The 72,089-nt window shown below is 42.7% G+C and overlaps 3 protein-coding genes across 4 annotated transcripts; 2 read left to right on the top strand and 1 right to left on the bottom strand.

Moving 5' to 3' along the window:
* Nucleotides 1–22,176: 22,176 nt before the first annotated feature.
* LOC144603370 (uncharacterized) lies at nucleotides 22,177–31,272 on the top strand. The gene is made up of 2 exons (XM_078416525.1): nucleotides 22,177–26,988; nucleotides 30,842–31,272. The coding sequence occupies exon 1, from the start codon at nucleotides 22,260–22,262 to the stop codon at nucleotides 26,961–26,963; it is 4,704 nt and encodes a 1,567-aa protein (XP_078272651.1). The 5' UTR covers nucleotides 22,177–22,259; the 3' UTR covers nucleotides 26,964–26,988; nucleotides 30,842–31,272.
* A 6,519-nt stretch (nucleotides 31,273–37,791) lies between these two features.
* amn1 (antagonist of mitotic exit network 1 homolog (S. cerevisiae)) lies at nucleotides 37,792–53,271 on the top strand. Of its 2 annotated transcripts, none has more exons than XM_078416980.1 (7): nucleotides 37,792–37,885; nucleotides 39,932–40,064; nucleotides 41,113–41,254; nucleotides 43,174–43,391; nucleotides 49,670–49,726; nucleotides 52,129–52,240; nucleotides 52,973–53,271. In XM_078416980.1, exons 1-7 carry the CDS (start codon nucleotides 37,851–37,853, stop codon nucleotides 53,044–53,046), a joined length of 771 nt encoding a protein of 256 aa, XP_078273106.1. In that variant the 5' UTR covers nucleotides 37,792–37,850; the 3' UTR covers nucleotides 53,047–53,271. The 2 variants fall into 2 exon arrangements, with proteins under 2 accessions (XP_078273106.1, XP_078273107.1); XM_078416981.1 differs by lacking the exon at nucleotides 37,792–37,885 and adding an exon at nucleotides 37,904–38,017.
* Nucleotides 53,272–53,587: 316 nt separating this feature from the next.
* Nucleotides 53,588–63,617, bottom strand: etfbkmt (electron transfer flavoprotein subunit beta lysine methyltransferase). Its single transcript, XM_078417464.1, has 3 exons — nucleotides 63,199–63,617; nucleotides 57,853–57,983; nucleotides 53,588–54,594 (listed from the first exon to the last, which is right to left on the bottom strand). Exons 1-3 carry the CDS (start codon nucleotides 63,615–63,617, stop codon nucleotides 54,254–54,256), a joined length of 891 nt encoding a protein of 296 aa, XP_078273590.1. The 3' UTR covers nucleotides 53,588–54,253.
* Between the last annotated feature and the right edge of the window lie 8,472 nt (nucleotides 63,618–72,089).

Here is a 72,089-nt window from a genome sequence, read left to right as displayed (position 1 = left end):
CACTATCCTACACCCACTAGGGACAAATTTTTTTTTTTTTTACATTTGCCCAGCCAATTAACCTACAAACCTGTACGTCTTTGGAGTTAACCCCAGCTATTACGATATACATTAATGACTTAGACGAAGGGATTAAAAGTACCATTAGCAAATTTGCAGATGATACTAAGTTGGGGGGTAGTGTGAATTGTGAGGAAGATGCAATAAGGCTGCAGGGTGACTTGGACAGGTTGTGTGAGTGGGCGGATACATGGCAGATGCAGTTTAATGTAGATAAGTGTGAGGTTATTCACTTTGGAAGTAAGAATAGAAAGGCAGATTATTATCTGAATGGTGTCAAGTTAGGAGGAGGGGGAGTTCAACGAGATCTGGGTGTCCTAGTGCATCAGTCAATGAAAGGAAGCATGCAGGTTCAGCAGGCAGTGAAGAAAGCCAATGGAATGTTGGCCTTCGTAACAAGAGGGGTTGAGTATAGGAGCAAAGAGGTCCTTCTACAGTTGTACCGGGCCCTGGTGAGACCGCACCTGGAGTACTGTGTGCAGTTTTGGTCTCCAAATTTGAGGAAGGATGTTCTTGCTATGGAGGGCGTGCAGCGTAGGTTCACTAGGTTAATTCCCGGAATGGCGGGACTGTCGTATGTTGAAAGGCTGGAGCGATTGGGCTTGTATACACTGGAATTTAGAAGGATGAGGGGGGATCTTATTGAAACATATAAGATAATTAGGGGATTGGACACATTAGAGGCAGATAACATGTTCCCAATGTTGGGGGAGTCCAGAACAAGGGGCCACAGTTTGAGAATAAGGGGTAGGCCATTTAGAACGGAGATGAGGAAGAACTTTTTCAGTCAGAGAGTGGTGAAGGTGTGGAATTCTCTGCCTCAGAGGGCAGTGGAGGCCAGTTCGTTGGATGCTTTCAAGAGAGAGCTGGATAGAGCTCTTAAGGATAGCGGAGTGAGGGGGTATGGGGAGAAGGCAGGAACGGGGTACTGATTGAGAGTGATCAGCCATGATCGCATTGAATGGCGGTGCTGGCTCGAAGGGCTGAATGGCCTACTCCTGCACCTATTGTCTATTGTCTATTGTCTAAGACGACTTTGTGGGTATACGCTGCGGAATATTTATGCAGGAACAGGTAACAGTGGACGAAGGTGTTTCTGTCTGTGAGCTAGATGCCTGCGAAGGTCCTTGTGAAACTGCCAATGTGGTTTTATTTTTTTAGTTCAGTTTAGTTTAGAGATACAGCACGGAAACAGGCCCTTCGGCCCACCAAGTCTGCACCAACCAGCGATCCCCTGTACACTTGCACTATCCTACACACTAGGGACAATGTACAATCTTTACCAAAGCCAATTAACCAACAAACCTGCAAATCTTTGGAGTGTGGGAGGAAACGGGAGCACCCAGGGAAAACCCATGCAGTCACAGGGAGAAGGTACAGACTCCGTACAGACAGCACCCACAGTCAGGATTGAACCCGGGTCTCTGGTGCTGTAAGGCAGCAACTCTACCGCTGCGCCACCATCCTTTGGAATTAAACAGTATCATAGGTAATCCAAATACAGTTTGTGAATGTTGTGAAAACAGCATGAATTTCAAAGGTGAGGTTCGCAGCGCTTGGTCAGTTTCTACTTGATGTTCTCTGCTGTGAGGTACATTTAAATATTAGATATTAGAGATACAGTATGGAAACAGGCCCATTGGCCCACCATCGATCACCTAATCCCACACACTAAGAAAAAAATTACAGAAGCGAATTAACCTACACACCTGCACGTCTTTGGAATGTGGGGAGGAAACCGGAGCACCCGGAGAAAACCACGCGATCACAGCATGAAACGTGTAAACTCCACACACAAGGTCAGGATCGAACACGGGTTTCTAGTGGTGTGAGGCAGCAGCTTTACCGCTGCGCCACTCTGCTTCCCTTGTACGTTCCCACAGATTGAACAGTGTAACAAGGCAGCTGCAATCTTTCCAGGTAACTTTTACAATACACCCTTCTGAGGCAGTCACTCCCGATCAAGGATGGCTTGCTTGAGGATGGATTGACTCTAGATCTATGGTTAATATGGTGGCTGATGAGGACATTTTGGGAAGCACAGACTCCCAATGACGGGGCAGGTAGTTTGTGAGGTGGCGTGCTCATTCTGCAAATTAGTTCAGTTCAGTTTCATTCATTCAGTTTAGTTCATTGTCACGTGGTCCAAGATACAGTGAAGGTCTTTTGTTACATGCCAACCAGCCAGTGGAAAGACAATACATGGTTACAATCGAGCCATACACAGTGTACAGGTACATAAGGGAACAACATTTAGTGCAAGGTGAAGCCAATGGTATTTGACGACTGAAGCACTGGAACATTGAAGGTGATGGTGAATGTTATCATTGGTGCTTCCATCGCCAAGATGTGGGTCTCAAGATATGGAGAATACTTTGCATGCCAAGGTGTCGTCAAGAAGCTTTATTGGCAGAGGGCAGTGTGGTGCAGTATTGATCTTGCGGCTGTTCCCAAGAATGCATACAGGGACAAACATCAACTGTTGTTGGAACATCATCAAACTGGTTAAAGACACTGGTTAATTTTCTGATGTACCCCGCTACTTTCCTCCCTCTGGCTTCACAATCTACAACTCTTCAAACACTTCAAACCTGTCTCACACCTTCTGTTCTCAGCTCTATCCTTTGTTCCAACCATCTGGTTATCAAATCACCAACCCCATGTCTCTGTATTTATTGCCTGCCACGCTTTGTCCCACCTCTCCCCTTTGTCAGCTTTCCTCTCCCCCCTTCCCTACAATTAGTCTGAAGTAGTCGGGGGGGGGGGGGGGGGGGGTAGAAAGCTGGAAGGGAGATGGGGTCGGAATGAAGCCAAGCATTCAATGGTATATTTAAAGGAAAACATGCAAGGAAACTGCAGTCAGGGGTGGTCGCCCGCACAGATGGACACTAACCCCTTGATGAATTGATGATTGATGAATGGGTTGTGTTCAGAATGGGAGTTACAGAGTGGTGCATGTGAGGCAAGAATGAAAGCTGTGTGAGAACATTACGGTAAAAAGCTCACATGAGTTGATGATTTTGAAGTATTTCTTATTGTATAATCTTTGATGGTTTCTAAGTTACCCTCTCTTACATTATTAATAGTGCTTGCAATTACGTTATTTTAAGCATTCACTTGTACTTGTGTATATGTTTATATATTTTTTCAGAGTACTATGTTTACATATTCTGTTGTGCCACTGCAAGTGAGAATTTTATTACTCTATCTAGGACATCTGACCATAAAACACTCTTGATTCTTGACACTTCCTTTAAAGGAGTTCGGGGCTAGCCTGCTGACAGAATAGGTGTAAAAAAACAATCCCCTGCAGGATGGGTGATTGCTCAAGGGAACTGAGATGAAACCAGTCATTGTCCAAAGGAAGTGTGTTCTTTGTGCACAGCATCTTCAAAGCTCGTATTGGAGGTCATCAGGGATAGCAGACCTCCAAGAGGACGAAGGCAGCAATGTGTGTGTGCGCCCTCTAAACAGCAGTCTCGAGGGAACCCTGGAACTGTGCTATTCCCCTGAAACTATGCATTTTAGAGGACCAACTGTTTGCTTGGCAAATAAACAAACAGTTGATTTGCAAACCCATGAGGTCGAAAAACTCGCTGCATAAATGGAGGGTTTTTACACCCGATCAAAAGTGCTCTGGAGAATTAAAAGACTGCCCAAATAAAAGGATGGACGCCAGATTCAATTTTTTCCATATTAAACCAATTTTTTCAACAGCCCAGCACAATTTTTCTTGCAGTTGTTTTTGTTATTTTTGTTATTAACATAAAATATAAAAACAACAGGTCAGGCAGCATCTCAGGAGAGAGGGAATGCTGAGATGCTGCCTGACCTGCTGAGTTACTCCAGCATTTTGTGAAATAAATACCTTCGATTTGTACCAGCATTTGCAGTTATTTTCTTCGGCCCAACATGTCCACACCAACCATGATGTCATCAGGTCATAAGGAATAGGAATAGAATTAGGCCATTCGGCCCATCAAGTCTACTCCGCCATTCAATCATGGCTGATCTATCTCTCCTATCCCCATTCTCCTGTCTTCTCCTCATAACTGCTGACACCCGTACTAATCAAGAATCTATCTATCTCTGCCTTAAAAATATCCACTGACTTGGCCTCCACAACCTTCTGTGGCAAAGAATTCCACAGATTCACCACCCTCTGACATTTCTCCTCATCTTCCTGACAGAACGTCCTTTAATTCTGAGACTATGACCTCTAGTCCTAGACTCTCCCACTAATGGAAACACCCTCTCCACATCCACTCTATCCAAGCCTTTCACTATTCTAGTTGTGCTACTGCACGTAAGGCTTAATACAATGTAATGTCAAGTTAAATTAATGTCTGAACTAAAAGATTGCGGCTCCAACTAGTATGGAAGTCCAACTCCATGCACTGGTTCATTTTCTTTGTGCTCAAGGTTCTGCTTTAGAAGTTGGCCCAGAACTCTCTGATTGTTTTTTACTATTCTCTGATTAGAAATCTCTGATTACGAGTAGCAATAATTCAACCACACTTGATAGGTCAGTGTAACTAGATAACGGCTGTATATGTGCCTTGAAATTAATAAGAGTCAATTCAGACTGAAGAAGAGTCTCGACATGAAACGTCACCCTGAGATGCTGCCTGACCTGCTGAGTTACTCCAGCATTTTGTGAATAAATACCTTCGATTTGTACCAGCATCTGCAGTTATTTTCTTACATAACCTTCAAACATGCTTGTCTTTGGAAATTGGATATTGGATATTATAATATATAATGTGGCCAATCACATATAAATTGCACATTTTCCATTTTTTAAACAATAACTATAACCCAAAACAAGCACCCAGCTGCAGCAATTTCAAATATTGCAGCTTCATAACAAACATCTATACAATGGGTTTATCTGCTGAGATCTGAATGGTCAAATACCCAGACAGAGGTGTCAATGAACCCCTTGTGGCGGATCAGGCCACTCCTTGGGTCAGCCCCCTCGTTACGTGACGGACAGGCGTAAGGGGTTAAAAGCCAGACCAGGGGGAGGCGTGGCTCATCCCTAGGTGGACTACGCTGTGGGCAGGAGCTCACAGCCTAATAAAAGAATCTTACTAAAAACTGCCTGGCGTCTTGCCTTTTCTCTGGCCTCCGCCAGGCCACTACACCCTTTAATTTCTAATACTAACTGGTGTTTCATGAAGCAGCTCCACTCAACCTTGAAACAGACAGAAACAATCTATCTCCTTTTTTTCAACCTTTAAAGAGTTTTACACAACAATGTCTGTCAATGAGCTTCCCCCTCCCCTCCCTTTGTCTGGCAAGACCCTGCTTATCGCAGCAATTAAGATTTCTGATAACTAGAGTGGGCCAGCAAGGAATTTAATCTCTTTGTGTGCCTTTTTGACTTACAGCATTTCCTCTGCCCAAATAAATGCAACGCAAGGCGATCACTCGCTAATTAATAAGACTGGAAGTGTAGACAGGAACTGTAGATCCTGATTTAAACTGAAGATAGACACAAAAAGGTGGAGTAACTCAGTGGGTCAGGCTGCATCCCTGGAGAAAAGGTTTCGGGTTGAGACCCTCCTTCAGACTGAGAGTCAGGGGAAAGGGAAACAAGAGATATGGCCGGTGATATGGAGAGTTACAGAACAAATGAAAAAAATTAACGACATGCAAAAGAGGAAATGATGATCAAGGAAGCAGTCCATTCATTGTTGGCTGTGGGCTAGATGTTAACGAGTTACACAGACAATGAAACTCACTAGGAAGACAGTAAAAGTAATACAAAGACTCGGGTGGGGGAGGGACGGAGAGAGAGTGGACGCAAGGGTTACTTTGTTAGAGAAATCAGTATTCGTACCGTTGGGTTGTAAATCTAGTTAAGAGAAGCATGAATTGCTAGAAATTCACAGCAATGGGAAATCTCTGCACAGAAACTAAGAAAAAGATCAATGTAAGTGGGGATACAAGGAATGCCAAGGGTGCTTAGTTTAAAGATAGTTGCGAACACTATTAAATATGACACTATTGAATGTATAAACACAGAATGTCTCAGGAGTTTTTGTTCTTGTTTTTAGTTTTAGTTTTAGTTTAGGAAACCGAGTCCCGTGGCAACCAGCGAATCAAATACATTATGCACACCACGAACGAATCATAGAAGCCAATTAAACAACAACCCCTCCCCTCCCCCTTCCCAGATCTCCCTCTATCTTCCTGTCTCCACCTATATCCTTCCTTTGTCCCACCCCCGACATCAGTCTGAAGAAGGGTCTCGACCCGAAACGTCACCCATTCCTTCTCTCCCGAGATGCTGCCTGACCTGCTGAATTACTCCAGCATTTTGTGAATAAATCGATTTGTACCAGCATCTGCAGTTATTTTCTTAAACAACAACCCTGCGTGTCTTTCGAAGGTATTTATTCACAAAATGCTGGAGTAACTCAGCAGGTCAGGCAGCATCTCAGGAGAGAAGGAATGGGTGACGTTTCGGGTCGAGACCCTTCTCTCCTGAGATGCTGCCTGACCTGCTGAGTTACTCCAGCATTTTGTGAATAAATACCTTCGATTTGTACCAGCATCTGCAGTTATTTTCTTATACACACTACGTGTCTTTGGTATGTGGGAGGAAACCAGAGCACCCAGAGAAAACCCACGTGGTCATAGGGAGAACGTATAAGCTCTGTACAGACAGCACCCGTATTCAGATTGAACTACAGGTCTCTGGCGCTGTAAGGCAACAACTCTACCGCTGAGCCACTATGCAGCCCAATGTTTTGGATATTTTTTTTAATTCTGAAGAAGCTTATTTTGGGAAATAAGAAAGAGGGGGGGTACAAGGTGGTTAGCCCGGAACATCCTGGTGTAGCACAATACACCAATCTGAGAGCAAAGGCGGACTCAAGATAGGAGCAGATTTGCTATGCTGGATCAAGGCAGGTGGTTGGTTGGAAGTTTACTTCTTCATAGATTAATCAGCAGCAACCCATATCTCTAGAAACTATACAAAAAAAGTAAAACTAATACCTAAAACTAAAGGTTCGCGAGTTTTACAGGATATGGGGAAAATATGGATTTGTGCCCTTGTCAAGTTAACTGTCACTCGGTCCTTCGAAACATAGAAACATAGAAAATAGGTGCAGGAGTAGGCCATTCGGCCCTTCGAGCCTGCACCGCCATTCAATATGATCATGGCTGATCATCCAGCTCAGTAACCTGTACCTGCCTTCTCTCCATACCCCCTGATCCCTTTAGCCACAAGGGCCACATCTAACTCCCTCTTAAATGTAGCCAATGAACTGGCCTCAACTACCTTCTGTGGCAGAGAATTCCACAGACTCACCACTCTCTGTGTGAAGAAATGTTTTCTCATCTCGGTCCTAAAAGACTTCCCCCTTATCCTTAAGCTGTGACCCCTGGTTCTGGACTTCCCCAACATCGGAAACATTCTTCCCGCATCTAGCCTCTCCAACCCCTTAAGAATTTAATATGCTCCTTCTTTCATGTCTCCGTACAAACCATTACAGGTCCACCATCGATCTGGCGGAAACTGGTGATCCGGCCGATCTCACCCTCATCGGGACCTCCACGCCAATCGACGGTCAAATTTGCCGCCTGTGACCGTGGCTCTGGAACGCCGGCCTGGCCAGAGCCGGGCAGAACTGTTCCCATCGCCAAGTTCCACAGCCAACTTTGTGGAACAGTATCTTCGCTCCCCAAGACCGTGACCTCTTGATGGTCCGCCAAACAGATAATCCAGAAATGCTCTGGAACTAAGGGTGCTGGAAAATCGGTGGTGGGGACATGCACTAGCTATTCTTCACACTCTGACCCACTCTTAAGCTCCTTTATAATCCTACATTCGACACCCCTTTTCTCCCTCTATTGTACTTGATTGTACTTGAGTATGAACTGGTTGGATCTATGTATGGTTTATCTGATCTGTGTGGACAGCATGCAAAATAAAACTTTTCACTGTACTTCACAACATGTAACCATAATGAACCTAAACCTAAAGAAGACCTGTGGTCTTTTCACAAGATGATGGGGTGGTTGTCAAGGATGGTGATGAAGGCAGAGACAATAGTGGAAAGAGGACTCTTAGTTATGCTATTCAACAGGACTCTGATCCCAGTATGGTTCGGGTAGAGTTGGTCCCATCAGAACAGCTGACTTTCAAATGGCTGGCAAGGTCTCAAGATAATCTGGAATCAGCAAGGATCAAATCCTGAAATTGAAAAAAAAACCCAATCGAGGCGATGGGCTGAATGGTCTACATTACATTTTGTACAGCCTACTGTTCTCGTCAGACCAGGTTCGCTCCGCTTGCAGTTGAAATGCGCATCTTCTCTGGTCTTTTGATGTTTTCTGACAAAAGCAAATGAGTTTGAATGCAGAACGACCCCCCGTTCACTGGGAGCTTTCCAGCGGAATAAAGTTTAATTTGGGGGAGTTTCTGACTTTTTAGGAGAAAGCGTGAGCGCACTTATTCAGGGAATCTCGGAATGTGGCAGTGGAGAGGAGGAAAATCCCAGCAGTAGTTGGTAAACTTTGATCTTCATTCTTATATTGTTCTCACTACCCTATCAATTCCTTATCTATCTGACAAATGAGTTTTCAAAATTGTTGCGTAATTTGTCACTTGAAACTTTTATCGAAAGACTTTTACAGTTGGAATGAGTTGCAGGCTGGTGCTGCCCTCCAATGACATGGCTTGACGTTTGCAACTTGGGACAGAGATTTATTTTGAGTGCGTTTGGGGGGGGGGGGGCGGGGGGGTTGGAGGGCATGAGGTGGCTTTCTGTACAACAACGGGTGAAATGTAGCAGATCACTGCGAACACTTAAAGGGACAGAAACCAGGAGAGGTGGACTGGGCTGTTTACGCGTGTATCGCGCCTGAGAGATGAGTGTAGTAGTTCTTGTGTGATGACGAGGTAAGAGTTTTAACATTAATATTTCTGAATGGTGTACATGTCGTGACGAACTGGCCAAAGGCCCACGGGGTGTAAATGCACCGAGCACCTGAGATGAGCCCTGATCCAACGCGGACCTTGATCAGTGTGGATGGAGCTCCCGCGATTCAAGAGCCAGGGTGTCTTATCTAAAGGATCCTGCCCGAAGCTGGTTTCACGGGCTGCTTGTCCTTCTTTGTCCGTGGAGATTGTTACAGCGGCCAAAGCAATCTCGAGAAATAGTCTGCAGGTTCCCCTCCACTGTGAACATTGGGTGGTCAATCTTCTCCATCGGAGTAAAGGAACTGCAGATGCTGGTTTACAGCGAAGAAAGACGCAGAATGCTAGAGTAACTCAGCTTCTCTGGAGAAAAAAGAATAGGTGACGTTTCGAGTCGAGACCCTTCTTCAGACTGAGAGTTAGGGGGGGAGGCAAACTAGAGGTGTTTGTTTAACTTCTGTGCATGTATCATAACATCAACATGTAATAGAAAAAAAATTACCTGTCTGAAATCTGCAGAAGGGTCCGGACCAGAAACATCACCTATTCATTAACAATACAATACACAATATCTTTATTGTCATTGTACAAGTACAACGAGATTAAGAATGACACCTCCATATCGATGCTATAAAATAAATAAAACACGGCGTAAACAAAAACAACAAAAGGTGGGGGGGGGAGGGGAGGGAGGGGAAGGAAACAAGGTAGAGTGCAAAAAGGTTCATGCAGGGTTATTCACAAAATGCTGGAGTAACTCAGCAGGTCAGGCAGCATCTCAGGAGAGAAGGAATGGGTGACGTTTCGGGTCGAGACCCTTCTTCAGACTGATCAGACTGATCCATGCAGGGTTAGTTGTGCTAGATGACCATGGGGGCAGAAACAGATCATGGGGGGGGGTCTCTCAGCAGGTCCGATTCAGAGCAGCTATAGCTGTTTCTTAGTCTTCTCCAGAGAACCTGCCTGACCCGCTGAGCTACTCCAGCAGAGCAACAAAAGTGCTGGTTTATGCAGCGTGCTGGAACAGTTTCTGTTCTCTCGGGACAGGGACAAAAGTGGCGCCTCGCCAAAAAAATCAATGCAGGATGTCATGGGGTGACCGCTGTGAGGTTACCCGCAAACCAGAGTGGACACATCGACCCTGAGCCACAGCTTGTGTTTGGGGAAAGGGATGCAGCGACACATGGAGGGGGAAGGGACGGAGTGATTGGGAGTGCAGGCTGGCGTGGAGTATCAATGTGGGCTGGTGAACCAGTATGGGTAGGAAGGAACTGCATGCAGATGCCGGTTTAAACCGAAGGTCGACACACAAAAAAGCTGGAGTAACTCAGTGGGAGAGGCAGCATCTCTGGGGGAGAAAGAGAGAAGGGATGGGTGACGTGTTTCGGGTCGAGACCCTTCTTCAGACTAGTCAGAGAAAAGGGTAACGGGAGATATAGACGATGATTATAGAGAGTTAAAGACAGTGGTTGCAGTGCTGCCGGAGCCTGTGCAAAAACAAAAGCCAAAATAAACAGCGGGGAGTTTTTAACTAGCGGGGAATTTAACAGCGGCCGCTCCGGCACCTAAAAAACCACCACTGCAACACTGGATAAAGACCAATGAACGGAAAATATGCAAAACTAGTAACGATGATAAAGGAAGCAAGCTGTTTTTAACTGTTTGTTGGGTGAAAACGAGAAGCTAGTATGGGAGTATATATTTTGTATATTGCACGAACAAACAGGTACGTTTTAGGTACGTGAAGAGGAAAAAAATAGTCAAGGCAAATGTGGGTCCCTTGAAGACAGAAGCAGGGGAATTTATTATGGGGAACAAAGAAATGGCAGACGAGTTAAACCGTTACTTTGGATCTGTCTTCACTGAGGAAGATACACACAATCTCCCAAATGTTCTAGGGGCCGGAGAACCTAGGGTGATGGAGGAACTGAAGGAAATCCACATTAGGCAGGAAATGGTTTTGGGTAGACTGATGGGACTGAAGGCTGATAAATCCCCAGGGCCTGATGGTCTGCATCCCAGAGTACTTAAGGAGGTGGCTCTAGAAATAGTGGAAGCATTGGAGATCATTTTTCAATGTTCTATAGATTCAGGATCAGTTCCTGTGGATTGGAGGATAGCAAATGTTATCCCACTTTTTAAGAAAGGAGGGAGAGAGAAAACGGGTAATTATAGACCAGTTAGTCTGACATCAGTGGTGGGGAAGATGCTGGAGTCAATTATAAAAGACGAAATTGCTGAGCATTTGGATAGCAGTAACGGGATCATTCCGAGTCAGCATGGATTTACGAAGGGGAAATCATGCTTGACAAATCTACTGGAATTTTTTGAGGATGTAACTAGGAAAATTGACAAGGGAGAGTCAGTGGATGTGGTGTACCTCGACTTTCAGAAAGCCTTCGACAAGGTCCCACATAGGAGATTAGTGGGCAAAATTAGGGCACATGGTATTGGGGGTAGGGTACTGACATGGATAGAAAATTGGTTGACAGACAGAAAGCAAAGAGTGGGGATAAATGGGTCCCTTTCGGAATGGCAGGCAGTGACCAGTGGGGTACCGTAAGGTTCGGTGCTGGGACCCCAGCTATTTACGATATACATTAATGACTTAGACGAAGGGATTAAAAGTACCATTAGCAAATTTGCAGATGATACTAAGTTGGGGGGTAGTGTGAATTGTGAGGAAGATGCAATAAGGCTGCAGGGTGACTTGGACAGGTTGTGTGAGTGGGCGGATACATGGCAGATGCAGTTTAATGTAGGTAAGTGTGAGGTTATTCACTTTGGAAGTAAGAATAGAAAGGCAGATTATTATCTGAATGGTGTCAAGTTAGGAGGAGGGGGAGTTCAACGAGATCTGGGTGTCCTAGTGCATCAGTCAATGAAAGGAAGCATGCAGGTTCAGCAGGCAGTGAAGAAAGCCAATGGAATGTTGGCCTTCGTAACAAGAGGAGTTGAGTATAGGAGCAAAGAGGTCCTTCTACAGTTGTACCGGGCCCTGGTGAGACCGCACCTGGAGTACTGTGTGCAGTTTTGGTCTCCAAATTTGAGGAAGGATATTCTTGCTATGGAGGGCGTGCAGCGTAGGTTCACTAGGTTAATTCCCGGAATGGCGGGACTGTCGTATGTTGAAAGGCTGGAGCGATTGGGCTTGTATACACTGGAATTTAGAAGGATGAGGGGGGATCTTATTGAAACATATAAGATAATTAGGGGATTGGACACATTAGAGGCAGATAACATGTTCCCAATGTTGGGGGAGTCCAGAACAAGGGGCCACAGTTTGAGAATAAGGGGTAGGCCATTTAGAACGGAGATGAGGAAGAACTTTTTCAGTCAGAGGGTGGTGAAGGTGTGGAATTCTCTGCCTCAGAAGGCAGTGGAGGCCAGTTCGTTGGATGCTTTCAAGAGAGAGCTGGATAGAGCTCTTAAGGATAGCGGAGTGAGGGGGTATGGGGAGAAGGCAGGAACGGGGTACTGATTGAGAGTGATCAGCCATGATCGCATTGAATGGCGGTGCTGGCTCGAAGGGCTGAATGGCCTACTCCTGCACCTATTGTCTATTGTCTATTGTTGTAACTATTTAGACATTCAAGTGTAACTGTGTAGTATGCGTACTCTTAGGGATTCCTTAGTTAGCAGTCCCTAGATTATTTTCTTATAGTCCCTAGATTAGGCACCCCTTATTCAGTCTTTAGACTTTATGATAACTATTTAGGCATTCTGTGGACTGCCTGGCATTCCTTCCTTTGATGTGTTCTTTTAGGCATTCCTACTTTGATAACCTTTGACAGGCATTTCTTGTAACTGTTTGTCACTTTGTTACTGTTTACAACCTTACTTTGATGGGCACCAAACATTTTCTCTTTGCCTGGTACAACTATTTGTAGCCTTTGATGTACACCAAACACTATCTCTTTGTCTTGTCACATTTGGATGAGAGATAATGGTGGCAAGAGAAGAAAAGACATGTGTCTTGGGAGGATGGATGGACTAGAATAGAAAACAAGGGTGGCGGAATATGAAGAGATAAGGGTAAGTCAGTAAATGGGATTTAATGGTGGCGGACCAGACAGGAGGACTACAAAGAAATGAATTATTATAGAGTAAGAATGTGGGTATGAGATAAGGTAAAGAAGATAAGTTTGGAAGAATCGTATAAAAACAGGCTGCCCGGTGTACTAAGTGGGCAGTCAGGCGGTTGACTTCCTGGTTGTTCCAGCCATTGTTTGCAAATAAAGGCTTTCAACTTCTCGAAGAATTCTCCGTGTCGCCTGTCTTAATTTCGAAGCTGAAGAAAACCACGACTAGTGCGACTTGGGTGGGGGAGGGGAGGGATAGGGAGGGAATATGGTCTGTCTGCGTTGTAATTCAGTTCCCAGTCTTGTGAAAGCCAGAGAATGTGTTTTGGTGAACAGGGTAGAAAGCATTTCAAATGAGAGATGTCTCAAATAATGTCTGAAGAACCACTATTTATCAATTGATATCGTGCAGAAGGAACTAAATGTTATCAGACAACCTTGGTCCATGGTTAATAGAGGTGCAATGACAGAACATTCCTGTGTCTTCCAACAAAAAATAGAATGTATCTTCCATTTATGATAACCCAGAAGCAGGCTATTCAGCCCACTGGGTTCATGCCACTGTTACTATGAGCAATCCTATTAGTCTCAACCCCCCTCTTCTCATATCTCTGTTTTCCTGCACATGGCCATCAATTTATTTTTTGATTCCGTTGCCACTTTCCAATATTGTTGGGCAATCTGCACTCACCTACAGTATGTCTTTAGGATGTGGGAGGGAACCAAAGACTTAACAGAAAGACCAGACAAACCTTATACTGACAATGCCAGAGGTTAGCATCAAACCTGGGTTCCTGGAGCTGCGCCACATGTTGCCTGAGTTAACAATTTTTGCATAAATCAAGTTGAGTTTATTGTCAATATGCACAAATACATTAAGGCCACACTTTAAGAATAAGGGGTAGGCCATTTAGAACGGAGATGAGGAAAAACGTTTTCAGTCAGAGAGTTGTAAATCTGTAGAATTCACTGCCTCAGAAGGCAGTGGAGGCCAATTCTCTGAATGCATTCAAGAGAGAGCTAGATAGAGCTCTTAAGGATAGCGGAGTCAGGGGGTATGGGGAGAAGGCAGGAACGGGGTAATGATTTGAGAATGATCAGCCATGATCACATTGAATGTCGGTGCTGGCTCGATGGGCCGTATGGCTTACGCCTGCACCTATTGTCTATTGGTGCAGGGACAATGAAAAGCTTGTTTGCAGCAGTTTCGCAAGCACATTGACTCAGGCAGCACACAAAACTTCATACATAAATTATACAAAAAAAGACTGCAAAACAGAAAAGAAACGTCATGAATAGTGCAAGAGGTGATCTGTGGTATTATTAGTGTTACTTTGATAACCACAGGTTGTTGAAAGACCAAGGAGAGAAGACAAAAGCCATTGTGACTTTCTGCCAACACTCAAGAGCTTAAATATTTATTATCAGTGAACTAATTAATTATTAGTTTGACTATGTATGCAAATGCATAAGACTCCTTAAGTCTGAAGAAGGGTCCCATGTTTTGCAGAAATGCTGCCTGACCCACGGAGTTATTCCAGCATAGAAACATAGAAAATAGGTGCAGGAGGAGGCCATTTGGCCCTTCAGAAGGTTAAACGTGCCTTTTTTGTAAACAAAAGGCAGGGTAAAATGGCTCATGAGCCTTTATTTCAAGTGAGGAGTGAAGCAGCAAGGGAATTTTTGTTGCAGTTTTACAGCTTTATCATGGAACCACCAGACACTGTTCATAGTTCGGATTTCCTGCTTTATCCATAAACAGGTCATTAGATTGGTTTGTGGGATGAATAGGCTGTCCTATTAAAAAAGGGTGTTTTAGTCGTGATGGGATACTTGACCATTGTCTGCAAACCTGTTTGTATACTTATGTAGCTTCTATATTGTTGAGAGTGGAGAAATACTAATGGCTCATAAGGATGTGACTGATAATTGAAACTTGTAAAGCTTGGAAAAACCACAGAACATAACAATTACTGGAATAAGCTATCTGTAGGACAACAGGAGTTGCTTCTTGGGACTTGCTTCTTGGAAGAGCGACCAAGGCTATTATGTGACTTGAACAGTATATAATAAATTGTAAAATGCTGTATTGTTGAGTGGGGCCTCGAGGGACTGCCAGTATGTAAGCATACTAGTGATCACTCTCCCACTCCCGCTTGCATAATGAAGACTGGTGTTGTATCTGAGTTGACTAATGTGTTTTGTTGTCTCTTAGCGCAAACTGAACTTTAACAAGTCCGAGCCTGGGTTTAAAAACGTAGTATTTGTTGGCTGGAGACTTTAACCAAGGGTTATACATTGAGGATAAGCAGTTGCTTGTTTAAATTAAAGATGAAGGAAACTTCTGTCACTCTAATAAATCTTTGTGATTTTCTGCCATTGTGGGTGGTAAATTGATAATTTGAAGACTGAGATAATGGTACAGCAGTTAATGTACAGTTCCAATGACCTGGGTCCAATCCCTCACCTCAGCAGCTGTCTGTGGGGAGTTTGCATGATCTCCTTGTGATGTTTCACGATTCCTTCTAGATTCTCGTGTTAAAGTTCCATCCGCACTATTAGACAACAAACCACATTAGTCACATTAAGAATGAAACGATACCTTTTTATTCACGCATGCGTGAGTGGGAGAGCAACCCCGAATATGGCTACATACTCGCTGTCCCTCGTGGTCCCACTCACTTGAATTGTGCACAGACAGTACATTTATACCTGAGTATTCACGGGTAGTTCATTACACAATCAGCATATTCCTCAGCACATTCCTCTACCAATTCTTATCTTTTCTGGCACCAGTTCTTATCTTATCTGGATCAAGACTTGTCTTTCTGTGTGGTTTTACTTAGCAAGGATTACTTAGCAATCCTTTTAGTCACAACACCTTGGACGTGCTTCTTTTGTAATGCACAACATCGCAATGTCAGCTAATCACAGCATTTTATCTTGTTTCCATATATTTCTTGGCTGAATCATTCCTCTGCACGTACCCCTTAACTCTTTCAGTTCTAAAACCCTTTCATTCCCTCCTTTTATCATTACATGATAACAATTAAAGTCCCCGCGAAGCACCGAGTGGTCGGATACACTGTATTACAAATATTAATTAAAAACAGTCACAGTCTTCCTGAGATCAGAATATTTCACAAAACACAGAGGTCGAGGGGACAGTAACTTGATCTTCTCACGGCTCGTCCCACATAGACATGTTGAGAACTTTGTCCAAAAACACATCCCACTTTCTCAGCCAGAGCTTGATGCTCTCCCCCTTCATCTCGGCAGACATAGCACTGTACTTGATGGGGCTCGGAGCCAACTGCTTCAGTGTAGTCAGTTCTGCTTTCAAGTCTCCTATTCCCATAAAAGCCTCGTAGAAGTCGTACGATAAACCCCAAGCGCCAAAAGCCACCGTATCATCAGCGCTGATGACCACGGGGTGACCGTCTGCCATCGGGCTTGCCGCTCGGGCGGCCGCCCAAATGGGCATTGCACATAATAACGGCCAGCTGGGCCGGGAGGGCGAGGGCTTGGAGTAAGTTCGTCACATAAGTTGCATTCTTGACCGGTGTTCCAGAAGAGGTAACAAATCCTTGATGTTACCAGAGGGCGCAGAAATCGTGGACGACTCCAAAAGCACAGCGGGAGTCAGTGTATGTGTTCCAGCCAATGGATTTGGCATTGCTCTCATTGGCATTGTCTTTTTAGTATTTTTTTTTTTTTTTTTGATCTCGGCCTCGCGTTTCCTTTGCGCTTTTTGTTTCACTCTCTCACTGATGGATTCAATTACTACTCCTCCTTCCTCTTCTGCCTCAGCCCTTTCCCCTCTTTTTCGTCCTCCTTTTCAGTTTCCCAGTCGCTATCGGTATCATCTTCTTCTGGGGGTTGCCCTTTCCTGTGGGGGTCCAACAGGATCTTCGTGGGGGTGTTCCTGCTCCTAGGCGCTGGTGGCCAGGAGCATATGGGGGAGGTGGCCAACACCATTCCCGATTTTGTTCCTCACTAGTTTCCTCCTGCATCCCAACGATGCATTGGCAGATTAATTGGCTACAGTATATTAATACTAGAGTTGGTGGCGAGTGATAGAAGAATTGGGGACAGTTTGAAAGAGCTAATGGCTATTAACTTTGCATGATGGGATGCTTGACCATTGTCTGCAAACCTGCTTGTATGCTTTTGGGGCTTCTATATTGTTGAAAGTGGAGGAATGCTAATTGCTCATAAGGATGTGTCTGATAACTGAAACTTAAGGCCCTGTCCCAGTTTGGCGATTTTTTAGACGACTACAGGCGACTAGGCTGTCGCCGCACGGTCACAGGGGGTGTCGCGGGCATGGTCGTGAGTCGTCTCCAAAGAGTCATAGTGTTTTTCTGGTTGTCGCTGGATTTTGTGAAGGCTTGAAATTTTTCGGCGAGTGTTGGTTTGTCGCCAATGAGCGTAGCTTGATGTCTCCTGACGTGGGCGCGGTCATAGGTTGGTGCCAGGTTGTCACCAGGTGATTAAGGTTGTTGCTGGTGCTGACTTTGGCGAATTCCAAGTGTGGACTTCAAGTCAAGTCAAGTTTATTTGTCACATACACATACACGATGTGCAGTGAAATGAAAGTGGCAATGCCTGCGGATTGTGCACAAAAAAGAATTACAGTTACAGCATATAAACAAAGTTAATAAAGTTAATATAGAGAAGACAAAATTTAGTCCCTGGAGTTATAAAAGTTGACAGTCCTGATGGCCTGTGGGAAGAAACTCCGTCTCATCCTCTCTGTTTTCACAGCGTGACAGCGGAGGCGTTTGCCTGACCGTAGCATCTGGAACAGTCCGTTGCTGGGGTGGCAGGGGTCCCTCATAATCTTGCTTGTTCTGGATCTGCACCTCCTGATGTATAGGTCCTGCAGGGGGACGAGTGTATCTGATCATCCATCAGTGTAGTATGTCCATAAATGATATTAGGTTTTGTATGTTTTTGCATTCTGTTTAAAGTTTGAATTTGAAAGTTTAAACTTTGAAGTTTATTGAAGTTTATTACAATATTTTTGTATGCACTGTTGTATGTTCTTATCAACCTTTTCAAAAAATTTGTTTGTATATCAATAAAATAAATTGATGTATGAAGTTATTGTATTTCAGTAGTTTCTCATGGCATCACTTTCAAATAGTCATGATGCAGAATGATTGGAAACCCAACCGAACACCCCCTTTTATAGGGAAAGTGGGTGAAACTATGGGAGTATATATTTTGTATATTGCACGAACAAACAGATTGTAACTATTCAGACATTCAAGTGTAACTGTGTAACATGTGTACTCTTAGGCATTCCTCAGTTAGCCTGGCATTCCTCAGTTAACAGTCCTTAGATCCCTTATTCCATATTTGGTCCTTAGACTTAATCCTTAGGCATTCCTACTTTGATGACCTTTGACTTAGGCATTTCTTGTACACCATTATCTCTTTGCCTTGTCATATTTGGATGAAAGATAATGGTGGCAAGAGAAGAGAAGACATGTGTCTTGGGAGGATGGATGAACTAGAATAGAAAACAAAGGTGGCGGAATGTGAAGAGATAAGAGTATTAAGATAAGGGTAAGTCAGTAAATGGGATTTAATGGTGGCAGACCAGACAGGAGGACTGCAAAGAAATGAATTATTATAGAGTAAGAATGTGGGTATGAGATAAGGTAAAGAAGATAAGTTTGGAAGAATCCTATAAAAACAGGCTGCCCGGTGTACTAAGTGGGCAGTCAGGCGGTTGACTTCCTGATTGTTCCAGCCGTTGTTTGCAAATAAAGGCTTTCAACTTCTCGAAGAATTCTCCGTGTCGCCTGTCTTAATTTCGAAGCTGAAGAAAACCACGACAAAACGTGAATTGTCTTCAGTTGTCTTCAGTCTTCAGGGTCGTAGCTTGTCGTAGCTTGTCGCGGGTGAACGTAGGTTGACTTCGGTTGTCGTAGGTTGTCGCCTCTGTGGTGGTAGGTTGTCGTAGGTGCGGTCGTAGGTGGACGTTCTACTTGCGACGATTGGGTCGCCGGTTGTCGGTAGCTTGCCGTAGCTGGACGTCGACTAGGTGGTAGGTTGTTGTAGCTTGTCGTAGACATTGTCGTAGGGAGGGGGGTCCAGTCACCGTTTTTTTCGGCGACCTGCTACGACTATGATAGTCGCCTTAAAAAATGCCTAACTTGGACAGGCCTTTACAATCCTTGGAAACCACAGAAATAATAAAATGGTAGAATGAATAAACAGGATCAGCCTGAACTTTGGGTCCTGAATAGCTGATGTTTGCAATATTGCACCAGGCAGGATACAACTATGATTCCTAAAGCTTGGATGCCAGGCTCCGATATATATCCGGTTATGCCTGGAAAGAATGCCTGGGAAAGACGATAGACAATGCTCTCATTGAAATCAGGATATGGTTAACTGTTGACTACTTGTGGGAGTGTGTAAACAAGACCTTCTGTGGTATGATAAGGATCCTTACCTCTGACTAATGACTTATTGTGTGGACTATTTTATGACTGTAAGGTGACAAGTTTATTGTGTTCAAATTCAATGTTATTGATTTGAAGGAAATGTTGTGTTAAACATTCTTGCCGCAAATTCTGTATAAAAATGCTGCGAAAATGCTGTGTCTTTGAGTGGAAGCATGGGGAGTGCTGAGTATGGTTGTTCACCCTTTGCACTCCCTTTGCACCCCCACTCCCGTCTGACGATAATTAAAGCTTTGCTTGGTTTACCTTTAACTGCTTGTGTTGTTGCCCGTTTTAAGAAACGAACTTTAACAAGTTGATGGCCATGTGAGAGAGAATAGGTTACAAAAAACTTAAAAGAGGGAAATGGGATTTACAGGATAGCTGGCGTGGACCTGATGGGCTGAATGACCTCCATTATCATGAATGAAACTTGAAGATAATCATTTTTGAGATCCAGTACGGTCAAGGAAATGAGGGAGGGGCAGCATAGTGGCGCAAGGGTAGAGTTGCTGCCTTACAGCGTCAGTGACCCGAGTTCAATTTGGACTGTGGGTGCTGTCTGTATGTGTGATGGATATTCACTTTACAAGGCAAAGGCTTGTTCACTTCACAGGCCCAAATGCTTTTTGCTAAACTCAACTTTTTAGCACAGCAACTGTCCAAGGTTTAAGATGTTTGTTGTTCAGTAAGTTAGGAATCTAATCATGACATACCTTGCTCACCCTCTTGATTTAATCAAGGGAAACAATTGCCCAAGGTTCAAGATGTTTGTTGTTTACTAAGTTAAACTTCTAATCAGTACACAAAATGTGTAGAAAGGAATTGAGAAGGAATTGAGTTTGAAGAAGGGTCTCGACCCGAAACATCACCCATTCCTTCTCTCCTGAGATTCTGCGGCGATCGACTTGTTCGTCTGCAACTCAATGGTATATTATCCTAAATTGTAAGAATTGTATTTGTGTTTTGGAAATCCATTGTAAACTATAATCTCTGTTAAAATTACTCCTCAGAATTAAACGTGCTTCATTTAAAAATATAAATATGTTTATTCTGCTTCGCGAGCAGGAAGTAACTCCTCCTTGTTCGTGAGGGGGGAACCTACCGATCGAAATAGTGATTATTGACAGCTAAACCCCTTCAGCAGAGACTAGACTAGTGAAGTAAGTTAGTCTTTGAAATATAGGTTGATACAGTACAATCTCCCTATTGTGAGAGTACTTTGTAGATACATAATACATAAGACTTAAAGCCTTGTCTTAGGTTTAGGGCTCTCGGATGGGTAAACTCAATATCATCACAAGACATACAGGTTTGTAGGTTAATTGGCATCTGCAAATTGTGAATATTTCCCTAGTGTGTTGGACAGTCCTAATATGCGAGGTGATCGATGGTCGGCGGGGTCTCATTGAGCTGAAGGGCCTGTTTGCACGCTATTATCCCTCAAGTCTAAAGTCAATCTTTGCTTTAAAAACACCCAATGTTTCAATATTATTCTCTAGGTTTGGGTTAATTTTTTATTTTTTTTCTTATTCGCAGATTACAGGAATCAATTAATAAGAAAAAAGAGAGAACGTTGATCTTGGTATATCCCAGGGGTGAAAAATGCAACATGGTATTCCAGATAACTACGGTCACCAGGTTTTCTACAATTCAGTGTCCCCGAAAGCTTTTGGAAGATCGGGGTGCAATGTTAATGGAAAGCCTTCATCGAAATACCTGCCTTGGAACGCCTTCTCGGGATCTTCCTATTCTGCAAATGTACCAGCACCAACCTATCCATCGGAACTTCCTGATCAGCTTGTCTATCCTCCGAATGAATTATTATCATCTTGCAGTGACTCTACTTTTTATCCAGCCTCTTCTAGAGGGTTCCAATCTGAAATTAGTCCAAATCCTGCTTATTCAAGGTCTTGGACAACTGGAGGACAGCCGGTCTGTTTTCAAAGTAGTTCAATGCAGTCTGTTCCATCCTCCTATCAACCTTCTTTTGAGTTTGTGACTTCCCAAAACAGGCCACCAGTTTGGAATCGAGATGCCCGCCGAACTGCGAGGAATTTCTCACCGTATCGGAATCACACTGCCGCTGGCATGGAGCGTAACAGTCAGAGTTTTCCCATTACACGCCTCAGACCACCTCTGCAAAACCACAAGATGTCCCCTCCTTCAGAGCAACTTCCAAGTTGGGCCAACGGAGGAAAGCCTCTTACAGCTGCTCAAGTGGAACACTATTGGAACAAGCAAGCACCCAATTACCAGCAAAAGCCTATTCCTGGGTCTTTCAGCCATGGAGCTAATCAGCAGTCTTGCAATATACTCCGTCATCATTCAGTGCCGTTCCAAAATGCCAATATTGGAGTTTACAAAGAGTCCATTGGCCCCAACATGTTTGAAACAGATCTTCAGGGAGAGGTGCTACAGAGAGACTCTGTCACAGTTCCACAAGTAGCAACTCGAAACCAATTCATGCAACTTAGCCTTAAAGAAGCAAATGTGAATGCAACAGAAATAACAGCAATCGGTAATAAACCTTATACTCAGACACCCAGCCCAGACTGTTCAGGATCTGCTTCATTTCTGGCAGCAGACGCTCAGAGGGATAATGGCGCAGCCTTTCAATATCACTGCAGAGATTACGAGTCCACCTGTAGAGGGCAAAATATTTCCGATACGTGCCCTCAAACCAACCCTCCATCTTCAAGGAAGAGAAAAGGGGTTGATATAATGAAGTTTCTTTCGGAACTTTCAAGCAGTGAGTTGAAGGCCTTAATATTTGCATTTGAGTTCATGGAAGGGAAGAAAGGAGCATCAGGGCAGCAGAGTCAGCTGCCAGGTGCACTGCAGAACCCTGCAAAGCTGCCACCCTGCCAATATACAGCACAAAGCACACCTTGTAACGACGTCAATGTGATACCTCAAAGACCCATCGACTCAGTGAATGGATACGAAGAGAATAGTGAGTCACGGACTTTAACGGTACTTCGGAGGCTGCAGAAGGAAAAAGGAGCCAAATGGAAAGGAAGGAACTTACAAATTGCCTGCGATAACCGCGTGCCTCTGAACACGACCCCGTCACAATATTCAAACTTCGTGGATCCAAGCAATGGTCTGTCAATTGGAGAGTATTGTACGCAGAATAAAAATATGAACAACAGTGTTGTTTATCCAAATCAAGACTCACAGCAGGTTTTGGCTCCCCTCGTGGGGAATTCTAAATATTCCCAGCCAGTGAAAGAGGGAGCTGCCCCATCTCTCCAAGATCAGAAGGCAAATTCTGTTTGTCAAAATTATGCAGCAACCTCCCGTTCAAATAACCATTGTGGCGTTTTGGGTACTGATTGCCTCTTAAAGAGTTATCGGCAAGCTTCATCATCTGTCAACCATGATTACCTTGGATCTGGCCAACTAAATGGAAGAAGTTATTCCATGCAGCCAATGGATCCCAAATCTGCAGCGGACACTAATCAGACTGATCTCTACAATACAAATGCATCTCAGCATGACGAACATGGTGCCAAAGCAATAGAGTCACTGTATAATATGTTGCAGAGTTCATATGTAAATAAAGCAAATAGGCACTCAAAACGTCAGAAGATGGAAGCACCCTCAACCATCAATCGACCATCCTCAACTGAACTGGACCAGGCAAGCTCAAGATCTGTCAGTGCTGTACAGTCATCTTATGGCAACCACGTTGCAGAATACATGCACAGTGAGCATTCACCATCCATTAAGCGTAACGAATCGAGTTCTTCTGCACAATCTCTCTCAAGAGCCCCCAGCAGGCAGGATCTTGAAGTTGCACATCCACCGTCAGAAACATTAAACATAACACAAAAACATAAAGAGTCAACTCCCTTAAATCGGTCAGGAGACAAAAGGATTGAGTCGTTGTTAAGACTTCTTGTTGATAATTCGAAGGATCGAATCAAAAATACCGTTTTCCCAAATTTGGCTGCGCATAAGTCACCATGCCGTTCAGGTGAACAATCAGGGAGCCCACAGCTGTCTCGTACAATGGATGTTGCCTCAACTCCACAGAGCATCCCAAACGCACAGCAGGTTGGAGAATACCCTGTCAACAACTTCACTGCAGCTTCAGTGGACTCCCACAAATTCGTGGCATTGGTATCTGAAGAGTCAAGTAGAGGGCAAAAAGCTGCCATCAATAATGTTCGCTACTCAAATGCAGGATCAAAGGGTCAAAGGGGTAATGTTTCGTTTCCAGAGGATTTTCTGGAACATGGCATTATCTCCCCTGCTCCATCTCCCAAATTGTCTAATGGTCAGTCAGCCCCTTCTGTTTCTTACACACGCCGTGCAGAGCTCGCTTGTAAAACCAGCAGTGGGGCATCTGCAGAAAACATTGTGGAAAAAATGTCTTCAGCTTCCGACATTTATGCAACCAACGACAGCAAAATATGTAATTCATCCCCGGAAAGAGTTGTTGAGGAACTAACTTCAGATTCAAATTCCGAGGAGCCTTTAGCAAAGGATTCAGACACTTTAGAATTTATTTTACGTTCCCTGGGGATTATTCCTGAAGACAGTGAAGAGGAAAGTGAAGCAATTCTAACATCGTTGACCCCTCTGGCAGAAGAGAACACAGTTGTGTCCTTTCCAGACATTCTTACCCGTGCAGAATTGCAGCAGGACCCAGACACATATGTACCACCATTTAATATGGCCACACAGAGTAAAAAGCAAGAAGTGGAGGCTTCCCAAGATCCCTTATCAACCACGTGGATAGTAAGCACAGATCGTTCAAATGTTGCTTCATTTGGCACTAGAGAAAGACAATATAAGTGCAACGTACCAGCTGATCCTCTGTACAATGACAATGCAGCCTTCATGGTTGGTACGTCTGATGGAATAAACCAACTGAGCTCTCTTCAGCAGCCTAACATTCAAGAGACGAGTGACCAAAATGCAATGGTACTGACTAGTGCAGAACATGATTTTCCCTCAAAGGCAACTGGGGTGTCAGATATAGAGACCCAGTTGGCTGTTGCTTCGGTTCAATTTGACACAGAAGACTGCCAGAAAGCTGAAGAATATTTACCTGACAATTCATCCAGTGCACACATGGTTGCTACCGACATGGCCCAATTCGAAGATGTTGGGTTGCACAATGACAGTCCTCCATCAGCAGCAGGTTGTTTTCCACTGTCTTCACCCAGCAGCTCGTCCTCTGTAGAGTTGGCACAGCCAACTCAAATAAATACTGTTCCCTGCCAACCTGTGGATTTGGGCAGCAATTACAATGGGCATTGTTGGAGAAACTGCTCGGGTATTTTATCTTCTAGTAAAATGCCAGTTGTATCTGATTGTGCTGCGTCTACTGTAAACATGGTCAGATATAAGAAGCACGTGGTGGACTGGCATTTTGATTCATACAAAGGGTTAAGCAAGCAGATGAACCCAATCCCACAGAAAGAAATTGTGTGGACTTTTGAGACCACGGGATTGTCTAATTCACTGGCCTGGGAGAGCCATGAAAATATCCTGCCGGACAGTAAGAATAACGTTGGAAGTTCGTCAAACTCTACACAGACAGCATTTGCTAGCAACACAGCAGGAGCTGACATTCTACCAGCTGATGACACATCAAATAGTGCTGAGTGTATTACCATCAACCGTCCACTTGCAAAGAAGGACATGTTGCACACGAGAATAAGATCACAGTGCACAATTCATGCTTCGGCCGTTCATTCATTCCTTCCCAACAGCAACAGTGAATTGAAACCGGTTGGTGTGACTCTGGGGCAGCAACTACTTGAAGATTGCTGTCTGGGGCAAGAAAAAATATTGAGTGGATGCACAGGTTTGGCAGCCCGTAGAAATCCCAAACCAGATTCGCCATTAGAGATTAGGATCACATTAGTATATTCACTGTCAGAATACTGGGACCGCGGGACATTCATAAATGGCAAGGGCATAATTACGGGATCTTTGGCAAGCACTGGTCGAAAGCTTCAGAGATGCTTCAGAAAGGTGTGCCATTTCTCCAGTCGTCGAGTGAAACGAAAAGCAAAAATGGTAAATAGTAAAGCGATATTCCGTGCTTTAATGGGAACTGCGTCAAACTTAGGAGAAAGCCCACAGAGAGATGACATTACCGAGATGCCTCGCAGCCAGGATACTATACCTTACACAAGTAACTCTCATGTTCATTTAGGTGAACCCGTCAGCCCCGTGGCTAAACATTCAGAGAGCAGTTTCCATCCACAGGTAAACTTGGGTAGAGTACCTGAGGATGATAAGCGTGCGAGTGAAGCAGCTGCTTCTACAAACATCTCCAATATGCTGCCTGGGAATGGACATGATGATGAAAGCCCAAGTGAAGACTGCACAAAAGCGGTAGATAAGGAAACATCTGCTCTCTGCTGCTTGAGTTCCAGAGGGACGATGAATCAGAATTTTTTCAGCAAAAATAAAGTTCCTTCTACAGCTGAGTTGGAAATGTCAACCAAGTCCATTTTACATTTCTGGTCTCCTTCCAAAGATGGTACGGAAATGTACTATCCAAGTCAAGAGCCTGAGAAAGGATTCGATTTTGAGCATGGGATACAGAGGATATATGGTGGGCTTGGAATATATACTGCAGCTAGTGTAGCAGAATTAAATAAGAGCATGCACAAGTTGAGTGCCCTGCATCAGCTCCACTTTGGTTTCACCACAACTGTCAATGGAAGCCAGTTTCACCAAGAAAAATCTCGCCTAAACGGATTGTACAACCAATGCAATGAAGCAAAAGTCATTGAAGTTGAAAGATTGTCTGGAAAACTAGAACCGACCTTGATGGATACAGCTGCTACATCCGATTTCATGACCGACGAAGATAACATGGGTAGTTGGACTGAAACTGCTTTATTAAAAGTGCTTCTGGAGTCCAGCAGTCCAACAGCTTGTCTCCAAAGCAGCAGTGACCAAATGGGTAGTCAGCTGGGCAACTCTGTACATGGGAACAATGAGGCTGAAGCCAGCCAAACAAAGAGAGCTATTCCTGCCATGACGCCGAATGAAAGGCGGAACGGCATACGTGATATTTGTGAACTCATAAGCCAAGGCAGAGGTTTTACTGGGCTTTCAACACATCCTTTTAGAGATGAAGAAAGTCTGAATGAATGTGAGTCTAACGTGGATCACAGTGGTGAAATAAGAATTGAAGTACTGAAACATCAAGAATTCAACAATGTTCTTTCTGAGATGTCGAATAGCATTCTTAATCCACAGTCTGAAGGGGCCGAGGAAAGTTCAGAAGGACAAAGCCCAGAAACCTATTGGGAGGCTACCAAGAACAGTGGTGCTAGATATTTGGATACAACTCGATCTGAACAAATGGAAACTTCAGCCACAGAATGGTGTTCGGAGACATCAAATTCCGCAATGGTATCTCTCAGAGTTGTAAGCAGTATGCAGCATTGATGCAGTCTTTGGACACTTAAGTCAGGTATGCAGATCGATGCTGTAAGTGTTTCAGTGTCACTTTTAGCAGTAAAGCTTGAGTATTTTGTTGCTGCATCTCAAGTTCTTGTAATTGGCAGGTGTAAAGTTAGATTCTAGAGTGTGTTTTTGCATGAGCATTATATTTTCAGAGGGGTGATCGTTGACATTTTGTTCAAAATTCTTGCATGTCATATCAAGGGAACCAAGAGAAACAAATGAGAGGGAAGCTAAATCCGTTAGAATGTGTATAGTAAGGACTGACGGTCTAGATCTGAGTACGACCTCAATTGTGGGTTTTTTCTTACCTTCACTTTGCTCAGCAGTCTTGTTTGTTCCTGCAGCAAACTGCTTTGGTATATCAGGAAAGTGTCATTTATGAAGTAACACATCAATTTGCATTGATAGTGACAGTCCATTTTTCAAAACTTAGATGGTTGCCTCTGACAGACTGTCAGACTCTTCCTCTTGCAATGTTTTGTGAACTATAGCTTTTATTTGTATTGCGCTCTCTCTCTCTCTCTCTGTTTTTTCCTTACAGGATAAGTAATAATCACCTAAGTTATCTCCCACCTTGTCATTTTGAATCCTCAGTAGTTCAACTCTGTCTCTTCTCTCATATCCTACGCTAAAACATGCCCATGACTTTTCACAATCCTTACTTGCTCCAGTGCTAAGTGTTTTCATCTGTTTCAACCCTTCTGTTGTGTTCTTTGCGCCCTTAATCGGATTCTGACCCTGAGTCACTTTATTTTGACAACTGCAGCTCATTAGTCCATACCTTGCAGGTGTAATTAATGTCCTATCCCTTGTTATCTCTCTGTTTCAAACGCAACACTCTTTCATCTTATTTTGAACTTTCTCTTCACTGCTCGCAAGCTTCAAATACTTCAACTCATTCTTTCTTGTTAGCAATACTGACTTAATTGCTATCATGCTCTGTCTCTCAACCTTAGGGCGTATTAGCAATGTTGATGTATATTGCATTGCTTTAACAAATTTTGGAAAAAATTATCGTTATATAACAATAATTAAAAGACTAAAATTCAACACATTACAAGTCCACAAATCTGAAGAAGGGTCTCGACCCGAAACATCACCCATTCCTCTCTTCAGAGATGCTGCCTGTTCCACTGAGTTACTCCAGCTTTTTGTGTCTACCTTCAGTTTAAACCAGCATCTGCAGTTCCTCCTTGCACATTACATGTTCACTTGGGTGGCACAGTGGCATAGCGGCAGAGCTGCTCCCTTATAACGCCAGAGACTAAGGGTACTGAAAGAGTTAATGGTTATTAACTTTGCATGATGGGATGCTTGGCCATTATGCTTTTGGGGCTTCTATATTGTTGTAAGTGGAGGAATGTTAATTGCTCATAAGGATGTGTCTGGTAGCTGAAACTTACAATCCCTGGAAACCACAGAAATAATAAAATGGTAGAATGAATGAACAGGATGAGCCTGAACTTTGGGTCCTGAATAGCTGATGTTTGTAAAATTGCATCAGGCAGGATGTAACAATGTGATTCCTAAAGCCTCTAGAGCGGTATATCCTGTTATCCCTGGGAATGATGTCTGGGCAAGACGATGGACAATGCTCTCGCTAAGATTAGGATGTGGTTAACTGTTGACTATTTGTGGGAGTGTGTAAACAAGACCTTCTGTGGTATGATAAAGATCCTTACCTTCGACTAATGACTTATTGTGTGGAATATTTTATGACTGTAGGGTGTCAAATACATTGTGTTCGATACAGTTTGTGATTGATTTGAAGGAAATGTTGTGTTAAACATCCTGGCTGCGATTCTGTATAAAAATGCTGCGAAAATGCTGTATCTTTGTGTGGAAGCAAGGGGAGTGCTGAGTATGGTCATACACCCTTAGCACTGGTCCCCCCCACTCCCGTCTGACGATAATTAAAGCTTTGCTTGGTTTACCTTTAACTGTTTATGTTGTTGTCTGTTTTAAGAAACGAACTTTAACAGTACTGTCTGTTCAGAGTTTGCACATTCTCCCTGTGACCACGTGGGTTTTCTCCGAGTGCTCTGGTTTCCTCCCACTGTTGTAGTTCGTGACCTATTAACAGAATAGTCAGACAACCAAAATTGTTTAACCTCTTTATTCTACTCACCCAGGTGGGAGAGCCTAGATACCGGAGCGTTCCGAAACGCTCAGGAAGCTAGTGTGGTCTCTCTCTCCGAAAGCTTACATTTACACACCTTTTATACCCTAAATACATGTGCCAGTATTTTTCCATCGCTGCCTTATATGACAAGTTTACAATGTCCTATAAATCTTTATGTCTTTCGGGACCTCCGTGTCCGTCGTGTCCATCGTGACCTCTTCTTTCTTGGGAACAAACGGCAGTCCATATGGCAAGATGTTCTTCTTAACACTTCAAAGCTTTGTGGCCAGTTGCTGATATCAGAGGATACGATCAGCCATAAACCATGCTTCCATGCTGACAATGTCGTGGTTACCGGTGTTCAAAATGAAGCAGATGACACGGAGAATTCTTCAAGAAGTTAAAAGCCTTTATTTGCAAACAACGGCTGGAACAATCAGGATGTCAACCATCTGACTGACCACTTAGTACACCGGGCAGCCCGTTTTTATAGGATTCTTCCAGCCTTATCTTCTTTACCTTATCTCCCACTCATACTCCTTTTGTATGAGTCACCCTGTCTACCTTGCCACCATTAAACCCCACTTATTGATGAATGTCTGTATTTCTTCATATTTCACTTTTCACCCTGCCACCATTAAACGTCCAAGTACCACCCCGTACCACCGCACTCATTGATGAATGTCTGTATCTCTTCACATTTCACCTTTCACCCTGCCACCATTAAACTTCCAAGTACCACCCCGTACCACCCCACTCATTGATGAATGTCTGTATCTTCACATTCTGCCACCATTATCTTCTATTCTGGTTCATCCATCATTCCAACTCATATGTTTCGTCTCCTCGCTCCACCATTAATTATCTTTTGACAGGGGTAGGTAAAGGCTAAAGCAAAGGAATCTTGTTGAGTGCCGCCTGAGCAGTTACAGACACGTGTCAAGGGTAAGGAATGTCTAGAGCGCCTTAATTAGTTACAGAGAGGTGCCTAATGCCTAAGTAGTTGCAAACCTTATCTAGAGCGCCTTAATTAGTTACCGAGAGGTGCCTAATGCCCAAGTAGTAACAATGTATAAAATAATACCGTAACAATGTCTAATGTATAAAGTAATATCGTATTATCTCCCATAACAACAGGATGCCCCAGGAATAATCCAAGCTGGAACTTTTACACTCCTACAATTAAACCCACATAACTGCATTCGTAATGTTAGCCCTTACACCACACTGCAAAGACATATAGGTTTGTAGGTTAATTGCCTTCTGTAAAATTGTAAATTATCCCTAGTGTGTAGAATAGTGTTAGTGTACGGGGATCTCTAGTCAGTGTGGACTCGGTGGGCCGAAGGACCTGTTGTATCTCTAAAGTCTAAAGATATTTATTCTTCAACTTGTATAAATAAAATATTATGCTGACCCAAGGGCCTGCAGATGCTGGTTTACAGAAAAAGACACAAAGTGTTGGAGTAACTCAGCGGATCAGGAAGCATCTTTGGAGGACATGGATAGACGGCGTTTCAGATTGTCTATCCAATCCTAAGCCGCTGAGTTGCTCCAGCACTTTGCGTCTTTTGAAATATTATGTTGTTCGCTTTCGCTCCAACGTAAATCTGCATATTGCAGTAAGTACCAGAAATCATAGAAAAGGAGAGGGGAGAATATCTAGCACACGGCATGCAGAGTTACAGAAAGCGTTTTGCATGTTGTATTTACGCTTATTTTTTCTTAATAATTTCAGGGCCCTGAGGATTTGACTGGGACATCCTTCCCATGAAGACTGCAGTCCAACTGACGTACCTTAGCATGTGTCTGGATAATCTCCAGAAGAAGCCAAAAATGAGCATGGCTTCCCCAGAGGTTCTGCATCTGTTTACTTTCGTTTTGTACCACACTGCACAACGCACTTAAATGCACTGCTTGATGTAAAAGAAGTATTTTTACTGAGAACATGCATCTTGAAAAGAAATAAACATCTTATAGTCTGTAATTGTATCCCAATATAGCCATTTGGGATCAAAAATGTTCATCCCACGTTTTACTTGATGTGCTGTGATGAGCTTTACGTGTGAGGCTTTGGCGTTACAGAACTTCCACAGTAAGTTTTGAATAAATGATGGTGACCCTACATTATTACTTTTTGTATGGAAGAAAAAGGGCATTCTGTAAATATTTAAGGGTAATGAATAAATGTGTTCATACTATACTTCTGTTTATTTCATTCTAAACAAAAATGTTGCAGTATTAGACTTGTGCAAATGCAAATTATTGAGTAAAGGCTGTTCAGGGCTGTTTCAAATTGAAACTCACTTAATTGCATAATTAATAGTGACCAATGGACATTAACAGTCAAGTGGTTCATTGATATCTGACTTGGTCTGGTTGATTTTTGGCTTTAATCTTATATTATGTGACTGATTTTTAAGGCACAGTTGTGAAGAGATCTCCAGAAGGTCATTGATAATAAAATCAGATGCAAAGATATATCAGATTCAACAGCAAATTAATCACATAATAAAACAGTTAAGAAATCAGACATTGTATCAGGAAAAACCTAGTTTTAATCTTAATCCAGTTGACTCTGGAAAGTATTCATCTTCTCACTTCTTCAGTTGGGAGAGCAGAAACAAAGGTTAATAGAAGCAATAGTCCTAGAAGTACATTAGATAATGTTCTTGGTTCTATTTCACCTGTAATCAGACCAACTGGAGTGGAGCTACAAACACTGGGAGCCATAGAGTCGTGCAGCATGGAAACGGGCACTTTGGCCCACACCTGATCTACACAATTCCCACCTGCCTGTGTTTGACCCATACATCTCTAAACCTATCCTATCCATGTATCTGTCTAAATGTGTCTTAAACATAATGATAGTTCCTGCCTCAACTACCTCCTCCGGCAGCTGGTTTCTGTTCACCCACCACTCTTTGTATAAAAAGTTACCTCTCAGGTTCCTATTATTCCCCCCTTACCTTAAACCCATGTCCTCTGGTTCTCGATTCCCCTACTTAGGGCAAGAGACTCTGCATTTACTGATCTATTTCTCTCTTGATTTTGTGCACCTCCATAATATCACCCCTCATCCTCCTGTGCCCCAGGGAATAGAGTCCTAGCCTGCTCAACGTCTGAATAATTCAGGCCCTCAAGTCCTGGCAACATCCTCGTAAAATCTTTTCTGCACCCTTTCCAAGAATACAGGTTAAGAAACCCTTTCTGATCATTATCCACCAAACACTCTGCTTACTTTCCAACTGCTCAACTCATCAGCTCTCCTTCACGATAAGAGAGAACCTCAGTGGAAATTCGTACTCAGTGATATGCACGATATAAGTAATAGCATGTGGCGCCATCTGGTGGTCAAGCCACTTATTGATCGATACCACTATGCCATACATGTATACATGAACATAAGTAATAGAAACAATCACGTCACTTAGCCCTTGCCTACCACAAGATAATCGCAGTACCATCACCATTCTTTTTTTTTTGCTTAAAATTGAAAAATCTATTAGCCTTTCTCTTAGGTATGCTCAATGACTGAGCTCCACATGTTTCCTCAGTAAAGAATCCCTAAGATTTATTAGTCTCTGTATAAAGACATTTCTTGTCACCTCAGTCCCTTATGGTAGACTGCTTACTTTGAGACTTGTGATCCCCTGGTCAGCAGAAACAGCAGGCCCCAACTACCCCATCAAACTCTGCTGAGATCAACTTCAAAATTCTACAGAGTTAAGGTCCACCTTGCAAAATCTCTCCTCAAATGGCACACCTGTCAACCTCAGAATCAAACTGGTACACTCTAGAATACAGCCATTATTGGGTTAAAATATCAAACCTGTATCCTGATAACTGGTAGATAGAAGCTGGTACGCAACAAATAAAAGTTTGGGAATTTCTGTGTGAATTAATGAATCTTTTAGTATATTGTTTCGTTTCTTTTATCAATATTATCAAGGTCACTGTTTTCCTATATTATCTACTTGTTCCTCTGTCTGCAAATACGTCATCCTCAACATACTCCTCCGCTGTTCTCACTATATTGAAATCAAAACATTATATTGCTATCTAATCTTCTCCTTTCTCAGCACCCTGTATTAAAATTCTCATACTTGCCCATCCCGATCTCTATAATCGCCTCCAGCTCTAAATTCCTTTGCGATGTCTGCAGTCCACCAATTTTGGCCTTCACTATTTGAGGATATTATAAGTACAAACATGGGTGTATTCATTTTAATTTCCCAGTTGCTGACAGAACCAGCTAACAAGCCAAGGGCAAAGTGTAGGAACACACTGAAGCAGGATAACTCGACGAAACTAATCGGAAAGTCTTGACCTGACGCCATAGGTTTCAGTTACAGGCTTGAAATAAGAGGTTCCATAATTTAGATTAGGACTGTCAAGGCCAAATTCAGCAGCTCATAGTTTATTAGGGATGTCGTCATTGCCTAACTATTTCATCTTGCTGGATGTGAAAATTAATTGGGGTTTTGGACTCTCTTAGCTTTGCATTGTAAAAAGTGGAGATCGAGGTGATTGAAGCTGTTTTTGTGAATAATTTAAGAACAGAGAGATCTGGGGGTAAAAAGGAATTACAGATGCTGGTACATACCGAAGACCGACACAAAGTGCTGGCGTAACTCAACGGGTCAGGCAGCATCTCTGGCCCGAAACATCACCTTTTCATTTTCTCCAGAGGTGCTACCTGACCCACTGAGTTACTCCAGCACTTTGTGTCTATCTTCTGGGGGCAGCTGTAGAGTTGCTGCCTAACAGCACCAGAGACCCGGGTTCGATCCTGACTATGGGTGCAGTCTGTATGGAGTTTGTACGTTCTCTCCAAAGCCACATGGGTTTTCTCCGGGTGTTCCGGATTCCCCCCACACTCCAAAGACGTATAGGTTTGTCGGCTTTGGTAAAAAAATTGTAAGTTGTCCCTAGTGTGTTGGAGTATGCTAGTGTGATGCCGGGGGGTGATCACTGGTCGGCGCGGACTCGGCGGGCTGAAGGGCCTGTTTCCGCGCTGTATTTCAAAGTAAACTAAAAAAACTCAGCAGTTAAAAACAGCCTGTGGGCTCCTGGGCTTTATTTTTAAGGTACAGAGAACAAGAGCAAGTAAGTTATTGGGGAGACACAAGAGATTGCAGATGGTGGAATCTTGAGCAAAAAACAAACTTCTGGAGGAACTCGGCATTTGTGGAGGGAAATGGACAGATGACTTTTTGAGTCCGTACTCTCCATCATACAGAAGAAGGGTCCTAACCCAAAACGTCAGCTATTCCCTCCATAGAAGTTACGATGAGCCTTTATAAACTAGTTCAGCTGGATGGAGTATCATGTCCAGTTCTGGATTCCACATTTTAGGAAAGATGTGGAGATCCTAGCGAGACAGCAGCAGAATTAAAATAAGAACATAGAAAGTGGAATATTACGGTTGTATACAGGAGCCATAATGTAACGTCTTTATTCAATTAATCTGAGCAGAATATACACACCTTGAAGAGATCAGGTGGCACAATCTCCCCGAAGTAAGATTTAGCTTTTAGGGCTAAGGGAATCAAGGGATATGGGGAAAAAGCCGGAGCCGGGTACTGATTTTGGATGATCAGCCATGATCATATTGAATGGCGGTGCTGGCTCGAAGGGCCAAATGGCCTACTCCTGCACCTATTTTCCATGTTACTATAACCAAAACACACTGCGCTTTATGCTTTTTAGGAACAATTATATTACATAACTGTTTACTGACAGTCCATCAGATGTGACCACGGCTATTTTTGGTGAGCTTAGTTGGCCAGATAGTTCTTTGCAATCACTTCTGATCCTATGCAAAACTTTGAGACAAAGGACTCCTTTCAGTATTTATGTCCCGAAGGTTTCAAATACCTTTACTCAAAAATCTGATGTTAATCACTCTTTGATTCACAGCTTGCCTGCTTCTTATTTACAGTACATTCATCCATTGTCCTCCTTATCCTGATCTTATCAATCTCCTTTGAGGGTGTTACTTTGAATCCCATCAATACAACCTTTGTCTCATTTGTCAAAGTGGGCTATTATGGTCCTTTAACATTTAAACGGCCTGACCTTTATCCAGACCCTTCAACATACAATAGGCATCAGATTTGAGGGGAAAAAATTGTAGGACAAGAAATAGGAAGGATATGGATAGTTTCCTGATCACGTCTGGAGTCAGGCAGGGTTGTCCTCTCCCCCCCCCCCCCCCCCCGTCTTGTCTGTGTTGTGTAAAACTCTTTGTTGAATCCATCAGGAAGGAACATAAGAGGGATGACGATGCCAGGCAGTGTACATGTGTACATGGACGACGTTACCATCTTCTGCTCAGATCCACCATCACTCTGTAGATTTATCATCATCAACAATCAGTTTGAGATGACATCTGGAGCCAGAGTAACCACAAGAAGAGTGAAGCTGTACTCTTTGAGAACTGGCCAGCCCACTCATCCATGAGTGAATGAATGAATGAATGAATGAATGAATACTTTATTGTCGCAGTGAAATTCTTTGCTTGCATTCCCAAGGTATAAGTTACAAAGTATCTGCACCAGATCCCCCTATGTTCATCCCCCCCCTCCCCTCTCCCTCACATCGGTCCTTCTAAACTGTTTCCTCAGTTCAGGGGCAATCAGTGAAGGACAACAAGACTGTTGGTGACATTCACATCCTGTGAATGAACAAGAAAAAGTGAGATGTAAACTTCTGCTTGCCCTGTCACTTTAATTCACCGCATATCAACCCTGTTTCTACTCTGGCTTCTATCTCCTCAGAGTCTTATGCTGCTGCAAGTAAACACAATGGTAGTTCAAAGAACCGCACCTTATCACATGAATAGATACATAACAGCCTTTCAGACTCAATATGCAATTTGTTTGCATTTCAGATTCCAGATACTCTTCTGGAGTATTTTTGCCTTTAATTCTGAGACTCCCTTTATGATTAAATGAATGTCCCTTCTTTGCAGCTTTGCCAATTTGGCACACCACCACTTCATCTAGCAGCAGACTGCAGAGGTAATCAAGTTGCATTGCAAACATGGGGCAGTTTGTCATGGTAAGTTGTTGTCCCTGGAATGGAAGGCAGAAAGTTGAGTACAATTGCAGGCAGCAAAATGCACAATTGAAGCTTAAATAGCTCCACAAGGCACAAATTATGTTTTGTTTATTATAGTTCACAGGAATGAGTCAGTCGATTATTTGTCAAGGACATCCTGCAGAGAACAGACAAATCATCAGTTCACTCTGTGATATTGAGAAGACCTTGAGCATATAGAAAATGTTCAATAATTAAACATTTTGGGAACGTTCTATGATAATCCTCCTACATGCTTGGCCACATTTTCATAAAAGTGCTGCGACAATATAAAATCCATCTAAAGGGAAAGGTTTACACAACTTAAACTAATGCCAAGCAAGTGGAAAATAAATTTGCCTGCAGCTCGAGACATTTTCCTCGCATTATCAGCAAAGTTATTCTTGATGTAGTGAACCTCATAAACGTGAAAGTAAACCAAAGTGTAATATAATAATTCCATGAAAGTGTTCAGCTTTCACGACTTGGAACAACACTGTCATCTCTTCTAACCAATTTCTTTCCCAGCCAATGTTAGAAAAGTGATCACAGCAGGCGTGGAGGCAATTCAAACTATTAAAACCCTTCTTGCTCTCTGCAAGAGCAATCTCGCTAGTTCCACTCAATATGGCCTCCACCCAAACTCCTGCAAATTATTTCACTTCAGGTCCATTCTAAACGATATAATTAAATCTGCCTCCACCATTCCAGAGCCAAACATTGATTGCGTGAAATGTTTCATTTATTTTGTTGGTTTGTCTGTTAGTCACCTTATTCCGTGTCCCTTAGTTCTAGAGCCCTCTGCCAATGGGAACAGTTTATCTCTACCTGTTCTGTGTGCATACCACTTCAAGATTTCAAATACCTTCATCATATCTTCCCATAACATGAGGTGTTGTTCTTCCAATTTGCATTTGACCTCATCCTGACAATGGAGGAGGCCTAGGACTGAAAGGTCAGTGTGGGAATACCTACGCCTTTATTCCATTTATGGACTCCCATTTCCAATGATGCCGACGAACTCCATCTCCCGTGTTGCCATGGCAATATACGCCCGTTATCACGACATGGCGAACTCCATTTCTCATGGCGCCAACGAACTCCACTTTCCATGATGCCTGAGAACTCCATTACCCACAATGCCACGGTTGCGCATCATTTCCCATGATGACATTACAATATTCGCCCGTTCCCACGACGCCGATTTACTCCATTTCCTATGATGCCTGAGAACTCAATTTCCCACAATGCCACTGTTGCGCATCATTTCCCATGATGCCATTGCAATACTCGCCAGTTCCCACGACGCCGATTTACTCCATTTCCCATGATGCTAGTGAACACCATTTCCCATGATGCCATTGCAATACTCGCCAGTTCCCACGACGCCGATTTACTCCATTTCCCACAAAATTTTGTGAATAAGTACTTTCCATTTGTACCAGCATCTGCAGTTATTTTCTTACTCCATTTCCCATGATGCCAGTGAACTCCATTTCCCATGATGCCATTGCAATACTCGCCAGTTCCCACGACGCCGATTTACTCAATTACGCATGATGCCATTGAACACCATTTCCCATGATGCCATTGGACTCCATTTCCCAGGCTGCCGCGGGCGGTTTCCTTGGCGGCGGGTTGACGGTTTGCTTTAGGCATCAAGGATGGACGAGGGGTTCGGCTCCTCGCTGCTCGACCTGTAAGTGCCGGGACCGCACACACACACACACACACATCAGGAAGGAACATAAGAGGGATGACGATGTGTACATGGACGACGTTACCATCTTCTGCTCAGACCCACCATCACTCTGCAATCATCAACAATCAGGTTGAGACGACATCTGGAGCCAGAGATTAACCACAAGAGACGACAGCTGGAGCCCAGCAGAGAGAGTAACCCCTGGAGCCGCCCTCCCCTCACAGCTACCCGGTCCTGGTGGCGATGTTCACTCGTCCCCCTTGTTGACGTCGTCCCCTTGTCAGCTCTTTCACCCCAACACTGCCCCTTGTCCTTCATGACACCGGCACCCCGACACCCTCCTCATCTCCTTATGTGCCTCCCCCCCCCCCCCGTCATTCAACACCCCTCAATGCCCCCCACCCACCCCCTCCTCAATGCCCCCACCCCCTCAATACCCCACACTCCCCCTCGATGCCCCCCACCCACCCTCTCAATGCCCGAAACCTCTTCCTCAATGCCCCCAGCCACCCCCAATGCCCACCGAACCCATGGCCGCCCACCCTTCCTCAATGCCCCCACCCCTCAATACCCCCAACCCCTCCTCAATGCCCCCAATCCCTCCTCAATGCCCCACCCCCTCATCAATGCCCCCAACCCCTCCTCAATGCACCCAACCCCTCCACAATGCTCCCACACCCTCATCAATACCCCCAACCCCTCCTCAATGCCCCCAACCCCTCCACAATGCACCCACACCCTCCTCAATGTCCCCAACCCTTATTTGCTGCCCCCAACCCCACCTCAATGCCCCCAACCTCTCCACAATGCACCCACACCCTCCTCAATGTCCCCAACCTTTCTTTGCTGCCCCCAACCCCTCCTCAATGTCCCCAACCCTTCCTCAATGTCCCTAACCCCTCCTCAACGCTCCCATACCCTCCTCAATGTCCCCAACCGCTCAATGCCCCCCAACCCCTCCTCAATGTCCCCAACCCCTCAATGTCCCCAACCCCTCAATGCCCCCAACCCCTCCTCAATGCCCCCAACCCCTCCTCAATGCCCCCCCCAACCCCTCTTCAATGTCCCCACCCCCTCCTCAATGCTCCCATCACCCCTAAAAGCTCCCCCCTTTTTCACCCAGAGAGTTGTGAATCTGAGGAATTCTTTGAAGGCAGTGGAGGCCAATTCACTTGATGCTTTCAAGAGATAATTAGATTTAGCTCTTGGGGCTGAAGGAATCAAGGGATATGGGGAAAAAGCAAGAACGGGTACTGATTTTGGAATGATCAGCCATGATCATATTGAATGACCTGCGCCTGCCTGTATTTTTTGTAATGCCCCCCCCCTTAATGTCCCCCCTTCCACAATTCCCCCATCCACCTTTGTGATTCTGACCTTTTGGCTTTTGTGATATAATTTTAAGTTGCATGGTTACAGAAAGCAGAGAAGCTGTAAAAATAGCCAAGTGGTCCTTAAATTTTACTTGTCACAAGCTGGAGATTCAGCTCACTCAGTAAAGTTTAATCCTCAATGATAAATGACAAGCCAGTATTCGTCTCTGCCTTATAGACCATATAGATGATCATAACATGATCAATCTTGTTATTAAAAACGCTTGACCATCAGTGTCACAAACCAAGTTTTAAAATTCAACAAAGACTACTGTCAAAATTATGATTTGACCCGATTTAACTTTTCACAGGTAACTGTGCATATTATAAGTATTTGGCTGTATTAGAGGTATTTAGTACTATTGAAGACCCATTTGTATTCCTGAAAGGCTAAAGCCACAATATGCAACAAATGAGATGACATGAACCTGAAGCACTTTATTAGAAAGATAAGAAAAAAACACAAGTTATGTTGTTGGGAAGAGATTAACAAAACAACAAAAAGTTACAAAGAAAACTAAAAGAATGTCAAGATGAAGACTTGAAAAAGTCCATATATTGAGGGGCCTGTCAATCCCCTCTGCTTCAATGTTTCATTCCTTTTACCCTTTATGCAAAATGTTTTTGTCACCGTATAATCTGACCCTGTCATTTTTCTGTTTATTTTTAGATGCATCTGCTCTCTGGTAAAATCACTTTCTAGGTATGCTACTGATGTGCAAACTCTGCCACCAAATCTGAAAGACAAATTAATTAAAATAATGAGCTTGCAGGGAATTATTACAGATGAGAACATGAGTCAGGTGAGCAATCAGTGACTTGTTTTACACAGTGTAGGTAACATTAAGTAAAATTATTTGGTTCATTCTTAGATAGCGATTGATCATTCCTCCAGTAATATAAGAAAATAACTGCAGATGCTGGTACAAATCGAAGGTATTTATTCACAAAATGCTGGAGTAACTCAGCAGGTCAGGCAGCATCTCAGGAGAGAAGGAATGGGTGACGTTTCGGGTCGAGACCCTTCTTCAGACTGATGTCAGGGGGGAGGGACAAAGGAAGGATATAGGTGGAGACAGGAAGATAGAGGGAGATCTGGGAAGGAGGAGGGGAAGAGAGGGACAGAGGAACTATCTAAAGTTGGAGAAGTCGATGTTCATACCACTGGGCTGCAAGCTGCCCAAGCGAAATATGAGGTGCTGTTCCTCCAATTTCCGGTGGGCCTCACTTTGGCACTGGAGGAGGCCCATGACAGAAAGGTCAGACTGGGAATGCAGTAATCATCTTTTGCCCGATGGTATTGCTGTTTGTATGTCCACTTTGTCAACAGAGTGATAGGTTCTGCATGATAGAACCATCCAGTATGAATGACTTGGTGCCAGTGCCACTGCTGTTTGAAACATGAAACCCTTCGGGAATGTCGAGTGCTATTGCACTACAGGATAGTGCATGACAATAAAGCCTGTTTGCCTTTGTCCCACGGTTGAGCACTTCCTGATTTACTGGTCCCAATAGTAATTGGGAGAAGAGTCTTTTTCTTCTCTCCATCATCCTCCGCTCTAATCCCATCACTTGTCTAAGATGAAATCGGCACATCTGGCATCAACAAGTATTTAAAAACTGATCTTCTGACTAGCATGCTATGCTTCAGCTATGGATATTTTTATGGTGGATTAAATTCTTTGTGAATGAATTCGTCTCAAGAATTACTGTGCTTTAGCTATGCACTGTTGTTAGTTTCATTTAAACAGTGCAGAGCATCCTGTTGTTAATTGGTTACAGTTGCGACTTAATTTCTTTCCTTTCCAAGATTGCTAACCAATGTACTCACGGTCGATGATTTGCATGCAGGTCTTGCACCCAGGCCTCCAGAAACTGGACCTCCGTGACTGTGCGATTACAGACAACGGGCTGGTCATGCTTCAGATCTGCACTCAGCTAAGAGAAATCAGTTTGAGCTCCAGTGACTGCAAGCTCTCTGTGACTTCTGAAGGTATTATTAATAGCTCATTTTGAACACAGTGGGAAAGGGGGTAAGCAATTAAGGGCAGTTACTCACATTTCAACAATCAGTATAACGTAATGTGTAAAGACAAAATTTTGTAGAAGTTAATATATGTTGACTTAAACAAAGCATCATTAACACCACATACTTCCAATTCTCGGGGGTGATGGAGGTAGTAATCAAATTATCATATACTGTATCCATATGTCTCAATAGTTACAAGTGTTTGCAATTGTTTGGGAACAGATTGCCTCATGATTTGACTATTACACAATTTATAAAGTTCCCAGCAAATGGGGTAGGTTCAACTATTACTAATCGGAGTAAAGGAAAAAAATGCAGCTCTTGAGTGTATATACAGTGCCCTCCATAATGTTTGGGACAAAGACCCATCATTTATTTATTTGCCACTGTCCTCCACAATTTGAAATTTGCAATAGAAAAAAATCACATAGGGTTAAAGTGCACATTGTCAGATTTTATTAAAGGGTATATTTTTATACATTTTGGTTTCACTATGTAGAAATTACAGCTGTGTTTATACATAGTCCCCCATTTCAGGGCACCATAATGTTTGGGACACGTGGCTTCACAGGCATTTGTAATTGCTCAGGTGTGTTTAATTGCCTCCTGAATGCAGGTATAAGAGAGCTCTCAGCACCTAGTCTTTCCTCCAGTCTTTCTATCACCTTTGGAAACTTTTATTGCTGTTTATCAACATGAGGACCAAAGTTGTGCCAATGAAAGTCAAAGAAGACATTATGAGACTGAGAAACAAGAATAAAACTGTTAGAGACATCAGCCAAACTTTAGGCTTACCAAAATCAACTGTTTGGAACATTGTTAAGAAGAAAGAGAGCACTGGTGAGCTTACTTATCGCAAAGGAACTGGCAGGCCATGGAAGACCTCCACAGCTGATGACAGAATAATTCTCTCGATAATAAAGAAAACCCCCCAAACACCTGTCCGACAGATCAGAAACACTTTCAGGAGTCTTGTGTATATTTGTCAATGACCACTGTCCACATAAGACTTCATGAACAGAAATACAGAGGCTACACTGCAAGATGCAAACCACTGGTTAGCCGCAAAAAAATAGGATGGCCTGGTTACAGTTTGCCAAGAAGTACTTAAAAGAGCAACCACAGTTCTGGAAAAAGGTTTTGTGGACAGATGAGACGAAGATTAACTTATATCAGAGTGATGGCAAGAGCAAAGTATGGATGAGAGAAGGAACTGCCCAAGATTCAAAGCATACCACCTCATCTGTGAAACACGGTGGTGGGGGTGTTATGGCTTGGGCATGTATGGCTGCTGAAGGTACTGGCTCACTCATCTTCATTGATGATACAACTGCTGATGTTAGTAGCATAATGAATTCTGAAGTGTATGGACACATCCTATCTGCTCAAGTTCAAACAAATGCCACAAAACCCATTGGCTATTGGGTTAATTCTACAGCAAGACAATGATCCTAAACATACTGCTAAAGCAACAAAAGAGTTTTTCGAAACTAAAAAATGGTAAATTCTTGAGTGGCCAAGTCAATCACCCAATCTGAACCCAATTGGGCATGCCATTTATTGGCATTGTACATCAGAAAATAAATAATGATGGTGTCTTCAACATCTGGATTTCAGTCAAGCAACTGGTTTGATCCACAGTGTTTTGGTCCCTCTGGGCACCTTCCCATCACTTCGTGCTTTCATCCATCACCTTGTTATTATTGCTTCCACAGATTAGAAAGCAGTGACCACACAAAAATGTGAATAGTAATTCAGACTGTGCATGCATTTATTCAATATTTTCTTGACATATAATGAAGTACTAGAGCTTAGATTTTGACGTCTATCTGTTTTAGGAATTATTAATATTATTCTTCCTTGGATTATGTGGTTCCCTGCAGGTTTAAAAGTCATTGCTTCATCCTGTCCCCACTTGGCAGAGGTGTGTCTCCGAAGATGCCGAAATATTTCAGATGAAGGGATTATAGCCCTCGCACAGCAATGCAGACTGCTACAAATAATCAACATTAGTGGCTGCTTGGGTGTCGCTGATGCCAGCCTGCAAGCACTGGGGAAGAACTGCAAGTTTCTGCATAGTGTTGATTTTTCAGCCACAAAGGTACACTGATAAATATGATACAAAATGTTCTTGGTTTTCTGTGTCTTCCATCAGGTTTCTTTGTCCCTTTAGACCCTCTAGACCCTCTGTCCAGTAGGTTGGATGCTTTGGTTTAGTTCCACTTAACCCTTGGGTATCTGGCCCAAATTACCACTCTGGACAACGTATGCCATCAAGCAGTCCAGGCCAAAATGACTGCCTTATGCCATTGTAACAGGAAGTTGTGAAAATATGTCAGCAGCAATGTGTGTGGAAAAATCATTTGGTTGAAGAGTCAAATAGAAATTTGCAATGTCTGGCAAGTGAAAATGCACTTACCAAAGAAAAGTAATTGGAATATTTGTGTAAGAATAAATAACATCGAAATTTGCAAATGTCAGAAATGTCTGTCAAATTTTCTTGTATTTTCACTTGCCAGGCATTGCAAATAATATATAAGTATCTCATAGCCTTTTCGGAAAGTTGACCGTAATCTTTATCTATCAAGCCAGAAGAAAATATATCTCTATATACAATGCCAGAAGCACCTATCATTCAGACATGATGGCATGATGTTCTTTCGATTTCAAGTCCAGGCAAGGGTTGTGTGTTAGTTGAAAATGGCTCTCAACATAACTGGACATCGGTTGTGTTCAATCATTATGTCCAAGATGCACTAATTGATGCAGTTGAACTGTAAAAGATAATTGAAATGCTACCTCAATTCCAGGTATTGGTTATGCAGTTTGTATACTTGAGTAATCCAATGATGAAACATAAAATGTCAATTCTTTCTTGTCTATGTGTTCCTCAAAATCATTTTTCGCATGTTAGCGTAATTTACAATGTTTAGCTAACTGTTAATCCATCGGGAAGATGGATGAATGCCAAGATGCTATCACACAATGTTCACTATTAATGTATTCCAATCAACATTCAGGTGAATAATCGTCAATAGAAGATCCTCTCCCTAACTTAGCAAAGAGGAGATCATTGTAACAGCTCGACGCAGACTTTTTTCTTGTAGTTTGAATCCATACTGCTGAACACTGATTAAGCTTGTCACTCTTTGTAACAATTTATTGTGACAAACATAAACTTAGGTATCTAAATTCTTATAAATCCATATTGCACTACACTAATTAATAACACAAAGAGTGATTAACATTCAAGAAGAATTACTCATTTAAAGACAAAGTTCTAAAATGTCCATTACTACTATCTCAGTATGAAACTTGTTCACCGCCAGTAATAGCATATTTATTTTTTCAGCATAGTACAATATTGCAGGAATAAAATAGACTGCATTCATTATACTTCAGACTGAACCACAGTTATGGATAAATAATCCTAGGGTCAATTTTTCTTTGCCATTTATGTTCTGACCAAAATATTGTGGCCTGCATGTGCACTTCTGCCCGTAAATTGCACCAGATGCCATATTTATTTAAGTGTTAACAGATGTGGCATGCAATGCTGACTTTATGCATGTTCTGCTGATTTGGAGTTAAGTGGTTCAACCAATATCCTCCATCAATTCATCATGGCTGAATAACTATTAAGTAGCATTTAAAGAAATCATTATTAAATTGCTATGATTTTGCAAATGCCTGTTCTTTCCCATTGTTATTCCAAGTTGTAGTCTATGGTGGTGTTGTAGAAAATGCTCAAGGATCTAATTTTGACTTCAAGATTTCTCCACAAAGCAAATAGCGGTTCTGTCAATTTGGATGCTTTGATAGCAATCATCCAAAAACTTCTGGAATAACTGAGAGAATAAACAGGACAGGCTCCTAAAAGAGTGTGAAGGTAAGAACTTGGAATGCTCTCAGCAGTGTGGTGAGAGGAATTCAATTTGGTATTACTCCCAACATCTCGGGGAGTAATATTTCTACGAGAATATAAGTAAGGGATAATATGTGAGACATCTGCACTTTGCTCTGGTTATTCTCATCAATATCACATGCTGTTGCCACAACTGAAATATAAGAGCAGTCAAGGGATGCACTGCTAATGCCTGCCAATGTGACTGATGGACACTTATGCACAGAGTTTTTTAAGTGTTGCTAGAAATATTTGCAATGTATTTCATTTCTCTATCTGATGGTTTGAAAATGAAGCTAGATTTTATTCTTCTCTGCCAAAAACCAGTAGATGGATAAAGTCTTCCTAGGAGGTTTCATGATGACACAGAATGCCAGTGACTGCACACATTATGCTTTATGGCACCTCACAAACAGCATAAAAAGAGAATCTACTCCCTGAAGTTCAGTAGATGTGTAATCAGAGGCAATGAATCCAATGACATGCAAGTTTGTAGGTTAATTAGCTTCGGTAAAAATTGAAAATTGTCCCTAGGATAGTGTTAGTGTATGAGGTGATTGCTGGTCAGTGCAGACTCAGTGGGCAGAAGGACCTGTTTTTGTGATGTATCTCTAAAGTCTAAGGAATCAAACACATCAATGCCTGGTATTCTTGAAGCAGCCATTTGTTCGTTTTGTTGTCCTTTATACATTTTAGGCAGCACAATAAAACAACGGTCACTAACGGGCAATAAGTGCTATTTGATCACGTCATGTAACCCTTGCATGCAAATGCTGCATGCACAGAATGGAAGCCATAATGCCAATGGGAAGACACTAATAATGTAATGAGTTTTGCACTGTTTTTGTTTTCTATATATTATTTATTATAAATGAAGCTTATTTTTGAAATTTAAAAAGATACTGCCATATGAGGTCTGATAGAGCAGATAGTTGGCTTATTGATTTAGTGGTTCCCCTGCCTGACCAGTGCGTTATTCACCACAGCAGACATCAAGATTGTCTGTGTGACAGGCAGCATCTCTGGATAGAAAGTATGGGTGACGTTTTGTCGAGACCCTTGACATGAAACGTCACCCATTCCTTCAATCCAGAGATGCTGCCTGGCCCACTGAGTTACTCCAGCATTTTGTGTCTATCTTCGATTTAAACCAGCATCTGCAGTTCCTTCCTACAAGATTGTCTATGTGCTGGATTTGGCATAACTTGCCAACATTGAGTGGCATCCTTGCCATCACATACATGACAGATAGCTAAGGGGCAAAACAAAGAGGGGGAGAATTCAATACTCCATTTGCCAATAGTCCCTCTCGCCTTCATCCATTACTTCCTCACTTCCTCCGACACAAGCTTCTCTCTGTTGCTTACCCTTTGAGGTGCATCTTAAGCAGCAAGTATTGTAAGGGCGAACATTTGGCAAGTGGCCATATGGGTTTTATTGCAGCGGTGTAAAAAAGGTGTAAAAGCTCCAGCTCGATTATGTTGCCAGGACATCCTGTTGTCAGCATGGAAGCGCGGTTTATGGCTAAGTGTGTCCTTTGATATGGGCAACTGGCTTTAAGGCTTTGATGGTTAGCTGTCCTTTGAAGTGTTAAGAACCTTGCCATATGGACTGCCCTTTGTCCCCAAGAAAGAAGAGGTCACGATGGACACAACGGACACGGAGGTCCCGAAAGACACATAAAGATTTATAGGACATTGTAAAACTTGCCATATAAGGTAGCAACGGAAATGTACTGGCACATGTATTAAGGGTATAAAATGTGTATAATTGTGAGCATTCGGAGAGAGAGACTACACTAGCTTCCTAAGTGTTTCTAAACGCTTCGGTTTCTAGACTCTCTCCCACCCGGGTGAGTAGAATAAAGAGGTTAAACGAATTTGGTTGTCTGCCTGTTTTTTCTAATAGGCCACAGACTACAACAGTATAGCCACAACAATATAGTGATAAAGATAATCTATGATCACTTGCTGCCACTTCAGAAGCCACATCCTTTCTAATCTCTATTTCAATACATCTCACTGCAAAAGCATATTGAAACATTTTATTTAGTTAAAAGTGCTGTATACAAGTAGCTTTATTTTGTAGCAGTCAGATACCCAATTCTAGTTCATCAAAACGTGAAAACAAACTCACCAGGTTAGTCAGCAGCTGTGTAAGCAGAGGGATGATTGATGTTTCAAGTTGAGACCCAGCATCAAACCACTGCCTCCATAGGTAATGCCTAACCTGCTGAGTTCCTCCAGTAGTTTCTTTCTTGCTCCAAATTAAAGTGTCTGCAGTCTCTTGTGTCTTCATCAAAACATAGCTCTTTCATTTTGTGGGTGCACCCTCACTTTGAGCTTTAATTATGAGTTGTAAAAGAAGCAACTTATGTTTAAAACTCCAGTTTTGAATTGTGACGTTTTGTTTGGATCTGTGAGTGCACACGACATAACCATATAAATGATTTTTGAGTGATTGAAGATAAAAATCTATTTTGGAAAATAAGCAAAACAGAAAATATCTTGTCAAAGAATCATTATGAATGACTAGCAAAACAAGCTAGAATCTCCTCAAAACAAAAATAAGCAGGATCTCTAAAGACTGTATTTCTAAAACACTGCACTCTAGGAATCTAGAGCAAAGAATCAAAATGTTGCAAATTACGTGTCCCAGAATGTCATTTAATTCCCTGTCCTTGACAGTTCAATCTTGCTCATTGAATTAAAAACATGTATTGCCTGTTGTTGTACTGCTGCTTTGGCCACAGTTAACATATGATCTTAATTTGTTTCAATTAGTTATCTTTGGTTTGGTTTATTATTGGCACGTGTACTGAGATACAGTAAAGAGCTTTGTTCTTAAATAGATGTCATGTTATTAACAGTGCATCTTATTTTGGTAATTGTCCACATGGAAATGATTTAAGAGTAAACAATGCTTAAATGTTCAGAATCATTTATCCTGGTGCTTGAAGATGTATTTTAAAGGATAAATATTTGATTAAAATTTCTTATTTCTGCACCACTTAAATTTAAGAGCGATCCAGATTTAATGAACAAAGAATGAGGCAACTCTTGTAACTCTTGTGTTATCCATTTGAGGTAAGCTGTGAATTGCAACATTACCCATTTATCTTGAATACATCATTAATATCTGTAGCTGGTGACTTTGAAAAACTTTGCCAATAATCTTTGAAATCGATGTACAGATATCAAGGTTTATGGGGGAATGTGGTTAGGAGAGAGAGATAAATCAGCCATGATTGATTGTCAGAATAGACTTGATGGGCCGAATGGCCTAATTCTGCTCCTCGCACTTATGAAAACTAAAATGTTGATGAAAATTGTTCATTGTTTTGAAATAATTTCCGCGAATGATAATTAATTATATACTTAGTTGTACAGTTGGATAGTTAGAGGAGGAATGATCTTCAACTTAAGGAGCTTGGGGCACTTGCAGTTACTTTTGTATCAGAACATTTAAAACCTATGGATCCAATACTTCCAAGTATGCTACAAAAGAAATATTGAGATTCATTCATTCTGTGAACAATGTTATCTTATGACGTGAAAAGCTTTAAAACTATATTCTGCAATTCATCGGAAGTTGTACTTGGCTGGCCATGTTGAGGGCTTTCAATAGTAAAGCACCTGTGCAGAAAGAAGAAACTGATGAGAAATGATTATAAAAATTATCAATATTTCAAATTTTCTATAATCTCACCTATCCCCTTTTCTGAATCCTCTTCCAGATTTGCAGCTTGTCCCTGCACTCCAGTTCTGGTGTTTTGAAATCTCCACATTGAATAACTCTATCTACTTTTTATTGTGTGTTTTTTAAGCTTTGGAATCCACTCACTAACTACCTCTGTACCTATTGGCATTCATTTGAAAGCTCTGCCTTTGACCATGATTTTGGTCACTTAATATTTCAATGTGGCTTTATATCATTTTTTATTTGATAGCACTTATGAAATAGCTTATGTTTATTACAATGAGCTGTATGAATAGATTAAGCTGGGAGTCCAATGGTTGATTTTAAATATACTGTGTCACTAAAATAGTTCACTTTCTTAATCAGTATATACACTGATCAGCCAAAACATTATGACCACTGACAGGCAAAGTGAATAACATTGATTATCTTGTTACAATGGCACCTGTCAAGGGGTGTCAAGCTGTCAAACAAGCTTCCAATGTTTGAGGCCAGGATGTCACTTGTGGTCACAATTGAAAGGCCTCGATTGCAATAGATCCCACAGGTACAACAAGTGACAACAGATGCAAGCAACCCATGCAGCAAATGCAGACTATCGGTCTGGTTGAGCACAGTCCACCAATTCCAGCAAAGAAGTGTAGAACCTGTCCTGCAATCTGTAAAGCACATGCAGGCATGTATATCAAAATGGTAATTTCCAAGAAGTTTCAGACCATTGCAGTTGTTTCCAACCATGCCTTCTCTAATTATCATTGCTTTCTTTAACTTCTCAGGTTTCCGATGCTGGCGTTATTGGGCTGGTGAATGGAGTGTGTTCCCATAATTTAAAAGTAGGTTTTGTGGTACAATTTCTGTGTTCATGATTTTTTATGAATCTTGTCCATATCCTGATTTTTCTCTCTCATATATTTTACAATTTAGGGTTGCAAAAATGTGTGGAATATTTAGTTTTGCAACAATCTTAATGTTGCAATTAAACATAACTGGAAAAGCTATTCAAAAGGGTCACATCTGCTTAAGTTCACTTTTTATATGACTTGGAGAAGGGGTATCTAGCAAGACTGGAAGATGTGGGCAGTGGGATACTCTAGGACAGGGTGAGGGAGGAGGAAGGTGGTATGGTTCGTTGCAAGCTTTTAAGAAGTAAACAGGGAGGAGGAGGAAGATGATGAAAATATGAGATGGTGAGGAAATTAGTGGGGAGGATATTTGATTTTAACTCTCCAGTTTGTTATCTTAACATTTCCACCTCAAACTAAATTAGTAGTTTTAATCTTGGTTTCAGTCATGAGATTGATTCAAATCTGATTTAAAAAACATTTGATTTTTCTGCAATTTAGATAAGCCATGAGTAGTAATATAGTTCAACAGTTCCGGTGGAAAATTTGTTGCAGTCACTATCAAAAATTGACACCACCAATTGAAAATTGGGGCTTCGTAAAGATGGGTTGTATAGCAGACACCATTCTTTAACATGAAAAATGTAAACCATTTATAGCTTGTTAAAAAGGAAAGTTACTGCAAACATTTCACAACGGTAGAATGCTTGAGGTGGTGAAACTTAATAGGTCAGTCAGTATTTCTGGGGAGGGAAAGAGAGTAAATGTTTTGGGTCTATGACTTTCATCATATAAGTGTTGCCAGCATGTAGAGGAAAATTAAAGTCTCCGGTTACTTAATGCTGGTGAGAATTAAATAAGGCAACGAAAGGGTGTGTTTATGTGTCAGTTGGCATCTTTTGGTAGCCAGCTGCAGAGACATTGCAAATCAAGTTTTCTCGTCGGTCGAAGTCTTTTTTGACATAGATAATACTCTTGGTAGATAAGATGGAGTAAGATGTCCTTGTCACGATGTCCTTGTATCATGCTCAATTTGTATTAACCATCTGTTGCTGACAAAGATTAACATAAAGAAATAAATATATTATGACTAACCGAATAATTAATGACCATGTAGTAGATAACAATAACAGGAAAACATATTGTCAAGGACAAAGTATATTTTTGTATAATCGCGAACAGTTGTTTACTGAACTGTATAAATTTCAGCTAATTCTGCTGCAAAGACAGAGAACAGGTAAGCAGTTAGACTGCCGCAGTCTCTCCATATCATTGCAATACATATATAGCCTCCATGGAGCCTATATATCTATATATATAGATATATAGGCTCCATAGCCTCTTGGTGAAGCATAAAGTCTGTTTTTCCTTTAAGTCAATTGCCACGACTCAGCATTTTATGTATATATTTCTGATTTCTAGCGAATGTTCCGTTTTGCTTTCCAAAGTGCTTGAGCTTCCTTGACTAATTCTAGGAATGTACACCGATCAGCCAAAACATTATGACCACTGACAGGCGTAGTGAATAACATTGATTATCTTGTTACAATGGCATCTGTCAAGGGGTGGGATATATTAGGCAGCAAGTCAACAGTTAATTCTTGAAGTTGATGTGTTGGATGCAGGAGAAATGGACAGGAGTAAAGACCTGAGTGACTTTGACAAGGGGCCAAATTGTTATGGCCAGATGACTGGATCAGAGCATCTCTGAAATAGCAAGGCTTGTGGGGTGCTCCTGGTCAGCAGTGATGAGTACCTACCGACAGTGGTCCGAGGAGGGACAAACCACAAACCTGCGCCCAAGGCTCATCGATGCACGGGGGCAACAAAGGTATCCTGTCTGGTCTGAACCGACAGAAGGTCTACTGTGGCACAAGTCACAGAAAATGTTAATGGTGGTCACGGGAGGAATGTCACAATACACAGTGCATTGCACCCTACTGAATATGGGGCTGCACACGGAGACCAACAGCATATTAGGCAGGTGGTCATAATGTTTTAGCTCATCATATCATAATGTTTTGGCTGATTAGTGTATGCAGCGATATGAACACATTGCAGTAGTTCTATTGCCGAGTCATAATATCAGGCTTGTCGCTTTGGCAGAGGTCCCCTATTTCTGAAGGAAAGTTAGAGAGACTGTTATACAAATGGATTTTTGTGATATTTAAAAACTCAGACATTTACATCAACCCATACTCGGCTTGCTGTTTATTAGCGCTTGGTCTGTGCAAAAATGGTTGCTGCATTTGTGCATTTAATAATAGCCACAGCAACTTAAAAGTTCTCCCAGCCTTTGAAACAATGCTGGAAAATTGGTTGATGCAAGTCTGTCTGCCCATTGTAGGATTTTGCCTTTTCCAAACAATTTTAATGTCAGGATATCTTTGCAGGAGATTCACATGGACCGTTGTGTGAACCTGACAGACAAGGCAGTGGAAAGTGTGCTCATTTTCTGTCCCCATATTCTCATTCTTCTTTTTCATGATTGTCCACGTATCACGGGTAAGTTATCATATAGAATTAACCCTATGGCCAAGCATTTAATTTTACTGCTAGTGTAAACTTGATTTGGAATATGAAGTAAATGAATTCAAGGGCTCACTGAGGATATATCCCACTCTACTTGGTATTGAGTCATGCACGAGACGGCCTCTGGACTTGCTGCATTTGCTGATCTCTTCTGTGTCTACAGCATGTTGTGATCTAGGGCAAGAGAATAATATCTACCATGATGCATCCTTGGCTCTGATAGCTGAACATGCAGCCTGCACAAGTAATAATCAACCATAAGCATATACTAGCCTGTACTCAGCTAATGCTCATACATAGATGAGCCTTTGTCCCTATCACGACATTGTGGAAAACCAGGCTTGCTTTTCTGTACCCGATACAAAAATAGTTGGGTACAGCGGGACCCCTCCCAAGATCTGTGAGCCTGCCCAGGCTCCAGTACTGAATGTGCTAGCAGTTGTTGAATTAACACCTGGGATCTTCAAGAGACACAGACACTCAAGACCCTGAGCTTCGGTCAAAATGGCTCCTGTGTGAGGGACGAGGTGAAGGCAGTCGTTGAATTAGCACTTAGGATCCCTAGAAAATTGGGAAATATGCAAATGTTCTCCTCAACTGCTCAGTTTCAGTTTAGTTCGTTGCCACGTGTACCAAGGGAGAGTGAAAAGCTATTGTTGCGTGCTAACCAGTCAGCAGTAATTATCCTATGGTTTCTGATTCCAGATCGGTCAAGAGAAGCTCTGCAACAATTAGTCCGCCCCAACCAAATGAAGCAAGTGACATGGACCGTTTACTAAATTTTCTTTTTTCCCCCCATTGCGTAATGTCCGGTAATGAACCTATTCTGTAATTTTCATAAACTAGCAACAGCAACTCTGAGCATATTTTGATGAATTTGTGACCAATAATTCTAAATTAAATGTTTATTTTTAATGGGTTTGCTGACACCAGTCTAGAATGTTTGTCTGTGAAATGTAATACTTGGTTGTATGCAATATATTGATACTATCGTCATTGCCTTGGTATGATGTACAAATAAATATTCGTACATGAAATTTGAGTCCGTGTGAAATCTTTGGGTGGAACAATTTTTTATATAACAATTAGAACAATTTTTATTTTTAAATGTTAGGAAACAAAGAGTGACAAACAAGGTTATAGTGACTTAAAATCAAGACCTATGGGAATAACTGATTTGTGGGTTGGATTCAGAAGAAATTATGTATGTCCTATAATTAAATCAAGGTAGAGTTGTGTTGGAATGTTGCACATTCAGAGGTCTTTGTTTGGCCAAATGCCACCAAAAATTCTATTGACATAAGGAAATACAGATGTTGGTTTACAAAAAAAGTCACAAAAGTGCAGGAATAACTTGGGGGGAAAATCCCTGGAGAACATGGATAGGCGACATTCCAGGTCAGGATTCTTCTTCCGAAGAAGGGTCCCAATTTGAAAAATTGCCAATCCGTATTCTCTATAAATCCTGTTATGGTTTTCATGTGGCTGGTTTGTGGTATAAACAGACCAGGACTGTACATTCATGAATTTAGAAGGACGTGAGATAATCTCACTGATATGCACAAAATGCTTCTGTGTCTTAACAGGGTGGATAATAGGCTGAGGCTTTCAGTATATGGGGTGTCTAGAACCAATGGTCATGGTCTCAAAAAGCACAGAGGTAAGAAAACAAAATGGATCCAGTAAACCCGAGGATTCCATTTCCCAAGAATGTTGTATAATTGTCTGAGATTGACAGATCTTCACGTATTATTCAACCAAGGGATATGTATATATAAGCAAACATCTTTTCATTGTGATATTGTTTGCAGAGTACTATATTTACATATTCTGTTGTGCTGCTGCAAGTAAGAATTTCATTGTTCTGTGTTTGGGACATTACAATAAAACATTCTTGACTCTTGAGGTAAAAGATCAGACAGGAAGGGCTGAATGGGCTGTAATTGTACCCTGACAGGAAATGGCTTGGACCAGCCCAGTTTTATCCTACAAAAATCTCCAGATACTGCTTGAAGTCAATCCATAATTCTCCTCCTTTGTGGATGTAGGAAGTTCATACTCGCTGACCTTCTGCAGCCAGTTCTGTCCAATATATTTTGTAAACTCTGCTCTTCCAGGATCCCCAATGAGGATCTCTGGTCCATGAAGCCTCTTATATTTTGTCAGCCAAATGTGTAGATCAGTGGCAAGTTCTTCATCGTAAAACATGTCTCCCAAAAGAATCACATCGTATTTTTCTTCAATCTTTCCAATTAAGTTTTCTGTTGTGACTCGCAGTGGTGGAATTTTGTTAAGTTCGCAGTTTATTCCTATCGCAATTGCTGCAACTGTAGGAAATCAGAATCGAACCATTTAAATATGCCATGTACGTATATACATTTCTATGTATGTGTAAGAAGGAACTGCAGATGCTGGTTTAAACCAAAGAAAGGCACAAAATGCTGGAGTAACTCAACCGGACGGCCAGCATCTCTGGAAAGAAGGAATGGTTGACGTTTTGTGTCGAGACCCTTTTGACCCGAACCATCATCCATTCCTTCCCTCCAGAGATGCTGCCTGTCCCGCTGAGTTACTCCACAATTCTATGTTTCCTATTTACTCTGTCCAATTAAGACCTAATGAGTAGGAAGGAACTGCAGATGCTGGTTTACACCGAAGATAGATAAAAAAGCTGGAGTAACTCAGCGGGTCAGGCAGCAGGTCAGGAGAAAAGGAATAGGTGACTATGAGTGTCATCAAACTATTTATTCAAACAATTAGTACTGTACATAGATCTTCCTATCAAGCTGTTTGTCCCATTCATTCAGATAACAATTTTTACCTCACCTGCCTTTGTCCTGCATCCTTTCATATACATTTTAAGAAAAGATCGTTCTTAAAAAATTTAATTGACCCAGTATTCACAAGCATTGGAGAAATGTTCAATTTCTACTAACTGGGAAGAATGTTGTAATTTGATCCTTTGATCAAGTTTCTCAAAACTGGATATATTGCCTGATTCAATAAAACTTGGTGATCGTTTCGCTGAACACGCGCTCACTCTGCCTTGGCCTACACGATATTCTGGTAGCCAAACATTTTAACTCCCCTTCCCATTCCCACACAGATCTTTTTGGCCTGGGCATCCTCTACTGTTAGGTTGAGGCCACACGCAAATTGGAGGAAAAGCATCTCATATTTTGGTTGGGCAGCTTACAACCGAATGTTGATTTCTCTATTTTAAGTAACTCCTGCATTCCCTCTCTTCCCCTCTTCCCCCACCCTAGTCATCCTACCAATTCCATTGTTCGCATCCCTGTATCCCTCTCGTTATCACCCCTTCCCCAGCCAACAATGGGCCATTATGGTCTCCATCCTTCCTGAGGCAATTTGTTCTGGCCTTTTCTCGCCTACAGCTTCCCTCCCCACCCCACCTCTACTTTCGGTCTGAAGAAGGGTTCCGAGGCAAAACGTCACCTATTCTTTTTCTCCAGAGATGCTGCCTGACCTGCTGGGTTACTCCAGCATTTTATGTCTACGACAAAGTGTTCTTCATTGAATGTAGTCAACACGCAATTGATAGCGGTACCTAGTACGGGTGAAGGTTTATCAGTACATTTCAATTCATAACAGGAGGAATGGATGTTTCCTAAAAGAACACAAACTCACATATACCGCAAAGAAAAAACAAAACTTTTTTCTTCAACTGCTTTCCAATGTTGCCAAAAAATATCCATCATACTTCTTAAATATTTTTTATATACTGGGTAAACCATGGAATTATTGTCTACTAGAAAAATCAAGGTTATGACACATAGTAGACAGTATTAAACCTGCTTTTGTTTCCTGCACCTTTGCTCTGGTTTCTTTAGAAATACACTGAATTACAGGAGTATTTCAGTGAGTGGTACAGCATAGACTTCTGGTTTCTGGGTTAAAAACTTAAACTCTTTGAAAATTATTCTTACTCTTAAATCAAGTATGTGATTGCCATTTCATCTACTTCAACTTCCTACGATTCCCAAATAGCTTCATACTATAGACAATAGGTGCAGGAGTAGGCTGTTCGGCCCTTCGAACCAGCACTGCCATTCAATGTGATCAATGCTGTTCATTCTCAATCAATACCCCGTTCCTGCCTTCTCCCCATACCCCCTGACTCCTGAGGCAGAGAATTCCGCAGATTCACAACTCTCTGACTAAAAAAGTTTTTCCTCATCTCCGTTCTAAATGGCCTACCCCTTATTCTTAAACTGTGGTCCCTGGTTCTGGACTCCCCCAACATTGGGAACATGTTTCCTGCCTCTAATGTGTCCAACCCCTTAATAATCTTATATGTTTCGATAAGATCCCCCCTCATCCTTCTACAATTGTTTGCATTGTGTCTTCTACAATGCATGCTCTGACTGCGTTCAGCATTCCTTGCTATTAATATCAAATCATTTTATTTCTTCTGACTATCCACTGTGTCATGTACATTTACTTTCTTTCAAAACACTGTGAGAATGCAGTGTATGGACATGCTTTGTGCTACGATTTTGGAAGTCTTCCACAGTGACTGAATTCATCCTGTGTGGGCACAAAACCTTAAGTGCGTTTGGAAATGATTTCTAATTCTTCCTTGGTTAGTTGATCTCAGATAGAACAGTTGTTCAAGTGCTCCAAATGCTCCGAGCTAGACCAGCGGAATGAAATAAAACATCCAAGATTCCTGGTCCTTCGAACTAGATCACTCACCTATATTGTACAAGAAGATGGATGGGATCAAGCTCGATGATAATCAGTTTAGTTGAGATACAGCGTGGAGACAGGCCTTTGGCCCACCAAGTTCGCGCAGACCAGTGATCCCAGTACACTATCCTGCACCTTAGGTACAATTGTACAAGTTTTTACTGAAGCCAATTAACCTACAAACCTGTACGTCTTTGAAATATGGGAGGAAACCAGAGCACCTGGAAAAAACCCACGTGGTCACGGGGAGAACGTACAAACTCCCTACAGACATCCCTTGTAGTCAGGATCGAAGCTGGGTCTCTGGCGCTGTAAAGCAGCAACTTCATGAATATGTCAGTTCATTAATTACTTAATGAATATGGCAAAAAATATTGGCCAGGTGCATGGAGAGCTTTGATACCAAAACAATACCAGGAGTTCTAAAAAACTTGGAATTGTCTTGGTATCAAATCTCGCATTAACTTTGACATATATTTTGAGCCTTTATCACAAAACTAATATAAGAATACTTCACACCTTCGAACTTCTTCCATCTCTGAGTAGTTCACAGGCGCTGCGTGCACTCATTCAATTTACCCACCTTTGCTGCATAATCTCTGATACACCTACTTACTAATTCACAGGACATTCAGCCCGTTGTGTCCATGCTGTCTCCCAGCAAAGCAATTCCCTCAGTCCCATCCCCCTCTTCCATCCATTGCCCTGCAATTCACTCTCTCTTGCATTCCTATTTAACAAACTAAAATCTCCTCCATCACAACATTAATATTTGCAAGTGGCTCAGCTTGAGATTCTGGATCTGGATGTACATTGTACTTCAGTTTGCCTTATAACTAGAGACGAATCCGAATTTCCTGGTGACTTGTGCTTACGTGGGTCAATGTCATTGGCAAGAACATCGGTCGCTCCACTCATGAAGGCTGCAATGGCAGATGCACCACAGCCACTTCCCAGGTCCAGAACCTTCTTTCCCCTTGTAACAGCAGGGTTATCCAGGATGTACCTAAGGGTGGTATTTAGAACAAGTCTGTTACCTGGAAGAGACACAAAATGCTGGAGTAACTCAGTGGGACAGACAGTATCTCTGGATAGAAGGAATGGGTGCCATTTCAGGTTGAGACCCTTCTTCAGACTGAGAGTCAGGGGAGAGGGAGACACAGAGATATGGAAGGATATGGTGTGAAAACAAGACATCAAAAGGGATGGCAACCAAGGAAAATGCCTCTGTTACTAAGCCTCCTTGTATTTCTAAATCACTTGAATCACTATAACTTGGGTACTTGATGGTTGGCACAGATGTGGTGGGCCCATTTCTGTGCTGCCTGATCCTTTAGTACACACAGATGTTTTAAGGAACTTGAAAGGGCATAAGGAGAATCGATTCAGAACAGAGAGGGAAGAATGTTTTCACCTGAAGAGTTGTGAGCCTTTAAAACTCCAGCCAAAAGGGCTGTGGAGACCAGTGATCACTGTTAAAGTGTTTATGAATTTAACTACTTTGCCACAGCCTTATTAACATAAGAATTCGCAGCACTTTGTGCCTGTTCTAGCATTGAATCAGATCACAGCTGGTCTTTTAGCTCAGCTCCACTTTCCTGCACTGACCCCATCTTTCTTGATGCTATTATCGTCTGAAGAACGATCGATCTCTATCTTGAATATATTCAGCCATTGAGCCTTCACACCCCTTATTCAGAAGAGAATTTCAAAGAGTCACATCCATCAAGGTGAATATATTTCTTCTTCTCTCTTTTCCCACTGGCTAACCCATTATTTTGAATCCGGTTCTAGGCATCTCACCTCAGTAAAACGTAATTTCCACGAATGCCCGATCAAGCCCTTTAAGATTGTTGTGTTTCATTGAAATCTCCTCCTAGTCTTCTAAATTCTTGAGAGCATACGATTACCTTGCTTAACCTCCCCTATTAATTGAATTTAATTGAATGCTTTATTGTCACATGTGACAAGTCGCAGTGAAATTCTTTGCTTGCATACCCAAGGTATGCAAATAGTCGCCCATAAAGGACGCTTACACATCCATCCCCCCCCCCCCCCCATGCCAGGTCCCTTTGTTCTTCCCCCCCTCCCCCTCCCTCACGGTGGTCACCCCACACCGAGTCCTCCATTGTTCTTCCCCCTCCCTCATGGCGCCCCCCCCCCCCCAGGCCAGGTCCTCCATAATCCTCATAACGAATAACCTGTCACCCCAGTAAACAAGACAGTAAGCCCTCCCCACACTTCGTCTATTGCAAGTGTAACCTGGATCAACAGTAGCACCATCACTGTCGGGAGATAGGATTGTAGAATCACTGATCTCTTCTAGAGACCTAACCGCAAAATGTGAGCTGATCCTCTGGTTTGCATCAGACTTTGAACTCAGGGCACACCAGGCCTCTCAGGAGGCAATTGAAGAAGTTAGGCATTTCTAGTCTTTGGTCAGAGGGTGGTATATCTGTGGAATTCTTTAGTCAGATGGTGGTGAATCTGTGGAATTCATTGCCTCAAACGGCTGTGGAGGCCAAGGCAATGTTTTTTTTAAAGAGGGAGATGGACAGATTCTTGATTAGTGCGGATGTCAGGGGTTATTGGGAGAAGGCAGGGGAATGGGGTTGAGTGGGAAAGTTAGATCATAGAAACATAGAAAATAGGTGCAGGAGTCGGCCGTTTGAGCCACCACCGCCATTCAATATGATCATGGCTGATCATCCAGAAGAAGGGTCTGAAGGCTCTCGACCTGAAACGTCACCCATTTCTTCTCTCCAGAGATGCTGCCTGTCCTGCTGAGTTGCTCCAGCATTTTGCGTCTATCTCAAGTCAAGTCAAGTTTATTTGTCACATACATATAACAGATGTGCAGTGAAATGAAAGTGGCAACACCTGCGGATTGTGCTAAACTACAAAACAGAATAGAAAAATAAATTAACACAGTAAATTAAATTAGTCCCTGGTGATATGAGTTAACAGTCCTGATGGCCTGTGGGAAGAAATTCCGTCTCATCCTCTCTGTTTTCACAGCGTGACAGCGGAGGCGTTTCCCTGACTGTAGCAGCTGGAACAGTCCGTTGCTGGGGTGGTAGGGGTCCCCCATAATGGTGCTGGCTCTGGATCTGCACCTCCTGATGTATAGGTCCTGCAGGGGGGCGAGTGTAGTTCCCATAGTGCGTTCAGCCGAAGGCACTACTCTCTGCAGAGCCTTCCTGTCCTGGGTAGAGCTGTTCCCAAACCAGATTGTGATCTTCCCGGACAAAATGCTTTCTACAGCCCCAGAGTAGAAGCACTGAAGGATCCTCAGAGAGACTCTAAATTTCAACAACTTTCTGAGGTGGTAAAGGCGCTGCCTTGCCTTACTCACCAGTACAGCAATGTGTGTTGTCCATGTCAGATCCTCTGTGATGTGGACTCCCAGGTATTTAAAGCTGCTCACCCTATCTGTAAGGGCTAACATTAGGAATGCAGCTATGTGGGTTTTATTGCAGGAGTGTAAAAGTTCCAGCTCGATTATATTGCTGGGGCATCCGAGGGCATCTGTCAGCATGTAGCACGATTTATGGCTGATCACATCCTCTGATATCAGCAACCGACGTTCAAAGCTTTGAAGTGTTAAGAAGAACATCTTGCCACATGGACTGCCCTTTGTTCCCAAGAAAGAAGAGGTCACGTTGGACACGACGGACACGGAGGTCCCAAAATACACATAAAGATTTATAGGACATTGTAAACTTGCCATATAAGGCAGCGATGGAAAAATACTGGCACATGCATTCCGGGTATAAAAATGTGTGTAAATGTAAGCTTTCGGGGAGGGAGACTGTACTAGCTGCCTGAGCGTTTCTGAACGCTCCGGTGCCTAGGCTCTCTCCCAGTAGAATAAAGAGGTTAAACGAATTCGGTTGCCTGACTATTCTGTTAATAGGTCACGAACTACAACATATCCACAGTAGTCCCATTTAACTCCAGTGGTGTGTACGTCCTCTGATGTTGAGCCCTTCTAAAGTCTACAATCAGCTCCTTAGTTTTTTTGACATTCAAGAGGAGTCCTGACACCAGAGTGCCAGATCAGCCACCTCCTCCCGGTAGGCCTTCTCATCGTTATCGGAGATCAGGCCCACCACCAGTGTCATCAGTAAACTTGATGATGGAGTTGGAGCTGAACCTAGCCACACAGTCATGTGTGTACAGAGAGTACAGTAGGGGGCTAAGGACGGAATCCTGTGTTCAGGGTGAGGGGGTTAGAAGTATGTCTCCCCATCTTGACCACTTGGGTCCTGGCGGTGAGAAAGTCCAGGACCCAGGCACACAGGGGAGTGTTAAGCCCCAGTTTCAGCAGCTTCTCAGCAAGTCTGGTGGGGACTATTGTATTGAAAGCTGAACTAAAATCAATGAACAGCATCCTCACATTGTCCCCCTTCTGGCTGTCAAGATGCGAGAGAGCGGTGTGCAGAACCTGGGAGACCGCATCATCCGTGGATCTGTTCGGATGGTATGCGAACTGCAGCGGGTCCATATTGCGAGGGAGGAAGGCACAGATGTGGTTCTTGATCAGCCAACCAGCATCTGCAGTTCCTTCTTACACATCCAGAATCAGTACCCTGTTCCTGCTTTCTCCCCATATCCCTTGATTCTGTTAGCCCTAAGAGCCATATCTAACGATCAGCCATGATTGAATGGCGGAGTAAGGTTCATGGGTCGAATGGCCTAATTCTGCTACTATAACCTATGAATTTATAAACATTATTCCAAGAGATACAACGGCATTCTCCCTCTACATAGGCTTTTTGATGTCCAGGGTGTGAAAGATGTTGCTTAAATGCAAGCCAGCCTTCCTTCTTTCAGTGCACTTATTTTGTAAAGGCGGCACGGTAGCACAGCGGTAGAGTTGCTGCTTTACAGCGAATGCAGCGCCGGAGACTCAGGTTCGATCCTGACTACGGGTGCTGCACTGTAAGGAGTTTGTATGTTCTCCCCGTGACCTGCGTGGGTTTTCTCGGAGATCTTCGGTTTCCTCCCACACTCCAAAGACGTACAGGTATGTAGGTTAATTGGCTGGGTAAATGTTTAAAAAAAATTGTCCCTAGTGGGTGTAGGATAGTGTTAATGTACGGGGATCGCTGGGCGGCACGGACTTGGAGGGCCGAAAAGGCCTGTTTCCGGCTGTATATATATGATATGATATGATATGATATCATGGTACTTTTCGCATCTTATTTAGGGTTGTCAGTGGGACCTAAGCAAAACAACATAATCTACTATTCCTACACCCTTGTTGTAGATCTGTGGAATTCTCTGCCTCAGAAGGCAGTGGAGGCCAATTCTCTGGATGCTTTCAAGAGAGAGCTAGATAGAGCTCTTAAAGATAGTGGAGTCAGGGGATATGGGGAGAAGGCACGAAACGGGGTACTGATTGTGAATGATCAGCCATGATCACATTGAATGGCGGTGCTGGCTCGAAGGGCCGAATGGCCTACTCCTGCACCTATTGTCTATTGTCTCATGATTTTTGCTGGGCTGTTTGCAAAAAGAAGGAATTTCACAGTACCCAGGATAATGTTTACAGTTTGACCCTCACAGGATATAGACGCAAATAACAAGGCAAAGAATATATGTGTGGCTGGAATGATATAGACAATAGACAATAGGTGCAGGAGTAGTCCATTCGGCCCTTCGAGCCAGCACCACCATTCAAAGTGATCATGGCTGATCATTCTCAATCAGTACCCCGTTCCTGCCTTCTCCCCATACCCCCTGACGCCGCTATCTTTAAGAGCTCTATTTAGCTCTCTCTTGAAAGCATCCAGAGAATTGGCCTCCATCATTCTCAATCAGTACCCCGTTCCTGCCTTCTCCCCATACCCCCTGACTCCGCTATCCTTAAGAGCTCTATCTAATATTATATCTAATCTTGATTATATCTAATCTAGTATTATATATATTTTAAACGATATTATTATATTGTTTACATTAGTGGGCAAAATTAGACCACATGGTATTGGGGGTAGGGTACTGACATGGATTAAAAATTGGTTGACAAGACAGAAAGCAAAGAGTGGGGATAAATGGGTCCATTTCAGAATGGCAGGCAGTGTTTACAGATTTCTGTTGTACTGCTGCAATTTTAAAAATTAATTGTTCCGGTAAAGCATCAGATCTCCTCCAGCATTTTGTGTCTACCTTTGTAAGGGACCGGTCCTGGTCCTGTGCTGGGTTGGACACCGACCTACCTGGACAGCGCCTGTCCCCCCGGCCAGTAAATGGCCCAGTAGGGGTCGCCGAAGGGCCAGAGCCGGGCAGCCTGTCTCCAGAAGGGACATCTCGGGGTGAGGAGGCGCAGGCTGATCTCCGGGCTCAGAGACCCGCTCACTGCCTCTGTATTACGGACAATGAACTCTCGCAGCTCCGGCACGGAAGGTGAGCGGTGCCCCTGCCACAGCCGTCGTCCCAGGGCAGGGACATGGACGCGTTGGCACAGCAGCAGCAGCAGCATGGCTGCGCCGTGAGGATACTCGGGGGGGAGCAACGAGACTTGACGATGAATCCCAGCCCGCAAGGACTGGGAGGAACCCAGGACGTCCCGCTGTATTTGTTCTCCCCGCTGCCTGCTGGAACTGCACACTGGTTCTGCCTCCAACTTTGTCCTCATGAGCAATGATGTGTCAGAGTCCCTGCCTCCACACTTTACAGCTTCCCACTACACCAGCTATATTCTGCACTCTGCATCTTTCCCTTCGTTTGGTTATTTTTATGTGTGTGTGTGTGTGTGTGTATATATATGTTTGTATATATATATATATATATGTGTGTGTGTGTATACTCTATATATGTGTGTGTATACTCTCTATATATATATGTGTGTGTGTATACACTGAACTTCTGTTCTCGTTTATATTGATTACAGAGCACTATATATATATATATATATATATATATATATATATATACATCAATGACTTGGATGAAGGGATTAAACGTACCATTAGCAAATTTGCCGATGATACAAAGCTAGGTGGCAGTGTGAACTGTGAGGAAGATGCTATGAGGTTGCAGGGCGACTTGGACAGGTTGTGTGAGTGGGCGGATGCATGGCAGATGCAGTTTAATGTGGATAAGTGTGAGGTTATCCACTTTGGTGGTAAGAATAGGAAGGCAGATTATTATTTGAATGGTTTTATTCACAAAATGCTGGAGTAACTCAGCAGGTCAGGCAGCATCTCGGGAGAGATTGAATGGTGTCAAGTTAGGAAAAGGGGACGTACAACGTGATCTGGGTGTCTTAGTGCATCAGTCACTGAAAGGAAGCATGCAGGTACAGCAGGCAGTGAAGAAAGCCAATGGAATGTTGGCATTCATAACAAGAGGAGTTGAGTATAGGAGCAAAGAGGTCCTTCTGCAGTTGTACAGGGCCCTAGTGAGACCGCACCTGGAGTACTGTGTGCAGTTTTGGTCTCCAAATTTGAGGAAGGATATTCTTGCTATTGAGGGCGTGCAGCGTAGGTTTACTAGGTTAATTCCCGGAATGGCGGGACTGTCCTATGTTGAAAGACTGGAGTGATTAGGTTTGTATACACCGGAATTTAGAAGGACGAGAGGGGATCTTATCGAAACGTATAAGATTATTAAGGGGTTGGACATGTTAGAGGCAGGAAACATGTTCCCAATGTTGGGGGAGTCCAGAACCAGGGGCCACAGTTTAAGAATAAGGGGTAGGCCATTTAAAACAGAGATGAGGAAAAACTTTTTTAGTCAGAGAGTTGTGAATCTGTGGAATTCTCTGCCTCAGAGGGCAGTGGAGGCCAATTCTCTGAATACATTCAAGAGAGAGCTAGATAGAGCTCTTAAGGATAGCGGAGTCAGGGGGTATGGGGAGAAAGCAGGAATGGGGTACTGATTGAGAATGATCAGCCATGATCACATTGAATGGCGGTGCTGGCTCGAAGGGCCGAATGGCCTACTCCTGCACCTATTGTCTATTGTCTATACATATATATATATATATATACAAACATATATACATATATTGATTACAGAGCATTATATATATATATATATAAATATATATATATATAATTATATATAGTGCTCTGTAATCAATTTTTCTACGAGAACAAAAGTTCAGTGTATACACACACATATATATACAGTATAGTACAGTATTATAGTACACTATGGTACACTACTATGGTATATATATATATATATATATATATATATATATATATATATATATATAGTATAAATATTACAGTAGTGTGTTTTCTATAGTTAAAAATGTATATAAATATATGTGTAAACAAAAGTGTATAAAAAGTTTAGAAAGTAGACACAAAAAGCTGGAGTAACACAGCGGGGAAGGCAGCAAGTATATATATATATATGTGTGTGTGTGTATATACATTACTGTACTACACTCTATATATACACATATATGTGTGTGTGTGTATATATATACACTACCTTTTTCTCGTTTATTATAATGTTTACAGAGTAATATGTTTACATATTCCGTTGTGCTGCTGACAGTATGAATTTCATTGTTCTGTCTGGGACATATGACAATAAGACACTCTTGACACTTGATTTATGTGCAGTATTATCTCATATGATTGTACAACATGCAAAGCAAACCTTTTCACTGCACCTCGGTACACATAACAATAATAATAAACCTTAAATGAGTTGCGTTACTCATGGAAATACATGCAGCATACGACCTGGGGGGAAAGCAGCGTTGGAATTTCCCCTTTGCCCTGACATAAATCACTGGGGTGAGACAATGTGTCCCGGCCTGCTGGGTATTTCCTGCATTGAAGATTCCCAGTACCTTGTTGGATATTTTGCAGCCCTGTGTAATCCTTGGGGGGGCGGGGGGGGGGGGGGGGGAGGCAAACGGCGAGCAGAAACAAGACTCATGAGACTGGAGCAAAATAACAAGCTGCTGCAGGAAATCAGCCGATCAGACAGCATGTCCGGCAGGGAAAGGGTTAAGGGTTGGTCAACGTTTCAGGTGATGTAGGGTCACAACCCGAAACACCCACTACCTCTTTGCTTCCACAGATGCTGCCTGACCCCCTGAGTTCCTTGTTGGAGATGTTTAGGCAGCAAGGCAGAAAGGAAAGCTCTTCAGCGGGTAGTCCATAGAGCTCAGAGGACCATCGGAACACAGCTACCAGCCTTGGAGGGCATCTACAACACACGATGCCTCAGAAAAGCCACCAGCATCCGCAAAGACTCTTCACACCCCTGCAACAGTCTGTTCGAACTCGGGCAGACGATACAAAGCTTCTACGCCCGCACCTCCAGACTCAGGAACAGCTTCATCCCCAGGGCCATAGCTGCTATGAACCGGTCCTGCTGAGCCGGATGGTCACATCGCACAGTGATCCGGCACAGATCTATTGCACTTTATTCTGTCTTAAAACTGTTACAATTTGTTTCGTTGGGTTGTTGTTGTTTAAATTAATTAAATTATTGCATCGTATGGGAGGCGCATTCTCAATCTCGTTGTACCCCTGTACAATGACAATAAAGATATATTGTATTGTATTGTATTAATACATTAGTTCAAGTTACCAGCTAGACTGGCCATTAACACCTTCATGGACGCTACCTTTGTACTCTGTTGTTCGCAGAGTCCAAATGATGTCTGAAGAAGGGTCCTGTCCCGCTGAGTTACTCCAGCTTTTTGTGTCTACCTGCCAGTATCTATCACTCTGTTCCACTATACCCATTTCTCGCAGACTCGCCATTAACACCTTCATGGACGCTACCTTTGTACTCTCTTGCTCGCAGTCCAAATGACGCCTGCCAGAATCTATCACTTAACATATGAACTGTCAGTTCCACAAAATCCTGTCTCTCGCAGACTCACCAATAACACCTTCATTGTCGTGACTTTTGTTCAATGGGTAAAAGTAAAGCACAATTCCTGCAATTAACATATCAATCTACCTCACATCTGTTCATCCTCAGTTGTTATCTTTTTTTGGTGTATAAATGTCTTGCTTTAGAGTTGTGATCACAGCCTTTGACTGTGACACTCTCTCCTTGCGCAAGTAAACTGCTGTAAATGTAAGAAAATGTATGTAAATTTGGAAGTAAATGCCAGTATTGAATGTGTAACCTCCGGAAATGTCGGGTGGGCTTGTTTAAAAAAGATGTTTTGTAAGTGATATTTATTACTTGAATAAAGTATTTTTTGATATAAAAACCCACTGCTAATGGTGAATCAAGTCGACCACGAATCTTATTGAAGGGTTTGACTTCGACATCCGCCAGCAGTTTTTTACACGTACGTAAAGAATTGAAAGGTCTCAACCAGAAACGTCACCCATTCCTTTTCTCCAGAGATGCTGCCTGACCCGCTGAGTTACTCCATCCAGCATTTTGTGTCAATCTTCGGTGTAAACCAGCATCTGCAGTTCCTTCCAACACATTTCACACTGCTGTCTGCACGTGAAGACAAGAGGCAAGGAAGCTGCAAATGCTGGTAATGTGAAATAAAGTAAAGAAATGTCAGAACCGATAAGTCTGGTATCAATAGCAATTTTTTTCAGTTTTTATTGAAGGGTAGAAGCCAACTAACTATTGCAATTCGACTTGAGACATGCAAGAGGCATTTTTTCTAAATGCAGCAGAAAAATCTAAGTCGAGTTGTTTAAAATCATAGAGCCATAGACTCATACAGCACAGAAACAGGCCCTTCAGCCCAACTTGTCCCTCCTACCCACGTTTGGCCTATATCCCTCTAATACTTTTCTGTTCATGTACCTGTCCAAGTGTCTTTCAAATGTTGTTATAGTATCTGCCTCAAATACATCCTCTAGCAGCTCATTCCATATACCCACCAGCCTCAGTGTGACAAAGTTGCCCCTCAGATACCTATTAAATCTTTCCCCTCTCACCTTAAACCTGTGCCCTCTGGTTCTTGATTCCCCTACGCTGAGTAAAAGACTGTGACATTGGTGGGTGTAAAGGAACTTACAACAAATTGTAAAACCAATTGGTTGTAGCAGAGATGGAAATGGCGACAGGGGTGAAGAGGTCAGAAGTGAAATACGGGTTAAGGCTGGTGTCTGGGGAGTATAGTCTTTTCAAATGGATTAACCAAGATAGCTAAGTGGCCTATGTATGAAGGAACTGCAGATGCTGGTTTAAACCAAAGATAGGCACAGAACGCTGAAGTAACTCAGTGGGTTAGGTGACATTTCGGGTCGAGACCCTTCACCAGTCTCATCAGGGGACAGTAGGATGAGAGGGATTGACAATATACTCTGTTGCAAGCACAAAAGTCCAGAAAAGACACAAAGTGCTAGTGTAACTCAGCGGCCAGGCATCATCTCTGGAGAACATGGATGGGTGACGTTTCGGGTTGGGACCCTTCTTCGGACTCAAGTATCCAAAATGCTGCCATGCCTCGTTCTGGAGCAGGATTTGGGAGCATCTACTATGGCCCGGAAAGGAACTCACATTGGGAAGGGGAAGATCCAATAACACAGGCAAGTCAAAGAAAGAGGTTCTGCATGGGCAGTGTGAGAAAATAGGCCAAATTAAAATGGGGAACAAAGGTAATAATTTCCAGGTGAACGAACACCTTAACATTGTGCACATTGGCATGGAGCAAGAAAGGTTAGAGAATTTGATGTGTGGCTCAAAGACTGTGATAGAAATGGGTTCTGGTTCATAGAGCTTTGACAACAATACTGGTGTAAGTGAGAACCGTATTGCTGCAACTATTGTTCGAGGGAGCAGCATAACAATAGACAATAGGTGCAGGAGGAGGCCATTCGGCCCTTCGAGCCAGCACCGCCATTCAATGTGATCATGGCTGATCATTCTCAATCAGTACCCCGTTCCTGCTTTCTCCCCATACCCCCTGACTCCGCTATCCTTAAGAGCTCTATCTAGCTCTCTCTTGAATGTATTCAGAGAATAACTAGGGAGGCTGAGAAGATTTTACACTAAATTATGGGTACAAGGGATCAAACTGGTGAAGATGCTGTAAATCAAAGAACTGAGGCAAGGCCAGAGAAATGTACCAATAAGATAAATTACAAGTGGATCGTGACAGGAAAGGACAGAGAATAGAAATCTGAGAATTAATGTGCAGATAAGGATGGAGGTAACAAAAATAATAAAAGAGACAAACCAAAACCTCTGCAACTGAAAACACGGAACATTCCAAACAAAACAGATTAACTGAGAGATAGACACAAAATGCTGGAGTAACTCAGTGGATCAGGCAGCATCACTGGATAAAATGGACAGATGACTTTTCAGGTCGGGACCCTTCTTCAGACTCAAGAATCCAAATGCTGCAGGAATTCAATATTTTGAAGAAGGGTCCCGGCCTCAAAATATCATCTATCCATTTTCTGCAGCAGTGCTACTTGACCCACTGAATTACTCCAGTACTTTGTGTCTCTCTTTTGTATAAACCAGCATCTGAAGTTTCCTTTTATTAGATTAACTGAGAGTGCAGATGTATATAAGTAAGGCTGTGTAGGAAAATAACTGCAGATGCTGGTACAAATCAAAGGTATCACAAAATGCTGGAGTAACTCAACGGGTCAGGCAGCATCTCAGGAGAGAAGGAATGGGTGACGTTTCGGGTCGAGACCCTTCTTCAGATGGATCTTAAGACTGTAGTTAAGTAAGACTGATCTTAATCCTAACCTTGAGGATTGAGACATAGATATTGAAGAGTACATTACTTTTAGAAAGAACAGGAAGTTAGAAAAATGTGGAGGAGTGGCTCTATTAATTAACGGTAATCTTAGAACAATGGAGAGGGTTGACGTAATTAAACCAGGATGTAGAAGCAGTTTGGGTGGAGATGAAAAGTAATAAAGGCAAGAAGTGGGAGTGGTTCGCATGCCATTGTGAGACTGGATCGAGAGTCTGTGTACAATGTTGGTCTCCTTATTTATTGAAGAGCATTAGTGTGTTGAAAGCAGTTCAGAAATATTTTTAATGGACCCGATACCAGGAATGGGTGAACAATATTTTGTGGAAAGATTGGACAGGCTAGGCTTGTATAACCTTAAGAAGAACATGAGGGGATACGGTGATACATATAAATTCTTGGAGGGGTTTTGAGGAGGTATATGGAGAGAATATTTATTTGCATGGAACAACATAGAACTATGGGACACTATTTTGGATGAAAGGCCACTCATTTAAGGCAGAGCTAAGGCCCTTTTTTGGGACCCTATTCTCCAAATGGTGTTGGAAGCAGAGCCTGAATATTTTTAACACAACGCTGCATACATTCTTTACAAGCAAGGGGGTGAGTTAACAGTCAGATCAACTACGAGATTATTAAATGACAGAGCAGGCTTGAGAGATTGAGTGGTTTACTCTTGATCTTAGTTCGTATGTTTGTATGTACATTCAAGATTGCACTGAAAATAAACACAAAATGTTGCAGTAACTCAGCAGGTCTGGCAGCATCTCCGGAGAAAAGGACTTGCGGGTTGAGACCTTCTTCAGACCCCGAAACGTGACAATACATGATTACAACCGAGCTATCCACAGTGTATAGAATCATGATATCACGAATCATGACATCAATAACGTTTAATGCAAGATAAAGTCCGCCCACTCCCCTGACATCAGTCTGAAGAAGGGTCTCGGCCCGAAACGTCGCCCATTCCTTCTCTCCAAAGATGCTGCCTGTCCCGTTGAGTTACTCCAGCATTTTGGGTCTACCTAACTCCCATGTTGATGCCAAAAACTGCAGATGCTGGAATCTTGAGCGAAATAACAAATGCGTGAGGAAGTGAGCAGGTCAGAGAATGGACAGACGTTTTGGATCAGAAATCTACTTCAGACTTCAGGCTGAAGAAGAATCCTGACCCAATTTTTTTTTCTTTTCATTTCCTCCATAGATAATGCCTGACCCACTGAGTTTTGGTTTTAATTTTAGAGATACAGTGCGAAAACAGGCCTTTCAGCCCACCAAGTCTGCACCGATCAGCGATCGGTACACTATCCTACACATACTAGGGACAATTTTACAACTTACCAAATCCAATTAACCTACAAACCTAAAATTCTGGAGGAACTCAGCGGGACAGGCAGCATCTCCAGAGAGAAGGAATGGATGATGTTTTGGGTCAAGACCCTTCTTCAGACTAAGGGGCTTCGACCGGAAACATCACCAATTCCTTCTCTCCAGATGCTTTCTGTTCAGCTGAGTTACTCCAGCATTTTGTGTCTATCTTTGCTTTAAACCAGCATCTGCATTTCCTTCCTACACAACCTACAAATCCATACATCTTTGGAGGAAACCGAAGTACCTGAAGAAATCCATACATGGTCACAGGGAGAACATACAAACTCCATACAGACAGCACCCGTAGTCAGGATCGAGACCGGGTCGTTGACGTTGTAAAGCAGCAGCTTTACTGCTGCGTAACCATTCCGCCCTCAAGGAGTTGGTATGTTGCTAACTTCCATATCTATATTTTAAATATGGACTCGCCCCTCCCTATCTGTATCTAGCAGTCCTACAGCTCATTTGAATTTGTCATTGGTCTAAATCCTGGAGCCTTTAATTCCCAACACCACTTGGACAGCCATGCCTTAAGTCACCTAACCTCCAGGGTTTGGAATTTTTGTCTGAACGTCTTCACCTCTCTCTCTAATGTCAAGACCGACATTAAATCTCCTCTATCTCTCTGTGGTCCTTACTTTGCTTTCTGTCTTTATTTTGTTGGTTCTGCCTCTGTAAGAGCTCCAAAGCAATCTTTCCTTTGAAGGCACAGAAGTGATCATTACAGTAGAAATCTTCCAACTTCGCCGATTGAAGCTCAAAGGTTTGAAGCACACTTCCTGTAAACCGCAAATGACAGTAATCTAAGAATTTGCTGAAGTACCCAGCACAAATTCTCACGTGGTTATCATGCTTTGGTGTTGATTGAGGCCACAGAAAGTGCAGCATTAACTCAGCATTGCACGAGGAGCGTCAGCCTAGATTTTGTGTGTGAATCTTTGATGTGGGCCATGATCCCAATTCCCTTGCGTCTGAGTTGGCGTGGCTGCATTTAGAGTACTGTGTTCATTTTTGGGCACCATGTTAAGTTCAAAAGGGCACAGAGAAGATTTACAAGGAGGT

The sequence above is a fragment of the Rhinoraja longicauda genome, chromosome 20, assembly GCF_053455715.1.
Source record: "Rhinoraja longicauda isolate Sanriku21f chromosome 20, sRhiLon1.1, whole genome shotgun sequence".
Classification (NCBI taxonomy): domain Eukaryota; kingdom Metazoa; phylum Chordata; class Chondrichthyes; order Rajiformes; family Arhynchobatidae; genus Rhinoraja; species Rhinoraja longicauda.
This window is presented reverse-complemented; position numbering and strand designations above follow the sequence as displayed.

Bases quoted from the DNA above. Each gene is read 5' to 3' on its own strand.
- amn1 (XM_078416980.1), top strand. From the start codon at position 37,851: ATGGACGAGGGGTTCGGCTCCTCGCTGCTCGACCT. The intron at 40,065-41,112 runs GTGAGCAATCAG...ATTTGCATGCAG, and splicing joins CAGATGAGAACATGAGTCAG to GTCTTGCACCCAGGCCTCCA. The intron at 41,255-43,173 runs GTATTATTAATA...GGTTCCCTGCAG, and splicing joins GCTCTCTGTGACTTCTGAAG to GTTTAAAAGTCATTGCTTCA.
- etfbkmt (XM_078417464.1), bottom strand. From the start codon at position 63,617: ATGAGGACAAAGTTGGAGGCAGAACCAGTGTGCAGTTCCAGCAGGCAG. The intron at 57,984-63,198 runs GTAGGTCGGTGT...TACCACCCTTAG, and splicing joins GGGGGACAGGCGCTGTCCAG to GTACATCCTGGATAACCCTG. The intron at 54,595-57,852 runs GTAAGCACAAGT...GATTTCCTACAG, and splicing joins TGCCAATGACATTGACCCAC to TTGCAGCAATTGCGATAGGA.
- LOC144603370 (XM_078416525.1), top strand. From the start codon at position 22,260: ATGAAGTTTCTTTCGGAACTTTCAAGCAGTGAGTTGAAGGCCTTAATA.